Source organism: Seriola dumerili, unplaced genomic scaffold (assembly GCF_002260705.1).
Source record: "Seriola dumerili isolate Sdu_G_001 unplaced genomic scaffold, Sdu_1.0 BDQW01000138.1, whole genome shotgun sequence".
Lineage (NCBI taxonomy): Eukaryota > Metazoa > Chordata > Actinopteri > Carangiformes > Carangidae > Seriola > Seriola dumerili.
In genome coordinates, this window is record NW_019174393.1 from 17285182 (window position 1) to 17357270 (window position 72089).

At 41.1% G+C, this 72089-nt stretch overlaps 2 protein-coding genes across 4 annotated transcripts; both read left to right on the forward strand.

Annotated features, from left to right (window-relative positions):
• The first annotated feature begins 5367 nt into the window (after positions 1 to 5367).
• On the forward strand, positions 5368 to 31653 carry nap1l1 (nucleosome assembly protein 1 like 1). 3 transcript variants are annotated; one of them, XM_022749029.1, is made up of 16 exons: positions 5368 to 5473; positions 11358 to 11396; positions 12305 to 12393; positions 15314 to 15416; positions 19067 to 19208; positions 20144 to 20236; positions 20643 to 20771; positions 21015 to 21086; positions 21179 to 21318; positions 23001 to 23146; positions 23283 to 23302; positions 24496 to 24618; positions 24850 to 24882; positions 25437 to 25487; positions 27323 to 27359; positions 29756 to 31653. In XM_022749029.1, the coding sequence occupies exons 2-15, from the start codon at positions 11380 to 11382 to the stop codon at positions 27326 to 27328; spliced, it is 1164 nt and encodes a 387-aa protein (XP_022604750.1). In that variant the 5' UTR covers positions 5368 to 5473; positions 11358 to 11379; the 3' UTR covers positions 27329 to 27359; positions 29756 to 31653. The 3 variants fall into 3 exon arrangements, with proteins under 3 accessions (XP_022604750.1, XP_022604748.1, XP_022604749.1); XM_022749027.1 differs by lacking the exon at positions 27323 to 27359; XM_022749028.1 differs by lacking the exon at positions 27323 to 27359 and having other exon boundaries at positions 20144 to 20224.
• A 1318-nt stretch (positions 31654 to 32971) lies between these two features.
• phlda1 (pleckstrin homology like domain family A member 1) lies at positions 32972 to 37609 on the forward strand. The gene is made up of 2 exons (XM_022749030.1): positions 32972 to 33621; positions 35287 to 37609. The coding sequence occupies exon 1, from the start codon at positions 33121 to 33123 to the stop codon at positions 33580 to 33582; it is 462 nt and encodes a 153-aa protein (XP_022604751.1). The 5' UTR covers positions 32972 to 33120; the 3' UTR covers positions 33583 to 33621; positions 35287 to 37609.
• The last annotated feature ends 34480 nt before the right edge of the window (positions 37610 to 72089 follow it).

Here is a 72089-nt window from a genome sequence, read left to right on the forward strand (position 1 = left end):
AACACTGACACCACTGCTAATGTTGTTGCTTTTTACACTGATGCTGTGAAAACTGGATTCAAAACTGAAAATTGAATAAACTACAACTCACAAATGAATAGTTTCGATTTGGACACTAAAACTCCCACTGCACATGGTCATTGGTCATATAGGTGTCTTTGTTTTGTTTTTTTACAAACCTAGATCCTGTAATTTTAGAATTTGGGATCCTCTCTCTTTATGTGTCAGTTTTGTGTTATGTTAGTTTGTGAGTGACTAAAATTAAAGGTCCCATATTTTACACTTTTCCAGTGTTTTTTTTTAAGTGTTGATATATTATATATTTATGGTTTTAAGAATCAAAAACCATCTCAATGTAGTTTTACATCTCCTCTCTCAGGCTTATCTCTCAACAGGTCAGTCAGCCAATCAGAAGAGAGGAGTCTCTGAGCCTCTCTTCTGATTGGCTGCCTGTTTTTGGGTGATCCAATAAGAAATTTAACAGATTTCAGGTAAACGCTCAGAGAAATCAAATCCTGCAAAGTTGGATGGTGGGTTCAGGGGGGCGGTGCTTGGGGCATGGCTGAGGGCGGTGACTGCTTTGCTACTTTCACAGTATTAATATCGAACCTAGACCTGCTTAATGGGAAATAATTTGTAGGTTTTTATAAAATCCTGTTTCCAAAACTGTAACAAAACCATTAACAACAGAAAAACTATAAATATAATGCATATAGTGGAAACAAAAGAAAAGAAAAGAAAATTAGTTAACAAATTTTCTTTTGGGTGTGGTCAGAGAGAAAGGAATAATCATCTCTCCAATCAAGCTTTCCCACTAAAACTGTAGTTTAACACTGATGGTCACAGACACCTATATAACTCTGGTTTAATACCCTGCTCACTGACAATATCTTTTCAGCCGCTCATTTTCCTTTATCCTAGCTTGGGTATTCAAACCAGAGAATAATTCTCCACAGCAGCGGTGGAGAACTTGTTGCCAGTGTTATGGCTCCAAACACAAACCCACCTTGACATTTTGAGGCTGGCATGTACTGCATTTTAGCATGCACCCAGTTCTCATTACCATGCAGCAGGGCTCTTAGAAGTGACTCTTTATCCTTTAAAACTGCCGTGTCTTCTGCTTGGTGCACTTCAATGTAATTTAAATCAAGTTACGTCACCCACACCGTTGCTCCCAGAATCCAGTTCAGTCTGAAGCTTATCAGATATCCTGCTGACGGCCCGGGCTGCCTCCATAAATGCAAACTCAGCGGTGAGAGTTTTGTTTAGAGAAGGTGCTTTCCTGTTATTTGAATAATGCAGTCCACAACTTGAAACTGACAGCTGCTTTCACAAAATGATTGCTTGAGTGAAAATAAAGCAGATAAAGAGTTCCTGAAAAAAAATTACACTTTTTCTTACAAAATGTTTTTTTTATTTTACATCATCTTCTGCCTTTTTCTGGCCCACTTTTTTCCACAATAGATATGCTGTGCAGTGTTGAAATAAACGTATATGAAGCACAAGGTCTCATATGAGATTCATTGATGGCATTGATGGAGTGTGTTAAGCGTTATTTGACAGTATGCTTTAGTTATAACTTGGTGTCAGTGGCGATTAGTCACTAAAGTAAAAGAAAATGATTGTCTGGGGTTACTGTGCTTGCTAAAAATGTGAATTAAAAAGACAACCTACAAAAGGCTTGAGCTGGAGTAATAATAATATTAATAATAATAATAATAATAATAATAATAATAATAATAATAAAAGTACCTTTTAAATGTTTGGAGCAGTTTCCTATGCAAATTACTAACAGGGCTTTTTACCAAGTAGAAATGAATACCAAAGATTAGGAATCCAAAATATGAACGCAATAAGAATGTCAGTTTGACTCAAGTACATAGCGACCTGTAGGTATTCGTAGATAGCAAATAAGTAACACTTTCTACTGTGAGATCATGTAATTTTTTTTTTATTTGCAGGATGTTTTCTTGTTGTTACAGAGGCATAGATTGATTGATTGAATGCGTGGCTGTTGAAACCTTTTGCATTAGATTTTATGATGACACAGTGTGCATATTTCCTTTAGTTACTACTAATTCTGTACTTTTATTTTTATTTGCTTCCAGAAGAATATTTACCCTGTAGCTTACCATTGTAACTAGAAATTGACTGTTTCCAACAGTAAAATACAATGTTGAAATACCTGCAGCTTGAATCACTACTGTCAAGTTTATTTGTGCCTTATGCCACCTAAGGTGTCTAAAAAGGCTGCACCCCTCACAGCATTAAGAGTACTCTGCTAATTTAGCATTTCACTCCTATAACATTAATAAATGGATGCAGCAGAACCACAGGTATCATCTTTTTTATTCCAGTCATTCTTCATTGTCAAAACCTGTGTGACTAGATTATCCACAATGCAACTCATCTGTTTGAAAATGGGTGCCTTTATGCTAGTAGCGGCCAATGTGCCTCAAGCCACTAGCCTCAAGCAGAGGTCAAGAGCAGGCTTCTGGGTCACATCTTCAAACTCCACACCCCAGATTTTGTTTCATTTTCTGTCTGTCTTCAGACACAAATGACAATGACTCAAGTCATATCACTTCAAACCCCATTTCATACATGCATGAAATCACGTCCAAACTAGGAAATTTAGGAAACCTAGGAAACACGAAGATACAGTAAGAGTCTACACTCATGCTAGCAGCTCTGGGAGCAGTGCTTTGAGCTAAATGCTAACACCAGCATGCTAACATTTTAACAGTGACAATGGTAACATGCTGACAGTAAACAGATATAATGTTTACAATGTCAACTATCTTACTTTAATGTGTAAGCTAACATTTGCTAATTAGCCCTTAGCACAAAGTGCAGTGGAGGCTGATGGGTGTCTACATTCTAGATTAAGTCAATACACACAGGAGTGTTGTTGCTAAAGCCTACTTGGTCTGATATGACCAATATCTAATGGTAGCTAATGTTAACTACATTAGCTAGCTATGTTTGTGAAAATTAGATGGATAATTCAGATAATAAGATACTTTCCTATGGTGAAAAGTCAATATGTCTGCCATTAAGAGGGTTTGACGGGGACATTGTTGGGAAAATGACATTTATGAAAATGAACACAAAGTTTTAAGAATTAGTACAAAAAATTTTAATTTACTGCAAATTTCCAAATTAACAGTTTGAATCAGCCTGACATTATTATGTTTAGTAAGAATTTATGAACACTAATTGCATTTTATACTACAAAACTCGTTTTTCGGATTCATACTGAAATTCTTTGTGTTTTAATTGGGGCCTGTTGTAAATATGCAAAAGGAAGAACATAAAAAATGTCAAACTTAAAAAAAAAGGCCTTTCAGAGCTGTTTTTTCATCAGCAACTCTAATCAAGGCTCCTCTGACCAGCCTCCCAGCTGGCCCTGTGAAGCTGCTCACCAGCTACCAGTATCACACTGTGGTTATACCTGGAAGCTCTCAGGTGTAACTGTAATGAACTATAATGAAACATTGCAGGATTAGAAAATCATCCCTCCAGTCACCCGGTTCACTGTCTATTCCTATGCTACTGGCCTGCATGACTCAGGGAAATATTCACTTACGAGTTTCTGGCATGGATGGCACATGTGGGAAGACTTCCTCTTGTTGGAGAGCGTTGGATGACAGATCTGACCTTTGGGCTTGTGCCAGATATTGCTCAGAGAGAGTTGACGCTGAGCAGTGCGCCTGGTGTTAGTAACACTTGGGCTGGTGCTGCCTGATGGATGAATCACACTGAAATCCTCACAGTCCTCGTCTCTGGCTTCGTTCAGGGTCAAGAGCAAAAGACTTTGTGTGAGAGACATGTCTCATCACTGAGGATTTCATCTGTAATGTAGATGAGGAGTTTTCCAAATTTATGAACAAATCAGCAATGACCTGAACACAAATCATCATTCTGGATCAGTAAAACTCCCTGTGATTCTACCACACATCTTTAAAGAAGTTTATTCACACTCTGGAACATCGTCTCCATGTCTTTTGGTAGTTTTGACAAGTGAGAAAAATATGCAATTTAAACTCTGGTGCCACCAAATGAAGGCTGTGACATGCCTGAAAGTATGAGCCATTTTCATAGAGCATTTCATCTTCAACAACCACAAGAAATTTCTCCAAAATAGAGAGGTTTATGGATGTGGGGAGAAGGATGGTGTCAATTTGCAGCTAGCAGGTGCATTCTGGGAATGCTTAGCTGTACAAAGAGTGAGTGAGTCTGACTGATGCTCTTATGTTTTTTGTGTTTTTAACTGGCATGAACACCCGAGAAGGCTGCTTGTGATCCTGTGAGCTAAAAAAAAGAATAAAAAAATCTTAGTTTTGATTTAACTGGCTAGCAAACAAAATAAAACATAACAAATTAAACAAGAGAGTGAGATGTAAGTGTGATAACACCCAAGTTGATCACTAGGAGGGCTGTCAACAGGTGGCATATCATTGAGACAGGTGCCAGTATGATAACTCTAATATCTATTGGCAGGAGAGAGTTTACAGCTTCTCACAAACTGACAAGACAATGTAACATATATCCCAGCCATAACTGCAATGGTACAGAATGTGAAAATTGGATGATATTTTGCATTTTCAGTCCCATGGACCCTTTGGCAGGTCTGCCACTGTTCATTATCATATATGTCAGGATGAATTACAGGGAAATAAAATGCCACGGAAGACATCTAGGATTTGCAATTTGATGCAATTATGCAACTGTAAAAATGGCATCTAGGATTTGAATATTTGATTTAAAAATGACTGATATCTATTTACTGATTAAGGGCATAATATGGAGCTGAAAGCTCTGAAAAAAATCCAGTAAGTAAACTGGGCAGAAAGAAAATGTTTTATATGATTTTAAAATTACTTATGAGGAAATACAAAGGGAACACTGTTAAAATAAGAGTTCAGGTAGCGAATGGAAGTTTGGAGTCTCTTGCAAGGATCAATAAAGTGTCATGATGGTGCTCATGGTTAAGGATGATGAAGATAGTGATGATGTAATGTTACCTTTAGCAATTATGCTGTTGTCGCTGCATATTATAAATGTAAATCATTATAAATACATAGATGATTATTATAAATGAAAATGATGAGGAAACTGATGGTGAATACAGGAGATGGTAGAGGAGTAAGAGGATGATAATGAAAGAAAGGAATTAGGTGATGAAGAAGATTTTCAAAATGATTAGAGGAGGAAGAAGAAGATGGTGGTGGTGGAGATGAAGATCCCTCATCCCCTGCGCCCCCCTAGGGGCACCCTCGCCGCTGCCCCTCCCATGAACAGCGTTGCCTCGGTGACTGCCAGTTTACGTGATGACGTCGGATGTATATGAGCGCAGGCGGCGGGATCTCTCTCCCTTTTACCGCCATCGGAGCGGAGTCTCTTTCTTCCACGGGACCGCTTCACTGCGCAGCGCCGCCTAACCTGTCCAGCCTCCGGCCAGAGAGCGAAGGTAAGGGACAGAGCTGGGAAATGGCTTCCCTGCCAACGCCCCAAACTTGTGCGTCGTTTCATAAGTTAAATTTAATTTCTGCTGCTTTAACAAACAGACGACAGAGGGAGACGGCTGTGCTTTGCTAATGCTACTAGTCAAGTCAGACAGCGGCAGCAGCCATTGAGACTGGCTCCACCATGATGTGTGTTAACGTTACACGCGATTAAAAAAATAATAAAACAACGATTATCATCCATGCCCGTTTCCCCTGGATTGTTCCGACAATCATGGCACTGGTAGAAACAACAAAACGTCGGATAATCCTCGTAACTGTCGGCGTTTTTCGACATTTGTTGACACGTGTCTTGTATCTTGTATTTTTGGACTTGACCTTATTTTTTGGAGGATGATACCCAGGGTGGGGAACTGGGGATGGGAGTCTGGACTTTAGGAGACAGCACACTGCGGCTGCTTTAACTGTAATATTATAAAACGAAAGCCGGTTTAAACATGGCACCGGTGCGTTGGCAACACTTCTTGACTGGCCCATATTTTGTAGCTACAGCACCGTGTTTGTCGAAGCTGTTCCTCCCACTTGCTCAGCCCAAGTAGTGCGCATCAAGCTAGCAGCACACAAGCTAGCTCAACTAGCCGGACACACCGAGGCAGTGCTTTGACAAGACCGGGGCAGGCCGGCTAAAGTTAGCCTGTTTACTAGCCAGGGGCCGGCTTGTTTGTGGAGGAAGCGAGTGGACATTTGTTGTCAGGCGTCGGTCGGTAAACGTTTCAACAGGTTCGCTGTCTTGCTTTGGGGCAAATGAAGTTAATAATGTGCCTCTCAGAGAGAGCATGCAGGCGCCCACCCAGGGCTTTTTGTTAGTCATTGATGGTTTGCTAGACTTGAGCATGCAACACGTGGTCGCTGGGCAGGATTAGGGGAAAAAGGCTTGTCCCAGGAAGGAAAAAGTGTGTATGGTCAGTCTGCTGGACCAGTGTTACATATGTAGTTATAGGGTTCGCACACATATATAAGAAAAAAACTATTGTCTAGTAGCTATTTGGTATTTGTTAGCTTTTTGACATGGGATGAGGTGATTCAGACGTCCCCTATGTGTGTATGGATGGCAGTAACACCACAAATTACACATGTCCTAAGCTGTAATGCTGCCAAATATTATCAGATGTCTCATATTATGAGTCATCACTTGGACAGATCAGATGTTGTTTTCTTGATGAGATGGTGGTTCTGATTTATTTTCAAAACAAAAATATCATATTGCACAGAGACTTAAACATGTTAAGATATTTTAATAAGAAACAATACATAACAAATGTTCCCATAACTCCTCACAAGCATTAGCCACATGCTATGAAATGGTGGAGCCTGGTCTCCCAGCAGAGTAGTTCCTCCACATTGCATTGTTTAGCGGCAACTATTTAGTCCATTTTAAAAAGAAGGTACTGACCTCAACTTGAAAAACTCTGTCATCATATTTTGCGCAACATCAGTATACTTGAAAAATATGTGCTGCTGCTAAGAGCTTTCTGCAGTACTTTCCCATCAATAATTTGGCATTATAGAGAATACAAGATGACTGGGGTGGTGGGTGTCATCTTACCTTAGATATTAGTGTGTGATATGGGGCACATGTGCAGTTGTTTCTGTCACGCTTGTGCATTTATTCACTTGGGCCCTTGTTGACTAAGAAGTGGAAGCCTTAAAATTTATCACCATATTAAAAAAGTGACAGAATGAAGCTCTCAGTTGAGAAATGGGATGTAATGAAAGCCAGAAATCAGAGTAAACAGAGTCTGCTCTCTTTATCAGTTATCCCCTTATGAAGGAGGAAACAATTTGATCCATCATGTGAATTTATTCTGAGCTCAGAGAACTGTCACATCAGCTCTGTAGTTGAATAATCTGGTTTTATTAGCTGAATGTAGGCCAGCTAATATATGTAGAGATGGTGATGATATGATTTGCAGAAAGGATATTTGTCCTGCTCATTTTTACAACTTGTTACGACCTAGAGGTCTCCCAATTTTGGTTATAATTGTTAGTCCTCTGTATAAAAAGTATGTTCTTAGTGGGAATGTGACTAGACACGTTGGGGAGTTTGAGAGACCAGTTCTGGTTTTTGGAATCAGAACCGTGCTGCTGTCAAAGTGTTGCCATCTAATCAGGTACTGATTTATCCCTGGGATGGCAGGTGAATGCAATTAAAGATCTGACGGGATGAAAAGTCACCAGGAAGGTAGCAGACCAGGATTAGGGACCTTTGCCATAGTCTCAACCATGTTGAAATGTCATTCAGATGTTCTTTAGGTTATTTCAGACAGATCATGATTTCAGGTGGTGCAGGGTTTATGGTAATGACTTTCCCACCAGGAGAAGCAATATGAATTTATCTATCTTATCTGACAACAAAGTGAGAGAGGGATTCTGGATTAGGCCCGGTAGATGTGGTTGAAATCATTATTGCAATATTTGTGTCTAGTAAGTTTATTTCCCAATATTTCATATTTCATTTCAGTATTACCATTATATTATTTGCCAAACTTGTGCAAAATCGCAAGATATTCAAAATAGGGCGTCAGGGATGTATGATCTATGATATACTATCTTAAAGACAAAGAAAAGTAGCAAATCTCACATTAGAAGCTTGAACCAGATGTTTGGCATTTTTACTTGAGAAGTGACTCATGATTAATTGTAGCTGTTGACTTATCATTGTAGTGCTGGTTGAAAGCAATGAACTATGTCACGTATGTGTAATACAGAAAGAACTGAGTAACAAATCTATCACACATTGCTCTGAATCATTAATTTTGGACATCAGAAACGTATATAACATAAGATCATCCTCAGAATATGTGTCTGCTAAACATTGATACATATTAATATTGAATAGAAGCCAGGTTGTGATGTCAGCACTCTTGCTAGCAGGACTGAACTGAATTTCATACAATGAAGCTAGAAATGAACCATAGCAATAAATCTGAAACTGACCTTCTTTAATAACTATAGCACTGCAGCATATAATTCCTTGTGGCGTTTGCATACTTACACCCTTGAAATAGACCAAGAGGGCTTTCTACAGGCAGTATTTACTAGCAATTGACCCAGCATCTTCTGTCAATTCCCCATCTTTAAAAAAAAAACAAGTGTTAACAAGAAGGTAGTTCTTGTTAACACTTGTTAAACTACAAATTGTTTTTCTGAAATAGCTCAGATGTACAGCTGTCAGTCTTCAGCAGGAATTGGATGGTTCTCCTTTTTAGTTATTACAGAGGATGTATAAGCTAAATGGCTGGGTTTAGATAATGTGTGTTTGAAAGCATCATATATGAAATGCATAGTGTAGTGGAAATGTTTTTGCATTTTGACTATAGGCAAAATGTGTATACATGTAGTGGATTGATCAGCTGCTGCCTTTAACCATACCTCCAATTCTGCCTCTCTCAGTATATTTAAAAAGGCAACAGAAACAACTGTAGGAGACATGGCTACGCAGTATGTGACAGGGGAGCCGGGGGGACACGGGGAGACCAACTGACCACTGCTCAGTTTAGCACGGGCAGTGACACAAAGCAGGTAGTCGGAGCTAACCAGCCATGAGACGCTCCACTCAGACTCCTGTGCTGTAGCTCAGCTTGTGGCCCTACTACAAGAAGTTCTCCTGTGTCTGTGGGAGAGTGTCAGTACATAGCTGAAGACTGGCTGTTTATGATGCTTAAGGTTACTGTTTAATAGCCCTAAATGTCTTAAGATTTGAATACAACATAGCTATTGGCAGACCCAGCCACTGCGGAGAAATAAATGTGGTTCATGTACAGTGTTGTTTTGCTCTTATCAGCCTTGTTAACACTACCAGCAGCTATGTTTAAAAGGTGCAAACAGGGAAAACAGTTAGCCAGTATTTGGTCCCAGTTAGGGAGGGGCCAGAGAATTTGTCTGAATCGAAGTAAAAATAATAATAGTAATACAAACATCACATACAGATACAAGCTCATTTTGAGCAGAAAAGCTGTTTTTACACACAATAGAGCTTCAATTTGTTAACATTATATATGAACAAAATTCTATGTGATTATGTATAGTGCAAATAGTGTAATTCCTCTTTTAGACATCAAGTGGGCACTAGTGGGACAGGTGCTCATTTGCCTCAAGTGTTGCTAGATCTTTCTTATGCTCACTCCAGGGTTTTAATTTTTAGCTTGGGTCACTGCAGTGTTGATAGGCCAGTGTGGAGGGAGTGACAGTCAGGTGGGGCAGGAGGAACCCAAACGCTGAACATAACACAAAACATTTAAGGCCTGTTTATAACTTATTACACCTCTGGGCATTTGTCTTTTTAACATTGATCACATGAGTTAAAGTTACTTTTATCCTAGTAACACCATGTCTGTTCTGTCCGCATCTGTCAACCACAGATGAACAGCAAATGTGTCTTACCTACATTTGAGAGGCGGGTTTTTGCCCAGTCTTTAATTCATTACAAAACCATAGTCTTGTGTTACAGCCACCTTAGCTATTGTGAGTTTTGACCCTGTCACTTCCAGGTCGTGATCTGTTGCCTTACTGTCTTCTGGGGACCGACTGTCAATGCAAGTCTCCCGTCTGCCCCTCTGAAAAGAACGCCGTGGTAATCCAGCTTTCTCGGGGGAAGGAAGCTCTTGGAGGGGGCGCTGGGTGGTTGAGTCACAGCTAGGTCTGATCCTGTCTGGACCAAGATCGGGACTTCTTTTATAAGCATGTGGCCTGCCTTGTCCAAAGCCAGGGTGTTCGGTTAATAAAAATGCTCCTTGTCCTCTGAAAGCAGGAAATAGGTTGTTTCAAAGCATGTGATAGGCTGAGAAATCAACTCAAATCTCTGTCTGCTTATTGCTGGGGTCCTGTTGCGGTCAGTAATGCTGCCCAAAAACATTAGTTTTAAGTGGAGACCTGTAAAGTACTGGAAAATTTAAACAAAACCATCAGTCAGAAGTTTTTATGCTCAAAAACATCAGCATACTTAGATTTTTCTAAGTATCTTGAACAGCTGATGGAAGAAGGTTTTTATAAAGAAAAGGTTCTGCTCTGCTTTGATCTTTCATCGGATGCAGGCTGTGAAATGTTGTATTGCTTGCTGCATAGCTTCCTTTTTCATATGCATTTCCTCTTGTATGGGGGTAGTAAACACATACACACACAGCAGTAATTTGCAGGAGTAGGATTATTTGTGATCATTTTCTTTTTTTTTTTTTTTTTTTAATTAGAATGGTTGGGATGGAAAGATCTTAAAGAAATTATGTAAGATCTCGGTTATGTAATAAATATGTAAGTATCTATTGTTTTGTGGTGGTTTTACTGGTGTATGGCCACATATCTGAAGTAAAGAATGATCTATAACTGAAATCCTCATGGGAATCAGTTGGTTACTTCAGCCTGCTAGAGTCAGATGACATATTAGCTTTGTCTGTCTGGAGGTCTGTGTGACCAAAGTGAACACTATCTGAGTTCTTAACTGTTTGTTTCTATACCTGAACCCAGCCTGTGCTGGATGTGTCCCAGCATCTTGTCTTGCAGGCAGTTCAGGATCTTCTCAGATTATGGAGAAGTAATAGGGGAAAATCTATTAGTGTTTATCCATAAAATCAAATTAACTAAACTCTGGTGGTACATGGTGGCACTGCCTCGATATAAAGAACACTAAAAACTTTTTAAAAGTTGTAGCTGTTTCAACTGTCATTCACTGTTTAACACCACCGTGTCGTGCTCTAAGCAGCTTAAAATTAGCATCAGGAGTTATTTGTAAATGCTGTTTGACCCAGATCTGGTGACAGTCAAATGTTACTCAACATTAATTAGCTTGTGTCCTCCAGTACTGTGGAGCTAATTATTTTCTCTTCTGTTTTTTAGCATCACTTAAGACTCAGCTAAAATGGCAGACATCGACAAGTAAGTACATCTTCCATCAATCACTACCATAAACACTTGGCCTCTCTGCCGCCTGTCTCTTCTTCCTCTTTTGGTCTGTGGTCTCTGAGGTAGACTTGAGGGGTCTTTGACAGTTAAAAAGGGATACACCTGCTGTGACATCACTGATGTGGGTGTGGTCAAATACACAACATGATGAAACTAACAAAGGGCAGTGCAGCAGGCTGTCCCTTAGTAAGCTCTAGTGAAACATTTGTTTAGGTCTGTTTAGGATGCTGTGCCCACACACAAAACAAGACGCCTCATGACACAGAACGATGGACCTGAACATCAGTCTAACCGGAGTATAGCTCCAGTGGTTGTCACACTCACACACACTCACACACACACACACACACACACACACACACACACACACACACACACACACACTCCCTCTACTGTTGACCATTGATTTTCACCTCCTGCTGAAGACAGACAGGAGGATGAGAGCAGGGTTCAGTATTGTGCTTCTTCTGCACTGCATCTTAAAGGTGGTGTCATGTTTCACTGCTTAGAAAGGCATTATGGGTAAATAAAAAAAAGACTCCTGTTTTGATTACTGCTGGAGTTTCTCTTTTAGAGCGTCGCTGCATCCAGTGGTCAAAACAGCAGCCGTTAAATATGCCCTTCAGCAGAGTATTATTACTTATTTTCATACTTAAATGCTCTTATGCACATTCTGGAAAACTTGAGGTATGAATATGCAAGATTCCCTGGATACATTTCAGACTTTGAGAGTTTAATTTCTGTTTTCCTCAGCCTAATCATGGTACACAAGTAGTTTGGTGGCCAGTGTTAATCCTGTGTACTCATAAACACTCTGAAGTGTCTGTGTTTTGGCTGACCTTCCCATCTGCCTCCCTCCCCCTGTGTGTCTCCCTGAGCAGCAAAGACCAGGCTGAGATGGACCCGGCAGATATGGAGGATGTGGAGGAAGTGGAAGAGGAGGAGACCGGAGAAGATGAAAACAGCAAAGGTAAGCCTCTCTGCAAAAAAAAAAAGCAATAGTGCTGCAATAGTATAGTTATGAATTATACATTCACATGTATAAAAATGTCATTCCAGTAGTAGAGTAGCAGTTTGAACTCTGTGTGGCTCTGCCTCATTTTAAAACTGAGCAGAGATATTTGCATGACATGATTTTGAATTGTAGTTAAGAGCTGGGAGGCACTAATCCGTTTTATTTTAGGATCTGGATGCTGTTTATGCATCCTTTGATGCTCAATAAATGATTCAGACGGCCTCTCATATATTAGCCTACTCCCACCTCATTGTGAATAGATATAGATGGTTGTTTGGACTTTTTCTATTTATAGCAGTTGTGAAAAGTCTTTTAAAAAGGCAGACTTGAAAGAAGACAGCTCATTCTGGCTGCCTACGACTGATCTGTCATAGCCACCACACTCTCAGGAAAAGCTGTACATGAGGTCTGGAAGCTGAGGGGAGATTAGAAATGCATGAGTAATACACAGTTACAGCTTGGCAACATTAACATGCAGTGCAAACTCTTGTTAAGAAACCTCACTTCACGCATCGAGCTGCTGTGAGACACAAGTAACAAACTCAAGGACCCACAAATCTCAGCTCTGAAGATTTGTGAAAGTGAACTAAACAAAAGGTGAAAGTATGTCTGGAGCCACCACAGTGTAAATCATACAGCCACTCACATCCCCAAGTTCATTTACTGTCTACAGTTTGACTTTTTCCTCTTTGAAAATAAGGATATGTAAGTGCTGTCCTGACAAATACATGGGTCAGGTTCCAGGAATCAAACCTTTAACCTAGCAGGTGTTTGTACCATGCTGAACTAGGTTATGGTACTGGAGGCTGAGACCTGAAACACTGGTCAGAGCACAGTAAAGGCAACTGATGATTGTGATGTCCATCCCATTCTTGTGAACGTGATATATCAGCAACACATTGACGGAAACTTCTTCCAATTTGGCACAGACATTCACTTGGACTCAAGACTGATTAGAGGTCAAGGTCAGTGTGACCTGACCAAACACTTTTTAGCCATAACTCAAAACTTCTCACAGCAATTATGACAAAATTTCACACTAATGGTGAATATTTTATGACTCTGGATAAACAGGGATGTCTGTTCATGGAGGAAAAATGTACATAGCACTAAAACTCTTCACTCAAGTTCTCTTGCGTTAAACGTGGTCACCTTCTCACAGGATTATCCCCAAATTTTCAAGGCTGTTTTATCTCTCAAGGCACAAAAAGATGAGATGGCTTGTGTTGTGCATAGGGCTGGGGATATGGCCTATGAATAATATTTTGATTATATCTCTCTCGATATTTTGAAATCTCCCCTAAAGCACTTAATAAATGCGCGATATAACCATTTGATGCATAAAATCTCCTCGGTATGATGATTCCAGTCACTGCAACATTTGTCTTCATTAAAACATCTTTGTTTACTGTTTATTCATTAGTGGTTTCTATTGGAAACTGTGTGTACCCCTAGTGGAACAGTACATCAGGAGCATAATTAGTGAAATTCCACTAATCAAACACTCAGCTTCTGTGAATTCAAATCTACTGTAAATAACTGAATTTCAGTTGTTTTTAAAGGCTGTATTTTCTGTGGAGAAGCAAATGGTCAAAGTCACAGAGTGTATGGTCGTCAACAGGACACCGTTTGGTGAAAAACAATGTCCTCCAGAAGGTGGACCTGTCTCTGCGGTAGCTGCTGACCCTCATTGATTTATCCACCAAAAACAGCATTTTGTATTGAAGCATCCAGCCAGTATCTTGTGTTGCACAGGTGTATTTATTTGACTGAATGCAGCGTCTCAGACAGCTGATCTATTGTAGCTGGTAACACATTATAAGCAAAATGCCCAGGATGTGCCAACAGAGAAAAGTGACTTCCAATCTCTTTAATCTTCTCACCTGCCAGCAGCAATCTGACTGAGCTTTGATAGGTGCAAGCAACGCGCTGGCCACTTGGATTGTACCATCTGTCACCTGTCTGGTTTTACAAAAGGAGAACACCCTTTATTGCAGACTGCCACCTCTTGTGCCTGTGCAGCTCTGGCAATGTGCACATTAATAACCAGACTTCATTCAGTCTGTTCCTTTTTTTTTTTTTTTTTTAACTTCAAAGTATGCAGGAAGCAAACATATTGAAATAGAGGTAAAAACACACCAGGTAATGGAAAGATGACAGAATGCTTTGAATAGGAAACTGCTCACATACTGAAAACATACACAATGCTGAGATGTGCAGTTTAACTCAGAAAGGCTCTGATATCGCAGCGAGGATCAAGTCACTTTACTGAGTAGAAGTAAACATGGTGTTCTTGTGCAGCTGGTGATTCCGGTCCCCAGCATGTTCTCATCAGAATATGAGCAAAATAACATTTTCATACACTCCGCTGGGGTGGGAGGTTTATAAAGTTTTGAAAAAAGTTCTCCAGGTGGACGTCCCATGTGAACTAGACACCCTGTATTTGGGCGCCCTGCCACCAAAAATGCTACTTCTTTGGATTGATATTTATAAGGAAGTCCAAAACTAGAAAGTGGTTAAATTGGATGACATTATTTATGAAATCTTTAGAATGGAAAGAGTTACTTTTTGTATTGCAGCAGGACAAATTTATGAAAATATGGGAAAGATGGATAATTTCTCTTTTATTTAAATAATATATTATTATAGTATTTTTTTTATGCCTATGGTTTGATTTACTTCAATTGCTTCTGTATCTATTTTAACTCAAATTAAAATTAAATGTCACCAAATTACTTTTGGTGACATTTGAGTCTTACAGAAGGCTTGGATGGAAAAGTCACATTGTTTGAATGGATGATGAAGAAACACAATAAAAAAGAATTGATTAATTTGCCTTCATATTGCACTTTTGACGATATGTGTTTGTCCTCAGCTCGTCAGCTGACTGTGCAGATGATGCAGAATCCACAGATCCTGGCTGCGCTGCAGGAGAGGCTGGACGGTCTGAACGGCTCGCCGTCAGGGTACATGGAGAGGTGAGGGATCAGATCTCAGAGCACGTTTCTTCTGCTCGGCCCGTCTACACTTGTCACAGAGCAGAATCAGCTTCACCATAGTTAGCAGACGTTCAACACCTATGAGGATACTTAAGCAGAGGAGATGCTTTTTAATCTGATAAAGGCTATTAAACTTTTTATTGGTCAAAACTACAGTATGTCAGTTTTCCATTATTATAATATTGGATACAGCATAAAACATAAAAGCGTAATAGATTTGTTTTTAATCTAAAACTTTTAATCGTGTTTAATTCTGTCGCTGTGGCTCATCGGTCATAGGTTGTAATCACTTCCTCTCAGATAGTGGGTGGATGTTTCTGCTCATACTTACATGCTAATTAGTTTTCTAAGTGGTGACCGAGCCGCATTGAGTAGAGAAGCTTTCATACAAACCAAGTTCAAGTGAAGTTCAGTTATACTCATCTGTAGCAGTGATATTCCACTAAAACATTAAGCTGCGATGATGCACTAAAGAGCCAACCATTCAGCCTGATGCTGAATGGCTGAGCCCATACACAGGCTACAGGCAAGTTTCATTGTGGTGCTGCTGAGTTGCTCAATAGCAGAGAAGCAAAAAGGGAAAATTGGCGCATCTTCACAGACATCACTTTGTACAGAGCTGCTTCACCAGCAGCCTGTTTGATACACAGCCATTGTTTAGCTTGAATTTGACTGGCTGTGTTGAAGGATAGAAGATAGTGGACAACCTGAGAGTACAGGAGAAGTTACTGAAGTCGATTTTAGCTGCCAAATTTTACCTGCATTTGGCAGCAGGTGGGAAATTCAGACTCAACAATTGCGTCCTCAAATAAACATAATCCTCAAACACAGACTTAGGACGTCAAAAGACAGTTGTCCATTCACTGCAAAATGCTAAAACAAAAGGAAAATGGCAGACACTACTTTTCACATGGCTGTGAGCACCAAGTGTCTCACTGCGTCATGTCTACCAAACTGTCCAGAGAAGGTGAATACTTTGTCTAGCCTTTTGTACGTTTTATGTACTAGATGAGCTGAAAGCAGCGGCTCGATGGCGAACATGTTAAATCCCTAAGAGCAGAGGAGCAGTCGGAGCTGAGATGCTGTATGAATGTAGTCGTGTGTCTTGGCTGCAGGGCTCTGCCACCCACTGTTCCTCTTCTCAGCAAAAACAGCTCTTTGATCAACTTGTCAAATGTTTGGCAGTCACCGACAAACTCACCAGTTTGACCGTCTAAGCACTTGGGACCAAACATGCATTCCCTTGCCAGGATAGTGCAGGCGTTTTAATTTACCATACTGCAGAGAAACGTACCTCTGCAGCTTCACTGAGGCTCTTTGACCACTGTGAGACATGAATCAAGACTCTGTGCTACGTGTTCAGACTCAATTGTCAAGTTATAAAACCTAATTTCATATAGTAATATTAATTAGTTACAAATTTCCAGTTTATTGAAACTGGTATCCAGCCTGAGGGAAACATTGATGGCATAAATATTAGGTACAATATCTTATTCATTCAACCTTTTTATATAAATAGAGTGGACAAGACTCAGTTCTTAAATTCATTTTGTGTGTGTTTGTGCATTTATAAACACCAACTGACATTACAACATTGAGCTACAATCGCAGAATACAGCATAAACATTTAAAACCTGAAATTAAGGGTGGGTGATCCAGCCAAAAGATCATATGACAATTCTTTTGAGTAGAATCGCAGTTTCTGCTCTGGTTTTATTCTGAAAGTTCGTATATTTCCGACGCTTCTCTTGAATATTTACCTGATCACTGCCATTCTTCACACACAATGCTGTTTACAAAAATCTCACTTCTTGCTTAGTTCAGATTAGGGCTGGGACGATTATCCGACGTAATCGACGTTGTCGATTATAAAAAATTATTCGACGTGGTGTTTTAGTGTCGACGCGTCATGTAAAACCACACAGGATAAATGTTCATAGAACAAAACCGGAACTTTCTAATGGGACCGTTTATATCCATCGTCTTTGGTTTACCCGGATACAAGCGCAGCACAAGGGCTGGGACAACGCGGTGACGTAATTGAAGTCATTGACTACGTGAATGATTTGCGTCTGTGTAATCTATTTGAACAACATGGCGGGGTCTACCAGCAGTACGACGGAGCGTGTGGAGCAACATGCGGCAAAAAAAGGCTCACACACGGTCCTCCAAAGTTTGGGAATACTTTAATCTTGACACCAACAGTGCGGTAGTCTGCAGACTCTGCAAAGTGCATCTTCATTTGTGTGTGTTGGACGGGGCAAATTGTTATATTAAATGACTAACTGGAAAATAATTGCAATAAGATTACTGTTAGGTTAATAAAAAAAATAATCGTTAGATTAGTTGAATAATCGAAAAAATAATCGCTAGATTAATCGTTTAAAGAATAATCGTTTGGGACAGCCCTAGTTCAGATTCAATATTCGTTTGGACAGCGCTGTTTATTTATAAGGTGCTATATGTAAGCACTTTAATTTGAAACTTCAGTCACTGCTGACCCCTTCCAGTATTAAATGTAAAGGTACGGGATGTAAGAAGAGAAATTCTGATCCGATTCATCTAATGATGAGTGAACAATATTGATAGATTCAATGGGTTCAACATATTTTTCAAGCAGAAATACCAGTCTCTGGTTTCAGCTCCTGAATGTGAGGACTTGTTTTCCTTGTCAGATATAATTACGAATTAAATATCTTTGGACAAAACAAGCTATCTGACATTCTTAGACTAAAATGATTAGATGAAGAAAATCAGATTGAATGAATAAATGATGAGTATTAGCCCTACTTGTCAGCAGTTTGTGAAGCATATGCTGTAAGATGTGTACAAGTATTATCTAATCGACAGAAGACTGACTTTAACTTTGGTACAGTTCAGAGCTGAGATGTAAAACACCTAGTTTCTCAAGTGGAAATGGTGACAAATGCAGGTAAATAATCACTAATCCAAGGTTATGTAGTTGAGTTTGAGTTCATCAACATGTCATTTAAAAGAGGTTTGATGTCCTCCTTAAAGATTTTAAATGTTGTAATATTGAGGAACCCACAACATCATCCAGAGCAGGAATCAGGCCACGAATCCCCGAAGCATAAACCAATAAATCTGTGTACAAATACAACATCATTTCTTCACTGTGCTGCTAAATGAAGCAAAGCTCAATAAAACCTGTTCTTGGCTTAGTTTCAGTTTGTTTAAAGGAGCGTACTTGGAAGGCCACCCTGACTTACTGGAGATCCTCTGGGGAGAGAGAGCTCCTCTGCAGTGAGCTGCTGTGCTCTAAAGCTCTCAGCAGATTAACTTCAGAGGCAGGGTCCTCTCTGCTACCATTTGCTCCCCATTAAGCACATTTTGTCCTGTGTTTTTAAATTTAGAAGCCTGCAAGCAAAATGATTAATACATCTATCTTTAGATTTCAGATTCCATAAAGGGCTGCCCAAACCCAACCAAAATAGCGGTGTTTCACTTGATATTCTGTGCACTGCTTTACAGTTTATAGATTATTTATTCATGATTGGCCAGAAGTGCAGCGATTGTAGCTGTTTGTGTTGAGTGAAAACCTCATCTGTATCCAGGATTTCTCCAGGATTGTACTCACATCTTCTCTGCTCATGTCTGTCCTCCCACAGTTTACCAAAGGTTGTAAAGAGACGTGTAAACGCCTTGAAGAACCTACAGGTCAAATGTGCCCACATTGAGGCCAAGTTCTATGAAGAAGTACATGAACTGGAGAGAAAGTATGCAGCCCTCTACCAGCCCCTCTTTGACAAAGTACGTCATTTACACACCTTTTTCATCCTCACTTTCTACTGACACGGTATTGTTTAAATGGAAATACATGTCTGTTTGATATGAAGTAATTTTCCGTATACATGGACGGCTGTGGCTCAGGAGGTAAAGTCGGTCGTCCACTAAACAAGTTCAGCAGTTCAATCCCCGGCTCCTCCTCATGTCGAACCCTCTGTATGGATGTGATGTATGACTGTGTGAGCGAATGTGTCATGTATTGTAAAGCACCGAGTGGTCAGTAAGAGAAAAGTGCTTTATAAGTGCAGTCCATTTATACCTCTTTCATTTTCTTTTTGAGCCCACATGTATTTGGACAATTCAACACTCTGTGCTAGGTCAGTTGCATTAGCATCTTAACCTTGAGGCTCATTAAATAACCAAATAAAATAAACCAAATTTCTTGTCATTGGTCTGAAAGTGTAAAATACACTTGAGTGATTCTGGTTAAAGAAGCAGTTTTTATACTTTAGGGCACATGACTCAGCAAAATTGTGTTGTTCAGTATGACAGACATGATGTTCAAAACATGGCAACACACGACTCAGGTGAGGTTGACCCTGCTCTCAATCTTGATCCTGATCAGTTTTGTTGTGAGGAGCCATTTTATAAACAGTTGACCCTCATGTTTCCCAGGTGCTTAGTGCAGCTTCTCAGCCCTATTTGTTTTCATGTAAACAAACCCAGGATGGAAGCAGCTGCTTCACCACGAACGGCCCGTGTCGTCATGTCTTTCCCCTCTAGTGAAAATGACTCGCACTTGATTTAACGAATGACCCTTTTTTCTTTGTATTTGAGGTTGTATCATTTTGCTTTTCCCAAAGACTCACCTCAGACGATAGGAAACACAAATAAAGAATAATGTACATCACCCCAGAGCCACAAGTACAAAGTTTAACTGTATCCCATCTCCTTCACAGAGAAGCGACATAGTGAAAGCAGCCTATGAGCCCACAGATGAGGAATGTGAATGGAAGGCAGATGAGGAGGAAGAGCTGACAGTAAGTAAGCAGGTACAGGTGACGTATACACCTGCATGCTTCCTGTCTGACTGAACATTTTCTGCTTTTTATATCTTCTTTCATTTCATGCATCTATCTCAAATGCTCACCCAGAACTGGATAAGCTTCACTTCCCAAAACAGGAACACTGCATGCAGCTAATATTAAATGGCCATGGATTCAAATTCAAAATCACTACCATTGGTTTCAGCTGCAGAGCATCAGTAGAGTTGATGAAATCAGTGTAGTGATCTATTGCTACTATATAACTGCAAGCTAGTTCTTATATTTTCTCTGTTCATCTGGTCCCTGGTGCTGTGTGGTGTCTGTGTTGGTGGTGAAAAGCTTTTTATACAGAAATAGAGAAAATGGTTGAGCAAGCCTTGTTTTTTGAAGAGAAAATGTCTCCCTCACTCAGGACGAAATGAAGGAGAAGGCCAAGTTAGAGGAGGAGAAGAAGGACGAGGAGAAGGAAGACCCCAAAGGCATCCCTGAGTTCTGGTTAACGGTTTTCAAAAACGTGGACCTGCTCAGCGACATGCTGCAGGTAGGCCCGTCCAGACAGCTCCTGGAGAGGCAGAGAAAATGGGTCACAGACGGTTTTTGCTTACAGCAATGAAGAAAAAAAAAAATCAGGGTTTGCTTCCACCTGCTGGTGAAGTTGTGTAGAGCATGAGTTTTAGAGGTGGATTATAACACAATATATGGTATATCCTCAGCTGTAAGTTCAAACAATACAATCTACCTCTGTGGTTTGATCTAATGCTGTGGTATTGTTTCTCTTCCTCAGGAACATGATGAACCCATCCTTAAACATTTACAAGATATTAAAGTAAAATTCTCAGATCCAGGACAGCCCATGGTGAGTCAGCTGGCACTGTAACATGGCTTACACCAGTCTGTTAATTTAATAAATGACTTGTGTGTAAACATGATGTGGTTTGGTTTCCCCAGAGCTTCACGTTAGAGTTCCACTTCGAGCCCAATGACTTCTTCACAAACACAGTGTTGATGAAAACCTACAAGATGAGGTCAGAGCCCGACGAGAGCGACCCCTTCTCTTTCGACGGACCAGAGATCATGTGCTGCACAGGGTGAGTCCAGCACCCAGTTTTATTCAGTTCGGTGTTTGTCTTAAAGTTCCCATATAGTCTAAAGGTAGATGTCCATGTGTTGTTTGATTATAAAGCAGGTCTAGGTTCTATATTAATACTGTGAAAGTATCAAAGCCTCAGTCCACAGAGAAATGCACACAGCCTGTATTCAGAAACTGAGCCTTAAAATGAGTTGTCAGGTATTCTGTAACTTTGTGATGTCGGGGTTTTTCCTGCATAGAAAATTGCGAGGCGGCTGCCTCCGTCAAATTTTGTTCCGCCTCCCGACAAAATTCTACTAGGCCTACTTGTTTTCTCGGTACTTGGTGGATTTGACGTTTGTAACTGCAATTGCGGCTGTACGCCACTACGGTAATGTAGTGGCACTGTATCGTAATCCGTGCATCAGGCAGAGCCATCCGAAATTGCCAAAGAAGAAGAATAAGAACGCACTGGATTTTCTGCCTGTGGAAGGAGACGGCAACCTGATTTTGCTGCTATTCTCACAAGTGAATATTATCTCTTTTACATCCAAGCACACCCAGCTTCTTGAAAAGTTTCCCTGAATTAATGTTGCATCCCATCGTGTTTTTTTTTTTTTTTTTTTTTTTGCAGAAATGTCACCAAATCACAGATTATTTTAAAAAGACTTTATGAGGAGGAGAATTGCGAGGACAGGTGAAACAGTGCAGAGTTCAGACATCATTAATTCTTCTAATATGGGAAAAAAGTTAATTTGTGTTACATTAACTGTATCTCATCAGTGTCAGGACTGACAGTAGGCCTAGTTCTCAGTCACAAGTGGAAGGTGCCAGTGGAGGAGAGGATCAGAGCGAGAGAGGAGTCAAGGCGAGAGTACCAAGTCTTTAGGAGTGTATTAACGAGTGTATTAAAGCCGACGTTTACATGATTTTAACATCCCTGGATGTCAAAGCTGTCACCATTGCACACAACCTTGCAGGATTTGGTTTCTCTTGGGTTTTTACCAGAAATCTGCTACATTTTTATTCGACCTCTGTTAAACCAGCTATTGTGGCTGTGTGTGGACTGAAAACTTGCTTACTCACAGTTACAAGGTGATATCCTCCGCGTGGTGTCAGAGCTCTGAAAAAAGGATAAGCTGCTTGATTGTCTGATCGACCTGTTGTTACTAGAAGCCTGAGAGAGGAGATGTAAAACTACATTGAGGTGGTTTTTTGTTTTTAAAATCACAAATATATCTTCTTATGGATCAACACTTCAAATAAAACACAGGAAAAGTGTAAAATATAGGACCTTTTTAAATTTAGTGAAACTCATTCGTGTTGTGTGTGGTTGTGTATTGTGTAAAGTTTTCAAGCAGTTTGCAGTGGTCGTTTACTTTTAATCTCAGTAAAACTATGACGGGCATTGTTTATTTAATGTCATGCTGTCAAAGTTTATTGTTCTGTTTTATAATATCAGCCTCATTTTTTCTCATGGCCCGTTATTTAATAAAACCCACCTCCACAGCAGCCACCATGACCTGCACCATTCTCTCTCACTGTTATCTCTCCACCTCTTCCATCTCGACACCGACGACCTCACCACTTTCGCTCCTAAAATAAATCCCAAGATGTCATTTAGATTTGGCATTTTAAAATGTTGGACACTGACCTTGCTGTCTGTCACCGCCTCTTCCTCCTCCTCATGTTTCACCACAGTTGCCCGATTGACTGGACAAAGGGCAAGAATGTCACGTTGAAAACGATTAAGAAGAAACAGAAGCACAAGGGCCGCGGCACGGTCAGGACGGTCACCAAAACGGTTCCCAACGACTCCTTCTTCAACTTCTTCACCCCACCAGAGGGTAAGAATGACGGGGCAGAAATGTCAGGGTTTAGTCTAACATAGCACGTTTGATATTGCATTTGATAGAATGATTAGTTAGAGCTTTGTTCCACCTATAGTGTTATTAACTTTATCTATTCTCCTGTTGTTTACAGTCCCAGAGAATGGAGAGTTGGTAAGTCATTGCACTTCCTCCAACTGTTTATGCATCTCATTTTACTAACTGGCAGTGGGGGATGTTTGTTTTGTATACGTCCCCAATCCCAATGTCCACCCTCATGGACTCACAGGCTTTGAGGCACGTTCCTGGTGAGTCCATGAGGTCACAGGGCTGTCCCACTGTCAAACCATCGAGGGCATGAGGGCTCTCTAGCAGACCATTTGGGCCCTTTATGCACACGTTCTGTAAGCCTGCATTTATGCAGACTTTGCCTGAGGGAATTACAGCGTTGTGACACCAGGAGATGCCCAGAAACATTAAAAAACAAAAAGTTAACAATCGCCATAAAAAAGAACGGTTAATAAAGAAGCATGAAAGGAATTCAGCCTAATGTTACAAGAGAAATTGTTACATGTGAGCAGTGTTGTGCATGTTAATATTTTTAGTTAACGCTGAAATGAACGAATCAGTTTGAGACAGACATTTTACTGGTCAACACTGACAACTGCATTAGATGATATTACAGAAGTCTCCATATTAACAAAGAAATGATCTATTAAAAAAGAGATTTTCTGGTGTGATGTTACTAAACTGCACAAAGCTTACTCATATTAACCAACATGGCTGATCTGATTCTTCATACCAACAGTCCTAATATGTGACTTCATTAACAGAACTTGTTTCCCTCTTACATTTGATTTCAGTGATTTTAATCAATGACATTTACAAGAATATTTACAATCTTTCAGAGCACCCTGACAAATCATAAGGTTATTATTTATTTTATTTATTTATTTACTTTATTCTCTTGCATCATTGTTCACAGAGCTATGCAGAAAAAATAAATATGTTGGCCGTATGTTTTACTGTCTAAACTGGTCTCAGAAGCTTGGCCAGTGAAGGTTTCCAACTCCCGTGAGCTTGGTTTTAAAACCTTTTAAGACTCCATTTTCCAAACTAAAAGTTCTGAGATCAACCACAAGCAGCGGTTTAAGTTAATGTCAGTGCAACATGAAAATCAATAAGTGGAGATTCATCCATCAAAGTACTACAGTCTAATGTAGCATGATACCAACACTGACTACCAGTAGTTGTATTGAACTGCTGAATCAGATTGGACCTTTAAGTTCAGGCCTGGTTGCCTCATATTAAAACCTTAGGCAGTGCAGAACACAGGAAATGCATGAATGGAATGTCTCTCTCTTCAGGACGAGGACTCGGAGGCAGTTCTGGCTGCTGACTTTGAAATCGGCCACTTCATCCGTGAGCGTATCGTACCTCGGGCCGTGCTCTACTTCACAGGAGAGGCCATAGAGGATGATGATGACGACGTGAGTATCAGTGACTAATTTAGAGTTTGGCTGAGTTGTCTTTAAACTGGACCATACTGGATTGTAAACTGATTTTAGTAATTAAGATAATTATCAGCTGGTCTAATGCAAGATTCCTTAGCTGTTCAGTATTCTTCACTTAAAATGTGACTTTTGTTTTTTGGGGAACAAACATTAATTCAAGTTGAGTTTTAATGTTTCCTAGCTAATCCTCATGTTTGTGCTTTACAGTACGATGAAGAGGGAGAGGAGGCGGACGATGAGGTGAGATTATTTAGGCCACTCAGCATAATTAATGTGTGAAAATGATTGACCCTGAACCTACCAAGACATTACCTGGAGGAGCTGTATGTAAAGTCTGGATCGACTTTACTCTGCAGCTCCAGAATACAAAATCTGTGTAATGTCAGTTTGAGCACATGTGAATAGAAAGGGTCATTGTCTGGAGAATTTCCAGCGAGCAGGTGGACATGTTGATGATGATTCTATTATGCGACTGCTGCATAACCAGAGGAATACAAACACCCGAGGGTGAAGAAGGGTCATTTACATGAAGAATGTCTGACAGACGTCTGTTCGGACAGCCAGCTGATACAGGTTTCGTGAGCTATCATTGCTTTGCGTGTATTCACGTGCACGCACATCGAAAGACCAGGCGCACTTAAGACTTACTTTTTTCCACCCAGCTGATGCTCTCTGCTCCTGATTCTCCGGGCAATGTCCCGAGTTCATATGAGAAAACTGCAGTGGATAACAGTTAATTGTGGATGTGTTGAGGGAACCCAATAGACTGAAGTTGCTGTGTGCTGTGTGTTCAGGAAGGTGAGGAGGAGGCTGACGAGGAGAACGACCCCGACTATGATCCCAAGGTGAGCTCACCCCTCCTAACACACACACACACACACACACACACACACACACACACACACACACACACACACCCTCCCTCTAAAGAACTGTGGTGTTCTGAGAAAAGACCTTACTCAGCTGTTCTCAACTCTGTTGGCTCAGGGCACTCTTTCCAGCTCAGACTGGAGGCCGTGATAACTGCAGTGAGCTCTCGATTCACAAGCACTTTTTTTTGTCATTACAGTGAGAAACGTTGTGCAGTAAACCATCCAGTGCCCTCTGGGTGTCCTGAGCTGCAGGTCGAGAACAGCTGTGCTAAATTGACTTGTCAGATTTTCAACATACAGAATACATACTGTCAAATGCATCTCATTTTACACCAGCTTTTGGTTTGCTTCAGCTTTTATTTTGTTGTCGTGATCTTAATTTGGCTCCCAGACTAAGACAGAAAAAAAACACTCCTCCTCTGTTCACCATTGTCTTAACCAGATCTTGATCTTGTAATTATCACCAGTCAGTTAAGTCTGACTGTTGCATGCTGTTACTAAAACCTTAAACTTAACCTTAAACAGAAGGATAAGGACACCAGTGTACATATGCATCCATTAGAGACGTGTAGGTGGTTTGAATGATAGCACACACAATGAAGTGCAAACCTGCAGAGGCTTACTGTAACTCAACTGAGACAAATACCAGATCCTCTCCTGTAGACTCTGTTTATTCACTCTTTTTTTGCATCACTGCACTCCTGATGGAGGTAATTTAGATGTAGATCAGTGAATAAGCAGAGAGTACAGAACAGTGAAAACTCAAACGTATCGCTACCTCCACTAAGACAAATGAAAATCTCTTGATGCGTAATGTGTTAAAAGTATGGCGCCATGGCGTGTGTTGCTGAGCTTTTACTCTGCAGTTTTTCAAATTTGCAGTTTGTGTAGGTTATACTTGAAATTATTTTTTCAGTCCACATACATTGGTTTAGGACTTTTGCTAAAGTGACAGTTTGGGTTACTTGATGTGGGGGTGTGTGAGGTAGTTATCTATAGTCAGTGTGTTACCTGCAGTAGATTCAGATCAACTCGCTCTCAGTTAGAGAAGCAGCAGGAACACCGGTCCAGAAGCTGAGTGATGTTTTAGCCACTTAAAAAAAAGCCAGTTCAGTATCAGTTTAAATATACGCTTTATTTTGAATATTTTTACCACTTAATCTTGCTGTCAAACAGTCTTTTCCTTTGGAGAGGAAACAAGCAACCCTATGTTTAGCTCTTTCTAACTCAAACAGCTGATCTGCGGCCTAATACAGTGCTGTAGTTGTGCTATTGCATTGGAATACAGGAGTTCGACGGTTGAGAAAATATAGTTCACAAGGAAAGGACTGTTTGACATCAAGATAAAGTGGTGAAAACACTCAAAATAAAGTGTACACTGAAATCCATATTAGCTGTTTTTTTGTTTTTGCGGATGTCCTTGTTCACAGCCGCACATCACTCAGCTTCTGTGGCAGGCTACTTTTCTAAACTGAGAGCTCGCCAATCTGCAGGTAATACAGTGACTATAGATAAATACCTCACACAACCCCACGCCCTGAACTATTACTTTAAGTGCAACTTCATTGATTCGGTCTGAGTTTAGGGGCTTTTTTTTTTTTTGCAGACTGGAGCCGCTTGTAAGTCTGACACATGATATGAACCAGCATGACCTCTGCTTCTTCTTTGCTAAACAAAAAAAAACGTCTTTGACATTCTGTATTCTGCTAGTTTTTGCTTTTTTGTTTTTCTCCTATTCATTAATGTTTCTTCATCTCCGGTCACTTTGGCATCTTTTGTCAGCTACTCTTTAAATTTTTCCTCACTAGGTTTAAGTGGTGACAGTAGAAAAATAACCCTATCCTGGTAGGTAAAGCTTGTGAATTGTCAGCTTACTACCATCACACCCCACCCCCACCCCTCCTCCTTCAGTCTTGATTTTAACTTTCCTTTTCCTCCTGTTTTTTCCATTGTCCATCCATCTCTCTGCACCCCCCGTCCCACACATGAGCACCCTCTCCTCCTTTGCCGCCGTGCTGCACCCTCCCGATTTACTAACCCACTGGTTTGTTGTTGGTTTTTTGAAGTTTAACCCATAGTGAGCTCTGCATTTGCACCTGTATCATTTCTGTATGTTGAAGATAGTCCAGCCCTCCCTTTTTGTTTTTTGTTTTTTTTCTCCATGTTGAACTCGTCCCGTCCACAAACGCAAGCTAGTTTTTGAGTTATTGTCAGGATGAGGGTTTGTCTGCCATGAATTCTGTGCTTTATTTGTGGATGTTTGTTATAATACCCATTGAAACATCATTAGTCCATTTGTTCATGATTTTATCCTCCTTTTCTTGTCTACATGAGTTCTTTTTATCTACCATTTCTCTATAGATTGGTTTTTAAAAGCCTGTTACTGTTTTGAAATAAGGTCTAACCAACAGTTGGCAGATTTTAAACAAAGTTTTTTTTTTTTTTTAATACCTCTAAGGGTGGAATCAATTCTCAGTAATAACAGCCTGTTTTCATTTGAAACATGATTGCATGAAGCAGATAAAATAAGAAAAAAATCTGAAGTCTAGATAAGTCTTTCAACAGATGCTGCATAGAAGCAGTGAAAATTCAGTCTAGTAGGTAAAATTGTAAAGTACTTCTGGGCTTAAAACTTTCAAGAGTTCAGTAAAGGTCAAGTGTATTGCACGATGGTTAAAATGACCTTGCATCGTGCAGTCAGTGTGGCATCAGGCCATAGAGAGCAGCCTGAACAGCTGCAGTGTGCCATCACCTCCAGAAGTGTCTAATATCAGCTGGAAGGTCGCCATGCCTCAGTGTGATGGGTCTTAGTTATCTTTCTGTGCTCTTTTTACCTCTCTACATAGTGAAGGGTTTCCTTTGTTTTTGGCAGCTAATTAATTTCAGGCCTGAGGTTGTTTGAAGTGTTTACATTTATTATCTTGTAGCAGCAACATCAGAAATAAGCACCTTTTGGCAGGTACCTGTGTTTCAAAGCTTGTGTCCTCCTCAAATATATTCTCTTCAAAGGGCTCCATAAAGTCAGCTGTTACAGTCCTGTTTACTTTTCTCTGTCCCAATATAAGTTTATTATGAGCAAACTTCTTCAAGCTGTCAAATATTGGTATCTGCCTCAAAAATCCAGTGTTGGTTGGGGTCTATGGTGTAGATTTGAAAAAAAACAATTTCTTTCTGCTTCTTGTAAAACTTAAAACCACTCATTGTTATGATAGTGCAAGAAAACAGAGATGGCCACAAGAACGTAGGGAGAAAAAACTAAACAACTTTTGGTCAGCAGGAACAATTTCTGTACTATAACAAAATATCAGGTTAAGCAGAGCGCCATTTAACAACAAAGTCCCCATTAGTCTGTATGAAGTGTTTCGACTGCTTACTCCCACATCCTAACTTGTCTTGGGAGCTCCCTGGTGGCTCATTGGCCTCAGTGTGTACACTAACACATTGTCCTGGGTTTGAATCCAGCCTAAGACGTTGTTCTACATCCCAGTCCTTCTGTTTAATGTCTTTTGTGTTTTTAAAAACATCTGCAGTTTGTGGCCCCGAGAGCCTAATACCTAAGGTTCATACCACATAGCTGCCCGCTCTCTAGCGAGGGGACACTTGTTTTTTGCCGTACTCTTCCCTCCCCACATTTCCTGTCTGTATCTCTGCTACTGCTGTCATAAGATGGGGAAAAAAAATCCACCACAGTCCAATTATTTTTTGGGGGGGGCATTGCCTTAGCAATAGTGGAAAGATGACAGTAAAGGACAGAGATGAAACAAAGGTCCCAGGAGGGTTTAAACCCCGGGGACTTTGCTTTCATGGTCGGCCTCCTAATCCTTCAGCCATGGGGGCGCCTTGCACACCTGCTCAGTCTTTGTACCCCGAAGGTGCCGATGTAGCATTTCTACCAGGTCATGGGTCACTTAAGAGGATGTTGATCCAAAACACTTGTGTAGTCATAGCACTGATAAGTGTGCTACTAGGACACACCATAGTGATCCCAGTCTGTCCAGTGTGAGTGTGTCAGTCATCACGTTCATATCTGTGGTCTGTCTTTTTTTAGCTGTGTGTTCAACGCAGTCGGGACGTGAAACTTTGCCAACTGTACTTAGATTTTTAGAAGCTTGTTGAATGTTTGAGGTCTTGAAGTGGCTTGGCTGTGTGTACATCAGATTTTGGTATGTGTCTCTCTCTTTGGAGCAACTATGGTCTTAACAACCCCCCCCCCCCCTCCCCATCCCTGTGATTTCTTACAGAAGGATGCAGCCCCCCCAGCTGAGTGCAAGCAGCAGTGAAGCCTGGCCTGGCTGCCTTGAGGATCAACTGCACTGTAACAGCTTCTCAAATTTAAAAAACAGAAAAAAAAAAAAGATTAAAAAAAAAAAAATAGTTACTTACCGCCTTATAATGTTTTGTATTTTTCTTGGTAGAGAATTTGAAGAAAAAAAGGTTTCAAGATTTTTGTTACAAAAACTCATGGTAATATACTGGGAGCTGTGAGGCTCAATATACATAGTATTTTACTAGACCTGTTTTTTCCTTCTCTTCCTCCTTCTCTGTAAAATAGATAGAATACAGGAAAAAATCTCCCTCAAAAAGCATGAACTTGTTTCTTCACTGCTAAACTAGTTTGGGTTCTTGTGAAGTCTTTTGTTGTATTTGCTCTTAGACAACAGCTGTGGTTTAGACTGCATCACGGCAACGTCAGTTTATAAATAACACCCCCCACCCTCCCCTTCCTCCTCTTTCTCCTACCAAAGTTCCAGGTTGGTAAGTTCTGGTTGTCCCAGGTGAATCTTTTTTTATTCTTAGCGGGGCCTTTAGCACTTGTTAAAAGCACTGTAGCATTTCCAGCTCATAGAGATGGGAGGACAGATGGGTGACCGGCAGCTGGGTGTCCATTCCAGTTTATCTAATCTTGCTGAGCATGAGTTCTGGAGTTGGTGTTTCTGGCCACTTCCTGTGCCATTTGTGCTCGACTACTTTCCACTCTTGATACATTCCAGTAAGCAGACTGGCTGGCACCATCGGTGTACCTCTCTCGAAAGGAGTCCACCTCTCTCTAACTGGACGGACTCTTTCTAAATTGAACAAAAAATGAAGTTTGTTGAAGTTTGACTTCTTCGTCACGTAATCGGTCGCTCCCAGCGCTTGGTGCAGCCTGGTCGAGTCTCTTGAACATTCCAGAGAATCCTTTTTAGATGAGGAAGAGCAGGAGACAGGTGGACAGGATGGCCAGTTCTGGGGCCTCCTTAGGGCCCAGTAATCCAGTGCTTCAGGCTCCTTGTAGGCTCGCAGTGGCATGGCTGTCGTTTCTATAGCACTTTGTACTAGTGTGTGGTGTACCAGTGGTGTCCGTTCATCGGTTATCTGTCTGAGTATTCCTTGTGAGCAGCATTTTGACGCACCCCCGGGATGGTGCTGTCATCCTGCTCTGTGGACGGTTCAACTTGTGCTATCTGGTGTTAAAGTGCGTTACCTTTCTTACCGGGGGGAGGGAGGCACACTTCAGAGAGGAACAGGGTTGGGCAGATGTAGCACAGGGGATGACGATGAAAGGCCAAACCAGGTTTTGACATGTAGAAGTATCGACGTGTCGGGTTCACCAAAACCCCCTTTTTCTCTTCAGTTCATGATATTTACCTCTTGTGTCGCCAATTTGTGACTGGTCAGGTGACTCTCGTGGATCTCGGCCCCTGAGGTCTCCGTTCATTTTTATCACTGTGAAAGAAAGAGGGGAAGCGTGATAAGGCCATTGTGTGGCCAATGACCCACTGCCCTCCCCAACCCCAAACCCTCCTTCCTTTGTTACCCAGAAGGCCACAGAGAAGCATGTCAGAGCAATATTTAAAGCCAGGAGGGGGACCAAGACGAAACGTAGCCTGCCTCCTTCCCAGTCCATTCTTAATGCCTTTTTAGTTGTGAAAACAGCCAAGTGTTGGTTGTGTTGGGCAGCATCAGTGTCCGCTGTGGAGAGCCAGGGTACTTCTCATTCTGCAGGGAGTATTCAAATCATGTTCATTGGGAAAGGACGTGACAGGGTTCTGTAGGGTCCTTCTGAGCAGCTGTTGTCAAGGCAAAATGCTATGCTACAAAAATACTAATGTACTCAATAACTGTACGTGTATGTTCATGAATAAATTGGTTAAACATGTCTGATATGCTTGACTCGTTTTTCTTAATGTATTTTTGTTATTTTTAATGAAGCCTGAATGTTTATATTTGTTTGATATTACAATTGTAAATGTAAATCCATCCAAAGTATTTACACAAGCTGGACACTACCAGCCGGTGATCACTGCTAGAGTAGGTTGGACTAATAGCTTTTATGGAAAGTCTTGTGCCAGCAGAGGGCGTAATTGTTGTGATGTTGTGCTTCTGATACACTTGGCAAACACTCCATGTGGTTTACACTGAAATTAAACTTGACCGCATCAAATAACACTGAAACACGAGAGCCATTAGATACGCTAATGTAGAGGTGACAGTGATAGTGATGAAAAATTTGAAATAATATGAATTCAAAACACTTTGATTACAAATAGTGTTAATTAAGATCATAACACCTGAATCCTTAGAGTGAAAGAAACTGATCATGTTCAGACTTTACCTTAAATTCAAATTAGGACGACAATACTTTAAGGACATGGTCAGATTAAAAACACTGAATCACCGTCAGTGCTGGAAGAAGCCTTTGGATATTTAACTACAGGGAAAATGACAATGCTGCCACAAAGCAGAAATACTCCCAAAGTCTTCATTCAGATGTTTCGTTCAGAAATCTGAAAAATATACTTAAAGATAATCGACTTTATATATATAGCCTATATTAAACTATTATTAGGAACAATGAGATGCAAGCATTGAATTTCATCCATAACAATGCAAAATGTTCTTTATATTCAGATCTCTCTCTCTCTCTCTCTCTCTCTCTCTCTCTCTCTATATATATATATATATATATCTATATATATATATATATATATCTATATATATATATATATACATACATACATATACATACACACACACACACACACACACACTTAAGATACAGCTGTCAGATCAATGTGAAGGAAGTGAACATCATCCCTACCCTGTAAATCATAAGCCACATTTTCAACAAGTTTCCATACAGAAACTATCAATATTATATGATTTATTTGGATTATATCAGTGTATAATTAAAAGACTTCAGGGCTGTATGGCCTCAAGAGATGTCTTTGTAATTATAGTCGCCTAATAATGTAATATTATAAGCCTGCCTTTAAAAATACTGAATCAAAGATTCAAAGTGATGAAGTGACTAAGTAAAGAATTGGTGGTTGTTAGTTGGCTCTTAGCGTTTTCATGGTCTCGGGGAGCTGCTGCCACTCAGGGGGGCGGTGCACCTCTCCAGACCCCTCCCGCCCCTAAACCCCCCTCACACACTGTGACCAGCAGCCAGACAGGCAGACAGGCAGCCTCCTCACTACAACCGACACCACTCACCACCGCAGTCACAGCAGCATCTCATGCCTCCACCTGCTCCGGGATAGACAGCCGTCCCTCCGTCAGTCCCTGTGTCCGTCCGTGTAGTGCAGCAGTCAGGAGGGTGGGAGCCTGAAGCGTCCAGGTGAAGATGCTGGAAAACGGGAGGAAGGTGTTCAAGGAGGGTCTGCTGGAGAAGCGGAGCGACGGGCTGCTGCAGCTCTGGAAGAAGAAGCACTGCGTCCTGACCGAGGACGGCGTGCTGCTGCTGCCGCCCAAGCAGCACGACCACCCGCAGCACCACCAGCCGCACCACGGCGGCGGGGACACGGGCAAAGTCAAGGAGCTGCACTTCGCCAACATGAAGACGGTGGACTGCGTGGAGCGTAAAGGCAAGTACGTCTACTTCACGGTGGTCATGATGGAGGGGAAGGAGATCGACTTCAGGTGCCCGCAGGACGAGGGCTGGAACGCGGAGATCACCTTGCAGATGGTCCAGTACAAGAACCGGCAGGCGATCCTGGCCGTCAAGTCCACCCGGCAGAAGCAGCAGCTGCTCGTCGTGCAGATGCCCGGCCAGAAGACGGTCCGCAGCTCGCCAAACGTTGCGTGACCTGCGGCGAGTCCCGCGGACACTGGTGCGCCATTAGCGGTAAGACTGCTTAAGAGAAAGCGAGAGAGAGGGGGGCTCCCCAGGTCCGGGGACCACCTGGGGATCCCCTTGCAAATTAAGGACGCGTTTTTCGATTTTGTCTTATTCCCTGGATATTTACACCATGAGTGAGGACATCTCTTTGCACTATAGGTCTCAGTCCTCCCTCACAGATCAAACCCTGAGAATATTCTTCCAGGAGGAGACAGAATCACAAAATGTGGATTTATTTGGGCATAAAGAAAAGTTTGCGAGCCCCTGCTGTAGGCCTGTCTATACACCCCGTGCATGGAGGTGAGAACCACCACGAAAATGTGGTGGATATACATTCCCAGGCAGGTCTGATATTTCATACAAGGAGAGCTCCTCCATATCCAATATAGCATGTGGCTTTACGCGCGGCGATGATTAGATATACATCTACATTACGCACGTCGCCTGATTATTCAGCCTGCAGCGGTGCCGGAAAGGTGCAGAGCTGTGTGTGTTTAGAATCTATTTAAAATTAGGTTCACATTAATGAACATGATGGAATATGATTAAGTTCTCAGTGTTAAAGATCAATATTTGAGAAGCTGTTAAATATGTGTCAATGGCTCCCAAATTTAGCGTAAAGTCGCAGAAATTGCGCGTAAATATCAAAGGCGGTTTAGGAGAATCCCCTGTTGTTGCTGAGTGTGTGCGCACTCACCGACTTCCAAATGTACTCAGACACTCTAATCTGCACTGGAGCGCAGACTCCGCTCTAAGTGTCACAGCAGAGCCAAGTGTGTGCGGCTTCACAGTCCAACCACACACAGCTCCAGGAGCTCGGCTCACTTCCTCTTTCCCGGCTCAGGTTGTGTGAAGTGAAATGAGCTGCGACAGCGTTTGGTTTGACAACAGGATATCCATACACGTGGCTCTCTGAGGCACATGGTGACTGTTGTCACAAAGTGGTTTCAGCCCAGCAAAGCATTTTTATATGTATTATGAGTGTACATTTATTATTATTATTATTTAGTCCTTATAATAAATGATAGGCATAAGTCAACAAACACAAAAAAGTGCAGGAGCTGGCCACATCCATCCTGCTGAGGCATTTTTTTCAAAGAATTCAGGGCTTTTAGCTGAATTTGGGCAGTTAACATTAAAAAACACGTCTTTTTAGGCTGATTCTAGTATTTTAGGCTGAGTTTTATTTAAATTTTAAGCAGGAAAAATGATCAAATGAAATAAAGATTCAGTATATCTCACCTGAATGTTAGAGTAGAGAAGATTTTTTAACAGGCTCTGGGGAATATAGTTTTCTGAAATTGTAGCTGAATACATAATGTTTTTTAAACTCTCATGAGGAACTATTTGACTCATGAAGAATTTCAAAAATTCTGCTTGAGCTCCACTGAGCAATAAACCACTAATCTGTCTTTTATGTAAAAAACAAAACAAAACAAAACAAAACAAAACAAAACAAAACAAAACAAAACATACTCTCAGTTAAAAGGGAAAATATATTTTCCATTATGACAGTGTGCATTTATATCCAATCATAAGATCCACACTGTTGAAATAAGCAGCCTTAGGTTACGTTATATGAGGTCCATGTTCCAGGGGACTTGAGATTTCCTTTACCCCCACTGTCAGGCAATACCAGTCTGCAGTCTGTCTAACTGATTGCATCCGCAGGTTAATTGGACACTCAGCTGGAGGATGAATATCGACCCGGGCTGCATCTCCCCCTGCCGCTTCACCATCGAGCTCCATTCTCCAGGAGAACCCCTCTTCCATGTAGTGGTTTCCACAGACCAGAACCCCGTTCTTTTTCAATACAGAGACTTATTTCACAAAAGACTGATGGACAAAAAGCATGTGAGAAAACAGCTGTATTCTACCGTGCGATTGGTTATCCCTTATTTATTAGATGTGTATATATCTTTTATATAAAAAAATGTTATGTTGTTGATGAATGTTCAGTGTGGTTGTTGCTAGAGTGGAACAGGAAATACTCGCTCGCAGGTTCATGAGTCCATTGGGAATAAGCTTTCATTATTATCCTAGGATGTTTGCTGTAGGTTAGTCGAATCAGTTCTTTATTGGTAATATGTCTCATTGTCCATGTTTTCATTTTTCAACTGAACCAAAGAATCATTTCATTACATTTCTCTCTCTTGTGCAGTGTTACACAGAATATACTACACTAAAATACCACAGATACTGTATATGACGAGATGCCTGCTTGACCGATACATGATTTGTTTTAAGTGCTTGATTTATTACAGTACAACTTAGTATTTTCATTATGTTCATCAATCATTTTCCATCATTTTGTTTGGCTGCATTCATAGATACAAAAGCGATCCGTTGCTTTCTTGTGAGTCTTAAATCTGAGTAAGATACTGGTTTATTACCCACAGTTTGTTTCTTGTGGTAACAGAGAAGGGCTTAGTCGTGGTGAATAGGTAACATGCACAGTGGAGTTTTTGTTATATTGGACAATTTTCAGAAGCTGAGTTGCTCCAAAGTCAATTTCACTGGTTGTATTAAGTCCTAGTGAGTGGAGCCAAATAACCACAGCAAGCTAACACCAGACTGAAACTGAAAAATAAACCCTTAAACTAAACCTGACAAAACAGAAACAAAAAGGGAAATACATTTTCAGTCTCTTCTTGGTCAAAACAGGAGATGCTATCACGGCTTATTAGCTGTGTTGCTAAGTATAAACTGGCTAACCGTCACAGTGTGCGCTAAGTAGCTTCCTAACCTACAGTTAGCAAACTACCAAGTCAGACACAGCATGTTAGCCTATAGCTAGCTAGCTACAGTGGTTGACAACTTTCTGTGCAAGCACCATGTATTTCCTAAAAATGTGTGGATATCTCTGCACTTTGGTGCTTTCTGGTGTGACAGCGCCTTTAGAAGAGCTGGATATGTCATAAGATGGCGCCCGTTATATTAGGGAGTTCAGCTGAAAATGTGTTTTGGACCTAAAGCACAGCTGTTCTGTGCTGAGCTGACTGACTTCCTGCACAGCTCCTCCTGAGTTCTTAATTTTATTAGACCCAAACGGCTTGAATTTGGATAATACAGTATTTCTGGGCCAGTAGATGTCACATTACATGCAGTTCCTATAATGGCCACTGTGCAAAACTTGTCTCAAATCCCAGTGCTGGTCCTGGGGACTCTGGTGAAACCACAACACCAATTGTAGCACTATGCTGCAAGGTTTTGTAGCTTCCTTATCTCTTGGAAAACAATGGCTCAAGCCTTTGCGTAGAATTACTCTCTCCAATATTTCTAATGTCTCTTGGCTACAAAATGGTATAGGCCAGAAAGGTTGTTTTTTTTTTTCAAAAGCTTGGCTTTATCATCCATACAGTGGATTTTGTATTTAGCTTGCTAATTAGCTTAACTAAGCTAAAACAGACTCTTCCACTGACCTTTGCTGCAACCAGTCAGAGTATTTCTGTCTCTGCTGCAACTCGGCCTCTGACAAATGTTCATGAAACTCTCTCTAATCTGCAAGTTCAATATTTTAGGGCACAAAATGATTTTCATGAGGAAATAGCAGGCTAAATAACGTGATTGTTGTGAAGCTTCTGAAGGGGGTGATACACGCGGCAGCATTTAGTGGGACATGACAGGCAACAGTCTCAGAAATTGCCTCTGTATTGTACATTTCATGATAGAGGGTTGTCTTGCTGTCAGGAAACATTTCATTTCACTGTGGCTCATGTTGTTTCCTGTTTGCTGGAAGAGTTTCCCACTGCTTCTCCCCACTCGCCAGTGTATCACCGCCAACACATGCCTCTGTGTTGCTGTCATCTCGCGCGCGGGGTTATAGCTGTGCCCTTTATCTAATGCAAATGGTGTGATGCTTTTCTGACATACCTTCCTGTTGCCATCATTACACATACAGTTTTAGCTGCACCCTTTGTAGCCACTGTCCAATTTCTTATTTCAACGTGAGATCTATTTTCATACCTTGAGAAGATACATTCCATTAAAAAAAACAAACCAAACAAACAGCACGGTGTCTCGTGTGGTTTCTCTCCGTCTTCTCCCTCAGCAGCAGCTGAACGTCAGAGCCCTGCTCCTGAGTTCCCTGGGGTCATTTGAGCGACGTGTTTAACTAGCTGCTGCTTTGTCGGCCTCCAGCCTTTCATGCTTTAAAACCGCTGAACCTTTCACCCCCTGGTTTCCTGGTCTAAAAGTAGAGGCTGTGTGGAGAATTGGGTTTCACTGCCAGTTGGTGCCGCTCAGATAAACTGCCCGTCTGTAATGTCAAAAGCACACGTGGCCCGTCTACTCTCCTGTCTAAAGCCAAGCTAATTCAATTAAACCTGGGGCACATGACGGCATCCTTTTTGACACATGAAACGTTCGCTGCTGCTGGAGAGGAACGTTGCTGTGTAAAGAAACATCCTCTCTCTCCAGTAAAGCCTGGATCATACAGTCCATGTGAATAGAGCTTTTCCTCTTTTCTCTACTTCAGGGGGATTGAAAAAACTCACACAAGAGCAATTAGCATCCATAATGAAAATGCATTTAGGTTCTGAGTCATTTAGAAAATGTCCTCATCCAGAGTGAAAACTAAAAATGTTTGAAGTCCTTGAACACCACCATTACAAGCAGGACTATTGAGAGACTTAAACTCCAACTGTGTCAACTACATGACAATGGTAAAATGTGGGGCGCCTCTGTGGTTCACCTGGGAGAATGTGTACCATTAAGACTTAGTCCTAACTGCAGCGGCCTGGGTTTGAGTCCGACCTGTGGTCCTTTGCTGCATGTCATCCCCCCTCTCTCTCTCTCTCTCTCTCTCTCTCTCTCTCACTGCAGCTATAACAAAAGCATAAAAAGAACCTGAAAAATAACCTAAAAAAGCTACATTTACCTCCTTGTGGTCGTGTGCCTCCACCAACCAACCAATTTGCAGGAAGTATGATCACATTGTCCTCCCCCTGAGAGTTTTTGCAGAACATTATGATGTCACAGTGAAGTTGACTTTTGACCTTTTCAATATAAAATGTCATCACTTCATTATATCCTTAGAGACATTTGAGTTAAATTGTGTCATAATTAGTGTATGAATTAGTGAGTTATGCCAATATGGCCAAAAATGTGTTTTGTGAGTCACAGTGACCTTTGACCTTTGACCATCAAAAGAATGCGATGGACGAAAGGAAAGATGGATGCCACTAGAAAAAGTTAAAACTTGTAAAAAGTGTAATAGCAAACAAACAGCAATGTCAGCATGAATATTGTTATTTCTTATTTCAAAAGTTACATAGCGTCACTTTAAGGGCTGTTCATGTGCAATGTTTTTTAAAATATTTTTCTGGTTCCTGTGGCACTGATGTGATTTGACTTTATACTGCCTACTTGGTGAAGGGGAAACAAACAGAAATCCTTAGCAATGCTTATGGGTCCATTTTTAGCAAAATCCCTGCAATAAATCATGACATTTTGCACTAGTGAGTGTCAATACTTGTGGGTAAAACAGAGACTATGTTAAATTGGTGCACCTCCAGTTAATCAATTCCAGTTAACTGCTTAGCTCCCATAACCCACAAAATGTGCGGTTTTTGTTCATGCCAGCACACAATTCAACATACATGAAGAAGACAGTTCCCAATGATAAATGAATGATGTACAGTGTTTTATTTGGTTTAAATGGAGCAGTTCTTCCCACAGGGACTCTACAACTTCCTCCTTTTTCTTCCTCACTTTAGTAGGTGATTACAAAACAAGTGAAGACAAGTGTAACAATAGACAAACACATAACAGAGGGTAGAATAAACACGCTTTTAATTATAATACAATAAAAAGAAAAGAAAAAGGAAAAAAAAGAGGAGCTCATGCATGTGTGGTGTGGTGTGTGCATGTTTGTTGACAGAGGCTAGGCGGCTGAGCGGTGGAGAGGGAGGCTGGGCTGTAACTGAGGTGTCGAATCAGCTGTTTTTTTTTTTTCAGGCCTGATTTTAAGCTGAACTAACACAACATAACTAGTTAATCTAAGTCTCGCAGCTAGGGTTTCTTTTTTTCTGTAAAACTAGCACCAAACAATAAAGCGCTTTCCAGGAAAACTTAAAGAAATGATTAGGGTGTAATGGATGAGTAAAATAAAGGGTTACAGAATCTCCTCCTACTCTTCAACCTCATAAAAAAAAATGTTTATGTGGTAGTTGGTGTTCAAATTGTCCTCCAGAGCAGAGAGAAGATGAGTGAGGTGAGGACATGCTGAAGTTACAGCTGTTGTTGACGTCCCTCCACCGTGTTACTCTGAAGCAGCCGCAGCAGCTGCCCTTCAGGCGTTACATAAGAAGCCTCTGTAGCTCTGTGTTAGCGTGTAGGTCGACCGCCAACTTATTCCTCACCATCCCCACCTCTCTTTGATCTGCAGGAGGACGTAAAAGAAACGTGTGATAACGTGGCTGTAAGTGACTCAGGAGGAGCATCGTGGGGTCTCTCCTGAAACCGCACCACCTTTGTTTCAATAAAGTTTTTGGTGTTACTGAATTTGTCTGCACATAAAATATTTCTTTTAAAAATGATTTATCTTGTAGTAAAGAAGGAGCTTGCACTCTGCTCTTACGTTTACTATTGACTAAGTCCAGCAGTGAGTGTTTACAATGTGTTAGTCTGTCTCTGAACACCGTTTGACCTCTCTGCCCCGTCTGTGCCACTGGTTCGTGTTGAAGACGTAAAGATGCCTCTTAAATATAGAGTTTCATTTTTTAGCCCAGTCATTTCCTTAAATAGCTGAGCACTGTAGCTTTTAATAAAAGCTCTTTAAAGGTCCCACATTTTAAACTTTTCCTGTGTCTCATTTGAAGTGTTGATCCATAAGAAGATATATTTGTGGTTTTAAGAACCAAAAACCATCTCAATGTAGTTTTACATCTCGTCTCTCAGGCTTCTCTCTGGAGCTCTAGTAACAACAGGTCGGTGAGCCAATCAGAAGAGAGGAGGCTCTGAGCCTCTCTTCTGCCTTGGAAAGTGCTTGAATAATACACATATTATAGCATATCTTGTCCAATATAATTCTGCAATATTACGACTTGCCCCTAGAAACTGCATCCTGTTCTTTGCACTCATAACATTGTGCAGGGCCAGTGAGCACACCTGTATCTGTGCCCCCCCCCCCATCCTATCTCTCAGGCCGAAAGAAGAACAGGAACATACACATGTTAAGATGGTTTATATTTTAATTATTTGCATTAGCTAGCTGTTAATAACATACAAAGTGAAACAACCAGCTAATACAAGCATAGTGCTGCCCAAATACTAGAAGCTAGCTATACTAGACAAATGTATTATCACCTGAGCTAGAGCTACAATACCCCTACTCAGAATTTCACCTGCCAGGTCTTTACTGAATGTTGGATTATATCTGTTATTTTGGAACATTTTGCTGCTTCCTACTCTAGTGTTTTTTCTTTTTAATTCTCGCCCTCTCTGCTCAGCCTTTCCCCTTTCTGTTTCTGCTGCTTCCTAATGTGAACAGTGAACACACATGTTCCCGACACGTCTCTGACAACTCTGTACAAGCCTGAAGAAGAGTTCGTAGCTATTATTGGCTCATTAGCTGACCAATTGTTATTCAAGGCACACCGGGGTCGTACCACTTGAGGAGGGGCCGCTCACTTACCCCCCCTACTTCAGATGTAGACTTGTTTGTTGCTCGCGCGCTGGGAGAGGAAAGGGGCTGCGAGCGCATTGTTTAAGAAGGCCAGATGGTGCAGAAAGGTAGCCTACTGTTATATAATGCAATATTGTTAGCCTACACAATAATCAGTCCGGCCCTGAAACGCTAACAGCTAACCCACCGGGAATTCTCCGGACCCTCTCGATTACCACTGATTAAGGCTGTGTGCATTTCTCTGTGGACTGAGCGCTTTGATACTTTCACAGTATTAATATAGAACCTAGATCTGCTTTATAATCCAACAACACATGGACATTCACCTTTATAGGCTACTATATGAGACCTTTTAACAGGATGAAATGGTGCATTTGTTGGGGACTATTTTCAGTGGCAGATTAATCCACATTTGGTATTGTAGTGAGCATTTCTGGCAGCAGGACATATGTGTGTGTGGGACTGTGAGAAAATAAACTACAGAGAGTGTGTGCATGGTAATGAGGGAATATTTCACCCAGTGCAAAAGTGTGGCTCACTGAACAATGGAGCTTTAATGATACAGAAATGCCAGTGATTAGCTTTGGTCTTTTTATGGGATTCGTTAAGAAAAACATGGAATATCACTAAAATGACTTGCTGGTCACATGGTCAAACAGCTGCAGAGGTTGCAGGGTGGGCAAGATGCCGAATAGTTTATTTTCTGAGTGAAAAAATATGATTTTAATTGTTTCCTGATGAGTTTTATGTGACAAAATGTTTTCAGAAAGGATACATACTCTAGTTAAATGAAACTAAATTCCCTCAAATGTTGAATAAGTGTGAAACTGTTGCAGCCTCAAGCTGAACTCTGAGACCGAGACCATTGGAAGTTAATTCCACACTGACTGGCTGATTGCAGCCTCTCTGGAAGGATGGCAGACACTGGCTTCTGTCATCGGGTAGCTGTGGCCAGTCTGGGCAGTAGATGATGATGATGCAGTTATGTTGACAGACAAGTCTCCCTCCTCCAAGCCCATGTGTCCTCGTCTTCTCTCGACACAAACACACAGTGGGTTGTATAAACTCCTCTCTGACTGATTTTTCCCTTCCCTGTGGCAGTTTGTCAGTGACATAACACAAAGCCTCTGTCAAACGCTATCTTTGCTTTTCTTGTTATCCAACGCTTCATGTGTTGAAAATGACTTCTTCAGACAGTCCCCCTCAGAACTGAGGCAGACTAACGCTGCGTGCAGGGCTGATATGTGCTGGATCTTTAGCTCTGCGGCGGGAAAAAAAACAAAACAATCTGGCTCTTAAACAGACCATTTGTATGTACGCCACGATGCTGCCTGTCAAACAGCGCATGAAAGTTGTCATGCCTTGTTGATTTTATGGGACTGCATTCATGTGCTTATAAATCCCAGGATATTCCTAGTAATCAATCGCCTTCCCAGGATCCATTGTATCTGATTAGGCTGAATGACATTATGAGCACTGCAGAACCAGAGCGCCTCAGAGGATTATTGATCCATAAACTGCAGATCACTTAAGCTGTGAGGTGGATTTTTTTAGTTCATACACTCGTCGGTGTGTGATACTGTGATACAGATTAACAGTGGTTTTCTTTTCTCCGTCCAGCAGCCTGTTTAGAGTTTATGCAAATGCTCCATCAGTTAGATGGTGCCAAGCCATCCAGTACTGTTAAATGTTAGCATCAGAAAATGTAGGCTACATGCAAAGCTGGTGTCAATTAGAATGAAATCCAGGTAAGGGGTGTGTGTGTGTGTGTATGAGGGGGTGGGGGTGGTGGTGGTGGTGGTGGTGTGTGTGTGTGTGTGTGTGTGGGGGGGGTTGTCTGACTCATTAACCATCTGATGAGACACACCTGGGAGAAGCCAGGAGAACAGTGGGGAAGAGTTTTTGTTGGTTCAGAAAGAGTGAATTTGGAACTTTGGATCTTCTTTAACCTAGAAAATAAAAGTCTGATCTGTCAACAATGAATGAGGAACCAGCCAAAGCCAGAGGAGGCCTAGCAGTCACTACCATCCTCACAAGAGGGAGTCATGTTGTTCGGGTGATAGAGAGTCCACTTCTTCATCTTCAGGTTAGTTTTTCACACCACACACAGTCATTTGAGTTATTGTTGATAGAAAAAAAATGTATTTTAAGGTTCTATAAATGAGATTTTAGACAATAATATAGCAGCAAAAATGATTTTCCATGTGATCACACCTCCTCTGTGTGTGTTTTTAATCTGAGCTTCTCTGTTCTTCATTTTGGTATCCGGTCTGGCAGCAAATGCTAGTGTGGGCTAACGTGTGGCTGGATTGTTTTTTTTGTTGGCTCTCGTGAACACAGGGTAACTTTTGAGTTGAATGCTTCTTGTTGTGTGTTTAGTGGAAGCTTTCACCGGGCTTCATGACACCTTGTTGACTGTTGTTGTGGCTGACAAAGCTTTTGTTTTGGTCTGAGATGCTGGTGGTCTACTGCAGCAGTCGTAGTGGCAGTGGTGATCGTTTACAGAACCTTTTTAAACTAAGCGTTAAATGTGTTTTTTGGACATTTAACTTGCCATTGCTTCACTTCATTATGGATTTGAAAGTGCTTTGCTGGAATGGTTATTTGTATTTGGCATATTTTACTGCTCCTGTGTTCTGACCAAATCTTTCATTTGTCAATGGGCTCATCTGATTAAGGCAAAACACCTGATCAGCCATTTTGTTCAGCAGTACTCTACAGTGTACTAAAGCCATGGCTCCATTCACCTTGTCAAGGGGCTCTTGGGTAAAGATTTGCTGTTGGGGCCCCTATTGAACACCCCATCACCACCACCACCACTGCCAACTGTACATGTTATGTTTATGTGCAACATTTCCTTCAAGTTCACATTAAATAGGCTACATTGCACAGAGCAGACTACACACACACACACATATATATATATATATATATGCACACACACACACGTCATCATGTGGCATATGATCAACTGAATATACTCAATGTGTTGAAACAGTCTGCAGTGCACTGTGACAAAGTGTTAGCATGCTCTATGAATTTAATTATCCTCATTTCAGCCAGACAATCTGATGGTCAAAGATGGCCTCCTGCTCTTCTGATGTATTGGTTTCCATGTTGCTTGATTGGCAGCCATGGCAACCTTTGCAGGAAGCAGCGAGTTACTTAATGGTGTAGTTTGCGTTTGGTTTTATTTGTTCTCTCCATCTTAGAAAATTTTTCATACGGCACACAAGTGTTTTAAACTGCTGTATAAAAGCCATAATCATCTTCAGGATGTTCATTGCTCAGATTACAGGGACTCAGCTGCCACTGTTATCGCACCACATCGCCGTCATATCCGTAATCACAGATCACTCAGATGTGGATGTAGCAGCCCCTCACGTCGCTTCGTTATTCAAAGTGCCTGGCGAAGAGATAACAGGTACACAAAGAAAGGCCCATTATTCTGGGACATCTGGCGTCAGCCCGGCTCCACAGGCTTCATCAGACGGTGAAACAGCTCATCAGCACAGAGAGCGGAGAGCAGATTGTTCATACACTCTGTGTTTTGTTTTCTTCCAACTGTGTAGGCGGAAGACAGATAGGTGTAAGATTGCTTTATGGGACTTTATTCAAGCTGTGCGTCAGAATTAAAGCCAACTCGTTTGTGCCTTTGTGTGGATTTCTGATAAAGTTTGGATACAAGTGAGAGCTCCAATATGTGGTTTTTGTTTAACTGTAAGTTTCATTATTCTGCAGTAGAGAGTTATGAGCATCATAAAATGAATAATCCCATACTTCAGATCTTTAGTCTAACTATTCAGCGTCATTAAACCATTATGCTTTATGTTCTTAGCCATTAGCAGGCTGTGCTGTGTGGTGTTGGGATATAAAAATCCAGGAATACTTAGTTTATGTACTACTGAGCAGATGGCTATGTGTTTTATACTTTCTGTGTAAATTACCCAAATGGTAAGAAAGAACTGAAAATGATGAGCAAGGCAGGCCGGCTTTTTGAGAAACTATGTCAGCTTGTCATCTTGCCCATTTCGCTCCGTGCGTGTGTGTGTGTGTGTGTGTGTGTGTTTGTGTGTGTATGTGGGTGCAGAGTGGAGTTTCAGTTATGCAAACATATCTTGGAGGCAAAGCTGCTTACAAGGTCATCATTTTCCATCTCTGATGCATAGATGCAGAGGCTTGTTTTGGGTTCAGTTTCCTCGCCAAATTCAAATGGATGTAGGGTTAAAGTGCTATATAGTATAAAGGTAGATGTCCATGTGTTGTGTGATTATAAAGCAGATCTAGGTTCTATATTAATACTGTGAAAGTATCAAAGTGCTCAGTCCACAGAGAAATGCACACAGCCTGTATTCAGAAACTGAGCCTTAAAACCAGCCATCAGGACTTCCTGTAACTTGGTGATGTCACAATGAAACACTCACCATGCAGTCTTTCCCCAAGCCCCGCCCACCTGGACCCACCATCCAAACTTGCAGGATTTGGTTTCTCTGAGTGTTCACCTGAAATCTGCTATATTTTTATTTTATAACTGAGAAAACAGTCAGCCAATCAGAAGACCTTTCTTCTGATTGGCTCACTGACCTGTTGTTACTAGAGCCCAAGATAGAAGCCTGAGAGAGGAGATGTAAAACTACACTGAGATGGTTTTGGTTCTTGAAGTATATCATCTTCTCATGATCAACACTAAAAATAACACACGAGAGAAGAGGAAAATATGGCTTTAATGGATGGTTTAATAGCTTTTTATTAAAAGCTACAGTGTGCAGCTATTTCAGGAAATGACTGGGCTAAAAATTAAACTATATATGTACTGCAGAATAGGGTGCAAACTTTAAACACATTCTTTAACTGGTCATTGGTAACATTAACAATCAATCAAGCAATCAATCGATCATTATTTTAAAAAATAACACCAAATGCATTTTTTTCCCCTCAGTCGAAGCTTTAGTTTCCTTAATAACACTGCATATTCTGACAGCATTGCATAGCTTATTAAAACATAAGTTGTAGATAAAGATATCAGATTACACGCAGAGCACGATCATAAAAATAATGTCCGCTAACATACAGCCTTACAAAAAAGATGCTCGAACTACTAGATGTAATGCTGCAACAAAAAAAAATAGAACATTAAGAAATATTTCAGACTCAGTGTCCCGATTTCTGCCAACTTGTTTTTGTTTAGGAAAATTAGCATGTCGGCGTGGTCGGGTGTGAGTCTGGTCAGAATCAGTCCAGCGGCTGAAAACACCCGCTCTGATGGTACTGATGCTGTAGGTATGCAGAGGTACTGGTGTGCCAGCTTTGCCAGTCTGTCGGATTTGTATCCAAGGAGCTCTCAACCTCTACCGATTCTATTCCACTGATAACTGAATGTAATAGGAGCCTACACGTTTATATTTCAGATCTTTATCTGATGATCGACTGTTTCAGTTCCACGTGTTTGAGTAAATTCTTAACGACCGATTAATTGATCTTCGATTACTCATTATCATCCTGTCATGTCATTAGACAACGCTTTGAAATCTGAACAGACTTCTGAACCAGCATTTGGAAGTAATTACAGTGACTGCAGCCAGAGCAGCAGGTGTTTGTTGACAGTATTGTTTTACATTAACTGAACGGTAGGCTTTCTAGTTAGATTAGGATCATGCTAATTTAGCGGTGGACTAACGTAGCCACACTTCCACTTTTTTTTTTTTTTTAAAACGCCCATACCAGCCTCTACTCAATTCAGGATCTGTGTCGCAGTTAGTGAGCCTGATGACCTATTGCAGTGGATAAACAAAGTCACTGACATGTATTGCTTTCATATTTATTTTCAGCCCTTCGACCTTGCCAGTTTGTCAACATACAACACTCACGAAAACAGTGATTTCCTTGTCCTTTAATTATACTGTACGGTTATTTTTGCTTCAACAGCCACCCTGTGCAGTGTTTATAATTCAAATTAGAGTTTAGTGCATGCGTGTGTGCGCGCTAGTCTGAAGTGTTTGTAAATTTGGCTCTCGTACCTCTCTCTGCCCTTTGACCCTCTCTGTGCTTGCTGGCTTTGGTCCTAGACCACATCCCCCCCTCTCTATATACACACACACACACAGTGCAGCACCTGTTGCCAAACCACCCGGCAGAGGCAGTGCTGGTCAGCTGGCTCAGCTCAGCCTCTGTGCGATTAGAGCAGGAAGTTTGTGATAACAGCAGAAATGTCACCTTGGTCTCTGCAGCTTCTGAAAACTCCATAAAACCCTGACAGAGAGAGACACACACACACACACACACACACACACACACACACACACACACACACACACACACTGGTGCTGACTGTAAAACTGTGCTTTATGAGAAAACATTTTATCACTACCCTCTGTGAGCTATATGAACATCACTCGTAGTGTGAGCTGAAAATCCTTTTTTACGCTGAATGTAGGTTGGAGTCTTTTGGTGCATTTAAGGGAAGCGTTTGCTCACATGTACTGAAATCACCTCAGTACCTGTTCCTCCTGTAGTCAATCTGTACCCGTCAAGCTTTCCATTCAAGCAGTTTACGCCGGCAGATTTACCACGCATCAACAATGGGTGTTTGATTTCAGACAGAAGTAGACAAAAGAGGGTTTCTCATGTCTGGCTGGCAACCGTATATTGTGATGGCTGCAATGACAACTGTTGCTGGCAGATTTGATCATGTTTAGCTGGCAGACTTAATAATGAGAATAAAAGGCTGTTAAAGCTCCATATTTTCTTCTTCTCCAGTGTTTTTTCTTTTGAAGTGTTGATCCATAAGAAGATATATTTGTTTGTGTTTATGTTTTGTTTATTTAAAAACCAAAAACCATCTCAGTTTAGTTTTACATCTCCTCTCTCAGGCTTCTCTCTGGAGCTCTAGTAACAACAGGTCGGTGAGCCAATCAGAAGAGAGGAGATGGCTGGTTTCGCTCTGAGGAACCACAACAAGTCCTCCAACCTGAACAACCATATAGGTTTTTTGGGGTTTTTTTGGGTTTTTTTGGGTTTTTTTTTTTTTTTTTTTTTTAACCCTCTGAGTGTCTCCTGAAATACCTCCCTTACGGCTGCATGCATAGATAACCTTGGTTGTCATAGTTACAATAATAAGGTCATGGCATGGTTAGGTCTGGGCACAAAAACTAATTGGTTAGCTTGAGGAAGAGATGCTGATTGAATAACTACTCCTTCAACATTAAACGATCTTTGTTGTCATGGTTACAATAATAACTTTGTCAGTCATGGATAATAGAAACAACATGAACTGCTACTTTTACATGGGAATTGACCACTGCTCTCCTGTGTCATATTGATCTATTAACCACAACCTCCTCCTGACATGGCCTTTCTCACTCTATACTACTTTATACTACTAAATGTCACCTAGCAACAAAACGTAACTATGGATCATAATAACCTGCTGCACAGATGACCTATGGGCTCGTGTTTTACAGGAGGACAGTCTCAGAAACCAAATCCTGCAAGGTTGGATGTTGGGTCCAGGGCGGTAACTGTTGTGTTGTGACATCACAAAGTTACAGAAGTCCTGATGGCTGGTTTTTAGGCTCAGTTTCTGAATACAGGCTGTGTGCATTTCTCTGTGGACTGAGCGCTTTGATACTTTCACAGTATTAATATAGAACCTAGACCTGCTTTATAATCAAACAACACATGGACATCTACCTTTATACTATATGGGACCTTTAAATTCCTGACATTGATATTGTGTTTCTGGTTTTGGAGAAGAGATTGAAAAACTGACACTACCCTCTAAAGTCTTCAGATACTGCCATTTGCAATCATTCGAGTGAGGAGTTTACACATCTGTGCCAATTTGCGTCATGCATTCAGCACATCACACATCTGGAAAAAGAAATCAAAACTGAAATTATTGAATCCATTATAATACTGCTGTTGCCAGAAATCAGATTTTAAAACGTTTGCAAAAATGAAAATTATGGCTCAGTTCCCTGAACAGGTTAAAGAGACAAGCCTGAACCAATCCAGGGTAAAAAGCTGGAGAATAACTTGTATTAAAGAGTCTATTATCTACCCTATAACTGCATAGAAAACATCTCATTTAATTTCCAAAGTGGGTGTGGATTTGCATGCAGTCCCCAGGCTGTTTGTGAGACGTTAAGTAAGCACAGCAGGAACAAGAAACACCTTAGACACAGTTTTTTTTTTTTTTTTTTTTTTCTCGTAAAATTTCCTCTTTTGTCAGCAGTTAGAAAACATGAGATCAGCAAACCAGGGAACAAATATGTGTGACCCACACGTCCTCTCCCTCAACAGAGACCAGCTTTTCCTGTCTTTCTGTTGCACACACAGACAATGTAAATATCCTCTCCCCTATCAGTAGGAATATGCAGGTGGTGTGAGCTGCTGACTCCTGAATATATACACAGAACCCCACACACACAGCGGCCCCCTCATCCACACACACACACACACACACACACACACACACACACACACACACACACACACACACACACACACACACACACACACACACACACAGGTGATATGTTGTCTGCTAGTGATAACAGCAGTACGGCAGCTGAGTGGACTCGGCCTCCTCCTCGCTCCCCTCAGGTCACTGATAGGCCGACAGCAGCAGCGACAGCTGTCTCTCAGCCAATTGCCGTCCTCCCTCTGTTTGTGTGAAAAGCTCAGTTCCTCTTTTGCATGAGATAATGCTGTTGTTACACTGGGATTATCTTCTCCCACAGGAGCCAAACAGCAGTTAAAAACAATGCAAATGGACCACTTCGCAGGCAAACTGCTCTGGAAAATGGAGAGTTAGCCAGGACTGGTTTGGCAACTAACAATGCCACTTTTTTTTTTTTCTTTCGACAGCTGTAGATTTCATTTTCCTGGAAAGTGCCAGCTGTTGCAAAGGAAATAAATGAATTTTAAAAGCTATTCATTATTCCCCTGATTATGTTAAATGCTCACAATTAAAGCTCCATATTTTTCTCTTCTCCAGTGTTTTATTTGAAGTGTTGATCCATAAGAAGATATATTTGTGGTTTTAAGAACCAAGAACCATCTCAATGTAGTTTTACATCTCCTCTCTCAGGCTTCTAACATCAGTTCAGTGAGCCAATCAGAAGAATGGAGGCTCTGAGCCTCTCTTCTGATTGGCTGACTGTTTTCTGAGTGATCCAATAAAAATATAGCAGATTTCAGGGAAACACTCAGAGAAACCAAATCCTGCAAGGTTGGATGGTGGGTCCAGGTGGGTCCAGGTGGGTTGGGGCATGACTGAGCGGTGACTGCTCTGTTGTGACATCACAAAGTTCAAGAGGACGGCTGGTTTTAAGGCTCAGTTTCTGAATACAGGCTGTGTGCATTTCTCTGTGGACTGAGGCTTTGATACTTTCACAGTATTGATATAGAACCTAGACCTGATCTATAATCAAACAACACATGGACACCTACCTGTATACAATATGGGACCTTTTTACTCAACCAATGAGATTACATCTGACACGCATCCATTTGAATCTGTCGAGAAAACTGACCCCAAAACAAGCCTCTGCATCAACTTTCTGAGTTTGGTCTATTTCACATTTTTTAAACGTGCACAGTAAATCAGGAGATTTTCCTTCAGCCAGTTGACTTGGGTTCAGTTTCCAGAAAAAAAACTTCGCTGAAAATAAATCCATGCTGATGTCTACAAGTGAATGGAGAAATTTCTATAGCAGTCAATATAGTATCGCATAGAATAAAATGAAGTCTGGAAAAGTTCCCTTGTTCATAAAAATCCCTCTCAGTGCCTCAGATACACTGAGATGCAATAAACAGCCAGAGTCTTACTCTAGCACACAGCCACTGTCATGGTTTTGAATCTGTCACCATGAGGACTGAGAGTAGAGACAGTTTGAGGAGAGGACACAGTAAACGCTGAGGTGCTGTTTACTTCAGTGTGAACGATTGCCCTGAGGCAGGAACTATGCATGAGATGTGATCATTCAGCCACAGCTGGATTCAAAGACTGTCTGTCTGTCTCTATGGCTGCAGCCTTTCATAGTGTGGTGAATCTGAATATGGTTATTAGGACATCAAGTGAAATGTTATCAAGGCACTTTGTCACCTGTCACAGCGTATTTAGTTTTATTTATTTATTTGATCATGACAATGCATGGTAATGAAGATCAGTATAAAATACACAATGTAAATATATAATATTATATAAACAAATATTGTAGCATTGTAAACATTGTAGCAAAAATTCTAATGTACATGTAGGTCATCCCTAGGCAGGTGACATGAACTACATACTGCCCTGATAATTAAAATCTCGCTTTATTACAAACTGGGGGACCATGATATTTTTTTTCCCTGCAAAACTAAAGCATTAATGAGACACAGTTTGGGGGTTTTCATGTTTAAGACAGTTGAGAAGGAACAGCTCCATTTGCATGGCTGATTATTATGTATGTATTATAATATTATGTTATGTATATTGAGAACAAACAGGTTGTCTCACACAGATGTCGACTGTCAGTAGCAGAGTCTAGTACGAGTCTCCCTCACAGATGTGACTGTTGGTCAGGGCAGCTCCCCATCTGGAGTCAGGAGACACCTGGAGTCACAATAGAACTGTAAACTGCTGTGTGTGTGTGTGTGTGTGTGGTTTTGCTAGTTTTCAGATTAACTTTGATTTTGACTCATTTCATATTTTGCCCATATATTGGGAAATATACATTGTTAAATTTTTAATAATAGGATTATGATACATATTTTGACCTAAATTGACTCTGTAATGTAACCTCAGTGTTTCCCACCATGCTGTGCAGCTCTGCTAACAAGCTCTATACACTTTGTTGCAGTGAAAAATAGCCTGCGGGCGAATGATCCCTGAGAAGACTTAGAGAGGCAAAGTCCTTTGTGCTGGAGCTGGAAGATGGCTTGTGAAGTCTGCAGCTTTATTTTGGATCAAACTAATGGTTCTGAACTGGATGATTTTTATGAGGAAAACTGAGGTGACGAGTAAAGAGAAAAAAAGATTTTATTGAAAAATTGTGTGGATTCAAAAATTTGTAACATGTTGCAGTTAAGGAATTGGCTGAATTTGTGTTAAGCAGAGGTGGAAAATTGTACTCAAGTACAAGTACTGTTTTACTAAAATGCAAGTAAAATTAGTTGTGTAAAGATGTACTCAGAGACAAGTACAAAATACGTCGGTTAAAATGTGCTCTGAGTAAATATTACATTTTAAAAGGGGGGAGAGGAGGGTGATAACAATAACATATGATAAAACTATTTAATTAGAGAACCTCTTTAGGCTACAGGCTCATATGCATTGTCATTTCATTGCATATATACACTGTTCCCAGGTGAGAACAGTACCGAAAGCATCCAATCAATTCCAGCCAGGCTCTTTGCAGCCTGTGAATTCAGCTGAATTACACATATACACTCAGTTAGCAGTTTATTAGGAAAACCAACAGCTCTGCAATTTTAATATTATTCATTTTTATACTGGTGATGATTCAACTGAATGATCATGTTGGAGGATGTAGTGTGTGTATGGTGCTGTTGAGCTGTATGACATTATACAGAGGTGTGTCTGTTATTTAGCCTACCACCTTTAAATGGTACAAAATAATAGGAATACAAAGACGCCTCAGCGGGAGTACGTGACGTTATGTAGCGATATTAAGATGCATAAATTAAACAGCTGTTCCTTCTTAGCATAAACAGCAGAAATAAAGCAGCACAAAAAGCAGAGACGTAGAAACATGCAGCTGACAAACACAGACAAAATGTTACATTGCTACGTAGTAGTTGTTGATGCTGTAAAATGTTGCACACACCTGTCTGATTGTCACTTTGCATCTCATGAACCATGAAGTCCTCCAATACAACTTATAATAAATACAACTTCTCTGATAGTTCTCAATGCAAAATATAACCAATCCACACCAGCATGCACCTGTTCGTCATGCAACACGGCAGGTGTGTTTGATTTGGGACAGGACAGGAGACATGAGAGTTTTCTGTTGTGTTAGAGTTTCACTTCAGAGAGCATCGTGGGCCAACGACTGTTACAGTTACTGTAGGCTGCGTCTCATACTGGGACCAGACTAATATTCACAAGGCACAGGAGTCAGGCAGGAACGTCAGCCAAGGTGCCCGAGTGTGGATCTGAAGATCTGAGGCTGGTTTCATAAAGATACTTCAGACTGGTCTCTTTGTTGGTCCAGTCTTAATTTTGCTCATACATTACTCTGATGTTAGTCAGACCGTTTCACAAAAATAAAGACTGACCCTAACCCTGCCAAAAGCATTAGACACCTTACCCCCAGGCTAACCCAGGCCTAAGACCAATGTTACAATCAATGACACCCGCGCTGACGATTGGCACCCAACAAGAAAAAACAGGAAAACATGGCTCATAATTTGAGATATGCTAACATTGTTCTGGAGAGAATGATGAGAAGGGAAAGGGTTTTTAGAGACTGCAGCCATTTATTTCCAAATTATTAAATCCAAAAATGTTATTGTTACACTCTTCATATAATCTTGTAAATGCTGAGTTCCTTCACTAGACAAACATCTTCTGCTGGGGTCAACTGAGCTGAGTGGATGGATGTGGTTCGTCTGTCGGCCATTTTTTCATATTGGGGGGGGGGACTCTTAATTTACCCAGAATTCACTGCACCACAATTCCGCTAAAGGTAATCGGGAACTAAACTGCTTAATGCAACGGATGAACTTAGACTTTGACTGTGGCTTAGACAGACATCTGTCTTTGTGAAACCAGACCCAGGTCTAAGAGCCAGTGACAGACTGAAAAAAACAGGTGTATTCATGACCTTTTAATACCATGAATGTACGGTTCATTGAAAATAGCTCTATTTACTGTTGCTCTTTCTGTCTGCTCGGCTGCGACTGATGTTTCTGAGGGAATGATGTCATTAATGTGACTGCTAGAGCAGGGGTTCCCAACCTGTGGCCTTTAAACAGATAAAACATTGTGTTTTTTTTTTATTTTCTCGTATTAAGGTCGGTCACTGTGATAAATCAGTGATAGAGACTTTTATGTTGTTGCTGGCTGGACCACATTATATACTTATTTGCTATCGCAGTCTGATTGTGCACTGCACGATTAAGATTACATCGAGTATCAACACGGATAGCTGGCTAGCAACAGGAAGAATGAAAAGGAAAGAGAGTCAAGAGACAGATGGTCAATCGACAAGTCATATTAATATTATTCGGCTGTGTCATTTGGGGTCGGATGTGGGCCGCCAACATTTTTGAGAATTTCAATTGGGCCGTGAGGTTGGGACCCGCTGCGCTACAGAAACCAAAATGGCCACGCTCTGGCCATGTGCATGTGTGTCAGATAAGACAGAGTCAGACATCAGGAGCTCATGTGGTGATGTGTCCTTTAGGCGAGGCTGGCTCGGTGACAACAGCGGCTGACCTGACATTTACAAAATCTGTATGCATACACAACCTTTTGTCCTTGAAAGGCAACAACAGACCTGACATTTTCCCCCTCCGTCCTCTCCAGTTTCAGCTAATCTTTTATTGCCTTCCCAGCAGGAGGCTCCTCTCTGGTTTGCGTATCCTCGGGACAGACGCACACATTGTTTAGTCTCCTGGAATGTGAATGAGGCACGGCGCGGTGAGTCAGCACCTGAGCCGGTGTAACAGTTATAAGTCGTTTCACTGCACACAGGGACAGACTATAACATGGGTGTATTTGGTTTTGGTGTGTGTGTGTGTGTGTGTGTGTGTGTGTGTGTGTGTGTGTGTGTGTGTGTGTGTGTGTGTGTGTGTGTGTGTGTGTGTGTGTGTGTGTATTCAAAGTGAGACAGCTCCTTTTGACACTGCCATGTGTCTGTTTCAAGGCTAAACAATGTGAAGAGAGAGAACAGCCCCAGGTCTGATTTCCTTTTGTTCTCCACATTTATCCCCTTTTTCTTTCTCCCTGACGTACTTATCACTCATATTTTCATATGAATAAGTGCCTGTTAATGCAGCACAATAATAACTCACACAGCTTCATATAATTTTGATATAGATTTTTCTGATTTGAATATCCATACATTTTTAACATGTAAATATGTTTTTAAGGGCTTAATTATTGAGGCAACACCAGCATATAAAACAGTAAAATTAATTCACTTCTATGCAACTGCACAAGTAGTGGATTTGTTTGTGGGGGCAAAGAAAATTAATGTAAGTATTTTTGCAAGTTTGATGAGCTTTGTTACATGAATTTGCCCTATTGACCCATGCAAATGATGTTAGCACTAACCTGAGAGGGAATGAGTTCAAAATGGAGTTTTAGTTAACTTAACTGTACAGCAGCGTACCTGCCAAAACGCAGTTTCTCTCGTATTTCAAGGTAATCTCCCGGCACCCTCCTTCCCTGTAATTAGCACCATCCTCAACTTTTATTATAAATAATCGTCATACCCGGATCCATACACTTTGTATGTTTGTCCAAGTTGCCAGATTGTGTATGAAACACAGTCTGGACACACAATCAACACACATACATACAATTTAGACCCATCTGCTACCACAACCTGGCAACCCACCACCTGATTCAAGTGGTGTGCACAGCTGCTCTCTGTACAGACAGGATGTTTGACTGCAGAATTAATAACTTGTTGTTAAATTAACAAAACTTTAGCAAAATTTTATCTTCATGTGATAAGTGTTAATATTAACTAATTAATTGACATGACGTGAATTTAAATCAAAATTTTAAATGAATCTTATGTGTTATTATGTGTAATGGCAATAGAGTGCTGGAAACTAGCATTTTAGCTAATAGCTCCAGTTCCCTTGTCCTGAAGTCTATGGGTTTTCTGTTTAGATGACTGAAATAAGGTCTGCTCAAGACATTTTCATTGTTTTATTCTGCAACATAAAATACAACAGTAAATACTCCAGTCATGATTTCTTTAAGTTTTTACGTCTCTTACAAAAAGCTGGTTGCTATCAAGTGTCTAAATGAGACTACAGAGCCACCAGTTTCTCTTTTTGATGAATTGCGTTGGTCTCTGCTTTACTCTAGGGATGACATCCTGAGCACACAGCACATAGACATCCTACACATATAAACAACTAGTTGGCAACAAAGCATTCAAGGCTGGACCAGGAAAGAGAGGTGCACTAGTCTGCGGCAATGTATCATCCAGGGATATTACATCATAATGTTTTTATGAGTAAACAATAACCTCACTCCTAAGGTAATGATATTCATATATCAGTCTACCTCCATATTGAAAATATCCTTTTACCCAAACTTACAATAAAACCACTCAGGAGAAATTGCAAACTGTACAGGTACATTATGTAAAATTCACTGCTGCTGCAAACAGTACATTCACCACTGAACCTGAAGACCGGAGCAGGAGTAGTCAGGTGACGTCTCCTCACACCCACGCTGTTTGCTTGACAGGTGAAACTGTAGAGAGTGGTGGTGGGGGAATCCAGTGGGGACCAGTCACGTCTTATCAGACGATAAATTTAATTGAGAGTCATGAGGTTCTGATGTGAAACTGCTCAAGGAATGAGTTGGTGTTTGGAGGGTGGAGTTTTGGCACCACCTCCTTTCCGCCAGTTATCTGATCATTTGGGAACAATGAAGGTCTTTCACCGGCAAAGACGCACAGAAGGTCAGGGTGGTAGATTCAGCTGTTTATTGTTTGACGTTGTATTTGATATCAAGGGGTGTAATGCTGATATCGGTGGCTGTGTTGTTTTAGTCTGGTAGTGTGTGTTTTAACAGCTTGTTACTGAATACTGCCCTCAAGCTGATTCCACTTTTATTTCTTACTGGCCCATACGTTTCTGTGTAAATCCCAATCTCACAGATAACAGTACAGAGTCATATATGTATAATAAGGTTGTAAGGTGTATCTTACCTGAGTGCTTCCCTTCTGATCATGACATTGCCATTGTTAAATGGGAATTCGACTTTATTCCATGAGTCAAATTTTCACCCTCCATTCCTTTTTAGTAATTCTAAAACTGTATTCACCAAGTTATTTGCCGAGATCCTGAAACCCTGGCAACACTGGCGAAAAAGATAAACGCACCACATGCAGTCATATGAACAGACAGGTTGCTAAAAACATTTTTAAAAAAGGAACCCAGATAACTGTAAAACTCTTACAAAGCGGCTGACTGGAGAGGAACCCAACCGGTCTGTCCATTCTCCCATGACCAACTGATGTTGTTTTGTTGTTGGATCCATTCTGAGTAAAAACTCCAGAGAAGATCAGCAATTTCAGAAAAACCAGACACCAACATCAAGCCACGGTCAAAGCACAGGCTGCAAATAAAGATGGACGTAGTCTCCGTGACGTCACCTATAGGTTTCCGAAGAGCAGTTTTGAAGTTTCGAATGAGCTGCTCCGCCGTCGCCATCTTGGCAGTGTCTCACTCCGCCCCTAACTCCCGGCTAATCCAAAAATGGTCAAAGAGGTGGGGCATGTGTGGAGCAGAGACTTCAGTTCATGCTGGCTTGTGGCGAGCATATGCTCGCGCACCTGTCACTCAAAGAGGCCACGCCCTCAGAACTTTAAGTCTTAATAAAATGTAAACAGGTTTCCTTATTCTGATGTTTGATGTGAACATTAACTGAAGCTCTTTTCCTGCATTACACAGCTGCCACATGATTGGCTGGTTGGATAATTGCATGAATAAGCAAGTGTTCCTAATAATGTGCTCAGTGATTCTGGGTGTATGTGGCTATATGATAGTGTCTTGGTTGGATGTTGTAAAAGCAACAAAAAATTTGATCACAAGGCTGATCAAAATTAAACATAAAATTGTAGTGAATGTGATTTTCCTTCATCATCATCATGATAAAACATTGTTTCATTAGGCTACTGAAGATAATTCGGGGAGAAAAGATACATGTAATGCCACAAACAATCATGTAAATATCACTTGCATAAAATAATAAAAATCTATATAAGCACTTATGAAGTCATTATCTCCAGGTAACAGATATATAAAGATAGATAAAAATGGTGACTAAAAATAATGTTGTTTCATTTGCTTTCTCTTTAGCAGCTTTTACATCAACACTTTCAGTCTGTTTCCTTTTCTTTTGATTTCCCTCTGTTCTATTTCTCATCTCTCCCATTTTAATTTGATCCTGTTTTTCTTTCCACACATCCTCTGGTTTTCTTAATATATTTTCATTTCCTGCTCTGCTTTCATCATCTTTATCCTCTCTTCCTCTTTTACCTTTGTTTTCTTAATTTTTACATCTACCCTCCCTTTCCTTCCTCCCTCCCTCCCTTCCTCCCTTTTCCCATGTCCTTTTTTCCTTTAACCTAACTCCTACCTTTGTTTCCCATCCTCTCCTCTCTCCTTTTCCTCTCCTCCTCAGAATAGTCTGTATTCATTTTTCATTCCTCCCTCTCCATTTCCTAACTCTCCTTTTATCTCTATAACCTTTCATCACCATGCGATTGTACCCTTTACTTGTCTCACCTGTAATTTTCCTTAGATTTCCTTTTAATTCCTCCTCGCTCCCCCCTTATCTCCCATTTCCTCCTTTCCTTGATCTTTTCCCCTTTCCTCCCTGTGCCTCTCCTCCTGTTTCATTTCTCACCCTCTTCTCCCACCCTTCATTTTCCTCTCTATGCTATCTCTCTTTACTCTCCTCCTGATTCCTCTCTTCATCTCCTTCCCTACCCTCTTATCCTTTGCGTCAACCATGTAATTTTTATCCTCTTACCCTCTTGTCTTTCCTCTATTTTCTCATTTCCTCCTCTCTCATCTCTCCTCTCCTTTCATTTCCTCTTTGTCTCCTCCTTTCCTCCACTCCCCTTGTCTCCTGTCAGCTCCCCTCTCATTTTCATTTCACCTCCTTTTTTTTTTCTCCTCCCCCACCCCCCACCCCCTTGCTTTCTGCCGTGCAGCGTTGCGGTGAAGGACAATGATCTCATTCAAGCCCGCCTTGGGAAAATGTTTGTGACACTCCAGAGCGTTGACGGGCAGTCGTGCGATGCCACCAGGCGGCCGGGGGAGCACTCACGGGGTTGGGTGGGTGTTAGGGTGGGTGGGTGGGTGGGTGTGAAAGTTGATGTGTGGAAGTTGAAGGGCGAGTGTGAGGTGAATTTGGAAGAAAGAGGGAATGGCCCGTAAAAAAAAAAAAAAAAAAAAAGGGACAGAGAGGCTTCTTCTCAATGTCACCCTGTAATCCAACACACTTCATCACTTCCTCTCTCTGTCATCCTGTCCCTCCGCCCCTCCGGTATTTCCTTCCCTCTCTTCATCTCTCCCTCTCGCTCTCTTACCCCCTACCGCTTAATATTCTGTCTCACAGGCAGGTACATGCATTTTTCTCCCAGGAACGATAGTGTCACATTTATAAACGTTCCAGAGGCTGCAGAGGGGATATGAGAGAGAGACTGTGTGAATGTAAATGTTGCTGCTGCCACTGTGGATTGAGTCGTAGCTCGGGAGGAGTCGCCTCTGAGCACTCTTCTCTTCTTTTGCCTGTTTTCCTCGCAACTCTCCCACAAAGCTAATTGGTTAGTTAGAGCAATAAATTGTGCAGGAGGCACAGACAGGCTGAACTGGAGTGTGTCATTAAGTTTTTAATTGCGCTGAACAGTTGGTGAGCTGAAGCTGTCTGTCCAGTGTGACGAAGAGGAGGGATGACGGGACAAATTAAAGCCACCTGTGCAGAACGATGGAAATGAATTTGAAATGGGGAAACATGCAGTGGGCGAGTGAGTTCTTCTATTAAAGGTCCTATATTGTAAAAAGTGAGATTTCCAAGTCTTTTTTTTTTTTTTATTATAAAGCAGGTCTAGGTTCTATATTAGTCTTTCACAATTGCTAAAACACATTTCTTGAAACCTTTTCACGCTTTTCTCAGAACTGTAAACACAAAAGCCAGCTCTCGAACTACATTCACAGAACAAAATCAATCTTTGTTTTCAGATCACACACAAAGACAATCAAAACAAAAAATGGAAAACGCAGTGTTCAGGGCATGTAACGCATCCAATGTGTTCCTGGCCTTATGTTATCTAAAACTGAAGCCGTGGAGTCGAATAATACATGTATTTCATTTTAAACCCCCCTCCACAAATGATTGACAATAATGAATCCCAAAAACCACAATTTGCAAATAGCCAAATAAATCTATCAGATGTAGAGATCAAGTCTCATGGATTAACTAAAACTAAAACCAGGCTGTTCTCATCAGAGTCAAGTCACTGAGTGTGAGCACAGTGGGCTGGTAACCAGAGAGAAATGATAGAAGTAACTGCTGTCCCTGCTGCATCCAGTTTTTATATGGCCAGACCAACCAATCAGATAAACTTTGATTATTTGAATGTGGTTGTGGTGTTATTTTTTTTTTTTTAATTTTGGGTTGAAGCGGGATGATTTGGTGTTACAGTCAAAAGAACATGGCCTGTTACAGTTGCTTGAATTTCATCTGAAATGACTGTTCTTGGTCTTGCACTTCCTCGTCCTCTTCCTCCTCTACCTCTCAGATTATTTTCCTCCATAGTTTCTTTCAACATTCAACAACCTGTGCACTCTGAACTGGTTTATATTGGCTCCTGTAAGATATGACATCACACATAATCAGGTTTTTCTGAATGAAATTAAACCTGGAAGGAAAAGAGGTTCCAGTGGGTAGACACAGTGTGTGTGTGTGTGTGTGTGTGTGTGTGTGTGTGTGTGTTCAAGATATATGAACAGTAAGAAACAATGTTTTGATTTTTCTATTGGGAACAGAGAAACACCTGTGAAACCCCAAGTCAGCTCTGTCTCTAATCTAAGATGAAACGGCTTCTAATTTGAGTCACCAATCATACAGGGGCTAAAAATAGTAGTAGTTAAAAAGAATTATGCCGTTTCTCATGGTTTTTAATGGAAAATGTCATGCAATCTGTGAAAAATGTGAACAAGAAATCAGAGTTATGAAACTGAACCAAACTTGTGTGAGATGCTGGATTTGTGCATCATCGTTTAAATGCGGTGGGGGAGACTGGGGACGGTGGCAACACTTTCTCTGTTACTCAGAGAAATGTTACTCTGTTGCTTGGACTAGAACAAGCAAATCGTTTATATCTGAAACAGATCTGTCGGCTAATTACCCAGACCATTTTAAAGATGATTACATAGAACATATAGATGTTGCAACTGACCCCAACCCTGAGGACAGTCGTTCCTCAGCAAAATACAGAAGAACCCCAGTTCACATTTACATCCTTGAATAAATCAAAAACTCCACATGCTGTAACTTTTTTGAAACTGTAATCACTCCAAATGGTAATGACGCTTTCTCACAAAATATGAGACATTTGGGAGCCTGAGAGATGTATTCTGCAGTCAGTCAGCACTCACATACCGAATGTATAATTTATTATCTCCTCTGAAGTCCTTTCTGCATGTGTATTAACACAAAAATATCTGACTACACATAAGATCTTTAAACTCATCTTTAATTTTAAAAGATGTAGCAGTTATAACAAGTTACTCAAAAAACCTGGTTAAGAAGAGTTTTGCTTTGAACATAACCGCGCTGGAAGTAGCCATTAGAAGATGGTCAACTGTGGCCATAAAGCGATCAACATGGTCAGCAACAACCATGATTGAACGGTTCCCCACACCATTAACCCACCACCACCAGTCTGAACTGTTGACACGAGGCAGGTTGAGTTCATGAATTCAAACTGATCCTACCATCTGCTGCCTCAGCACAAATCCAGATGCATCAGACCAGGTCTTTATACGTCCAGTGTTGCTGAGTCTGTGTCCACCGCAGCCTCGGGCCTCTGTTCTTGGTGACAGGAGGTGGAAGCTGACGTGGTCTTCTGCTGTTGTGGCTCACTCAACTCATGGTTGGACGTGTTGTTCATTCTGAGATGCTGCTCCGTTCACCACGGTTGTAAAGTGTTTCCTCCACAGAGCTGCTGCTCACAGGATGTTTTTTTTTGTTCCATGCTGAGTAAAAACTCTAGAGACTGTTGTGTGTGAAAATTGAGATCAGCAGTTTGAGCATGTGTGACTGGTAATAATCTGGTAAAAATGCAGATTATTACGCCTTGAATATTTAAGTTTATATTTTCCTTTAGTGGTGCATATCACCCAACAAATTAGTAGACTATACGCCAGGGGGCCTTGGTAGCTACCGATGTCCTGGACGTCTGATGATGCAGAACAAATGTCAACTTGGGGCTCTCAGCTGTTGCTTTTCCTGTGTTTAAGTGGGGAGTGACGTGAGAGCGCGATAAGAGCATAAAAAGGTTTCAGACATTTTTCTGTCTTATTTTTCTGCTCTCCCTCACTGTATTTAATTTACATCCTCTTGTGTAACTATGTTGCAATATGTAAGGATTTACTTCTTGCCTTCTCACTGGTATAACATGAAAGGTTTTCTGAAGAGCTGATACCCCGTCAGGGTAGAGAGGCTTTGGTTTTCCTTTGGTTTGATACCATGAAAGTTGCAGATGAAGCATGATTCATAGAAGCAGACGAGGGAATTGGACCTTAGTCTGTGTCTGTCAAAGACCGTCTGTACTCCATACATAAAAAGATAATACACTACAGGCTTCTACCTAAACGCAATAAACCTGCTATGCCCATTCTGTAATGACTCATGGTCTCTTCGCGCATTGCAAGTAACTGGTAATTTAAAGCTCCATATTTCCCTCTTCTCCTGTGTTTTATTTGAAGTATTGATCCATAAGAAGATATATTTGTGGTTTTAAGAACCAAAAACCAGGCTTCTCTCTGGAGCTCTAATAACAACAGGTCAGTGAGCCAATCAGAAGAGTGGAGGCTCTGAGCCTGTCTTCTGATTGGCTGAGTCTTCTGAGTAATCCAAAATAAATAAATCCTAAAAATATAGCAGATTTCATGTAACATTCAGAGAAACCAAATCCTGCAAGGTTGGATGGTGGGTCTAGGAGGCCGAGCTGAGAGCAGTGTCTGCTTTGTTGTGACATCACAAAGTTCCAGAAGTCCTGACGGCTGGTTTTAAGGCTCAGTTTCTGAATACAGGCTGTGTGCATTTCTCTGTGGACTGAGGCTTTGATACTTTCACAGTATTAATATACAACCTGAACTTCTTTATAATCAAACACATGGACATCTACCTTTTACACTATATGGGACCTTTAATTAATAACCACAGATGTTGTTTCATTATTAAATAACACATCTCAAGTTCCACTTTTCTGGTGGAAATATCCAATTACATCATCTTATTGTAAATTGGTTACTTGAGCTGTATTGTATCAGTTTACTTTATCCGTTTATTTCTGTGATCTTGTACCATATGAGAGCAGTGTAAAATGAAGACACTAATTATAAAAAGTAGGACAACTGACGGCTGTGTCGCAACTTCACACATTTGTAAATACAGCTCCACAGAGGAAAGCTGCCTGTGTGCACTCTGGGCACAAGTACAGTTTATATGGTACAGTTAGTGTTTGGTAAATTAGCTTTCAGGCTACAGCCCCACTCCTCGCTGTGAACGTGTGATCAAGATTAAACCAGCCCACTCTGAAATAGGGGCAAGCCATTCATTATTGATGATCAAATCTCTCTGAAGATGCCCTAAATAGACGTGTGGTTGCATAACATATGTGTAGCTTGTGAGCCTCTCCTGGCATTACCGGCTTTTATGAATGAGAACAACTTGTAACCCCTAGCTCCAGTCAGGTACTGCTCTGTTAACCTGATAACTCGCAATACGGGAATAATTAGTTTCAGCTGTTGGCTTATTAGCTCCTTATCGGGATGTGCTTTTATGTGATTTGAATTAGCTTCTTTTGCTAATGCTCAAAAACATTATGTATCAAAACTAGGATACCAAAACATCCAATTTGTGCACATCGAAAATCCACTTTTTGCCCCCACGCCTGCTGCACTAGTGAGGAAAGCTCTTTCCATTTTTCTGAAGAAATGTTTGAAAAAAGTAAATCTTTGCTCTCCTTTCAGCTAGAACTCAGCACAACGACAGTGCTGGCAGGTTGCTAAATACTTGCTGCCTGTAGTACGAGGATAACTACGTGATGTGCCGTCGTGGTGTGTGACCACGCCTCTTGTAATGTAGAGTTACAAAGGTGTTCATGGCTAAGCTTGACACCTCAATACCTATACACCTCCGTGCTGTGAAAGGTGGACTTTTCAAGCACCCTGGGTGTGAATGAAATTGCTGCACATGTTAAATCAATAGTTAGAGATTTTGGGAAAGGCTTTCTGGCAGAGCTACATCAGAAGGTGTAGGTTTCAGAATTGTGGGGCGAATAATAAAATCATGATCACAATGGTGTCTTTTTATGAGATAATCTGTAAATTCAAAACAGCTTTTACTCTTTTACTTGATATGCAGAGGAGTCAGGAAACTTGTATGTTGCCTGGCAAAATATAGTCTGCAAGCCACTCATTACTGTTTATAAATCTAAAATAATGTGAGTGCATGGTAATGACCGAAAGCGACTCAGATGAGCTTTTTAACATTTTGATAAAGTCAGAGCTTCTCCCATGTGGATTTTGGCTAATGGACAGTATGACGACAGGCTTCAGTGGTCTTTAATTGAATGTGTCAAACTGAAACTGTAACAATGAGGAGGACAAAAGTAGGAAAATGAAAAGTGAGACTCCATCCCCTGAGAAGATTGTTTGTCCATATTTATCTGTTAAATGCTACAGCTTAGCACAAAAGCAGGAAAAGGGGACACATCTAGCCTGTTGGAAAAATAACTAAATCCGTACATTAACACATCTAAAGCTCACTAATTAAATTTAGTCTCTTAATTTCTACACTTGCATGGTTTTTGCAGATTAAACAAACAAATTATAACATTATAATCTTTACATGTCCATGGTGTCTTTTTTAAAAAAAATATATATAATACAAGATATATGAGCAATCAACAGTCAAAACATAATCAGTCACCCCCATGACTTAGTATTTCCACCTTGACCTGCAGTGAACCAATGACAGTCTCATGACAACAGATTCAGACAGCCAGGGTTTCATATGTCACAAACCTAAGGAACCAATCCTCTCAACTTGTGGGAACGAGAGGCGGGGCTAAAAAAACCTGAAACCTTGTCAGTACATAGAGAGAGAGTTAGCATTAGCACAACCGCTAACACTGTTTCATCCACTGCCAGTTGTGCTTCCAGTCCCAGTTTTCCATTTTTGAGTATAGTTCAGAGTATTTTTACAGAGGAGGAACTCTAATTGGTGAGCTTTGCTGGTTTTATTGCTGTCGAGCAGTGTTGGGCTAACTGTTTTCAGCAGTGTGTTATGCTTCACTCATGCGGCTAATGTGGCCTTGACCCATTGGCCTCACGCAGAGATGAGTACTGAGCTACAGAGGTCTGGCAAGTTCACTTCTTTCTAACTTTACACCTCAGATTTTTATCATTTCGTTTTCAGCCTTTAGCCCCAACCAACACTGAGTCGAGCGACATCACTTGAGGGCATTTGTCAGACTACACACAGCTCCCTTTGGAGACCCAAAAGACTTTGTACAACTTTTTTCACGTACTCAGCACTACTTCCCAACACCTGTGAACAGACTGTGGTGTGTAAGTTCAGTGGAGTTGCCTTTAAGCTAACTGACTGCAGGCTGTAACCATATATCTAACAGATACATATGAGACTGGTGTCAATCCTTTCATCTCACTCTCTGCTAGAGAACAAATATGTGTATTTTCCAAAATGTCAACTATAGCTTTTCCCCCACGAGGTTGTCTGAAGTTTTAAAAAAAAAAAATGAATAAACCGACACAAACTGCTGAACATATGTTGTAAATCTGCTTCTCCAGAGGTGTCATAGCATGAGCACACAGCTGCAGCTAATATAATTAATTATGGGTGGGACTGGTTGACACAAGTTAATGAACACTGGCAAATGCAATTGTCAGGATTTGGCAAGTAATATGCCTGACTCAATCTTACCTGTTTTTATTAGTGACGAAAGAAACAGCTGGATGGAGACTGATTAACTTTTCAAGCAGCACTTTTTACTTTCCTTCAACAGTTCCTGTCTCTAAGTCACATGTTGCTAAACTAACCAATCAGAGGCAAGGAGGATTTAGGCTTAGGGGTAAATAAGAGGAAAACTAGAGAGATGGATCTGGGAGGTCACTGTAACTGTTTTTAAAGATGCAGATGTAAATATTTAACCTTGTAAATATGTAAATAATAATTCTAAAAACATAAATATGTAGATAGTTTACTATAAACATGAATGTGTAAATAATTAACTGCATAAACACTGTACATATATTTGCAGTAAAATAACTCAAATATACAGTATGAATTGACACGTAAACCTTACATTAATATAACCAACATCAGAATCCCATGGTATTTTGCTCACATAAAGAAACAGCAAAAAAGAAAAAATAAGAGAACTAAAAAGTAACCCCAATCTAAATATGACAAAGTGGAAACGTGACTGTATTGTTTGGCTTTTGCTGCGCATGCATCAGTTTTGGTTCGATGTTCAGAGTTTGGTAGCTTATCTGACCAACAGAGGGATTAGTAGAACCACACAACACCACGATCAGAGTCAGGAAAACTGGGGAGTGAGCAGAGATCACCGTGCTCTGACTCCGTTCCCTTTCTTCTTCCATGAAAGTTTCCCTCTCACCATCAATGGGCCAGAAACTTTAAAGTTTGAGAAAAACTGAAGATGCAAACCTTCAATAATTGTACACAACCACTTTGTTATTTGCTGACAGATTTCTCCTAATTTGCCTTGTTTTTATTTTAGCTACAGTGACAAAACAAGCATGAATGTACTTGGATCTTTTAGATTGCACATGTGGTTTCTGCACTTCACACGGTTCCTGGATGTTTTGCTGAAAAAGGCCTTTAGTCATGGCTAGTTTTTTTTTTTTTTTTTTCTTCTTTTCTGTTGTTTGTGACTTTGGGGAAGTTGCGTGACTAATGAATCTACTTTTCACTGTTATTACTTCATGCCAAAATGTGCTAAAACCACCAGAAATATTTGTCTCTGACACCATCCCATAAAACCTGACCTCAGCAGCGTAAAACAGCATTTTCTTTGGTCTCTCAGATAACACAGACCATCCTCAAAACCATTTCTTTTTTTCTTTTGTTTTGGCAGCTGTCTCTCAGTGTGGCGTGGCAGTCTGCCGCTACCTCTCACTGTCCTTTTCCCAGACAATCCACTCACTTGTACTTTTCCACGGCCGCCCGTTTCTATGGCAACAAAAGAGGAAGAAGAGGAGGCTGGGGCTTGACAGAACACTGTCAAGTAGACAGCACAGGGGCGTCTGGGGTCCTCATGAGGTGGGAGAATACCCATGGGGAAGAGAGGGGGGGAAAACAGGGGAGAGTTCGAAAGATTAAAGCTTTGTCTTGGTCTGTAAGTTTGTCAGTCTGGTTGGTTTTTTGAGTTTATACTTCACAGACAAAATGATACAGTATGGAAAATTGGTTTGACAGCTTGTACTTTATTCTATTACTGGGAAATATAAAAAAAAATCCTCCACACATTTTAGGTGCAGACACACCAGCAAATCTGTCAGTCAGCAAATCAGTTAATCAAAACACTGTGGCTCACACTGACATTTTATCACTTTCATCCCATTTTCATCCCATTTTCATTTAATTAATTATCACTACACAGGCCGCCAAGGGGACAATGTTTAATAATTAGTGTGTGCAAACCTGTAATTTGTTATTTCAAATTAATAATTTGTAATTTTGAATTAATAGGTGAATCTAAGACGTTCATTCCTTCAAACAAATGGCGTTAAGTTATTGTTGCGGTCGTAACTGAAGTTAACGGTTGTTGTAGTCAGTGTGGTGGGGAGGAGCAGCAGCAGCTGTGTTTTAATGTAGACATGGCTTTAAATCACTGCATTCACTCCTTCATATTGATGATGTATTTGCTCCGTTCATCCTTTTTGCCTCATGGCATCAGTTCTGATGCTAAATTGGATGTTGGTTAAACTTGTCCTGGTTAGCTTGTGCTTGACTTATTAACTTCATGGGTTTTCCATTTGTTATCAGAGGTGGAGCTGGGGTTTAACAGCAGCAGGTGCAGGTCATTGGCTAACAGGGAGAAGGATGTATTTGCAGTAGTGTAGCAGTTAAATGTGGGTCCTGTGCATATGCAGCCTCAGTGGCCCCCTCTCCGGGTACTCCGGCTTCCTCCCACAGTCCAAAGACATGCAAAAAGGGGACTAGGCTAATTGGATACTCTAAATTGACCATAGGTGTGACTGTGAGAGTGAATGGTTGTTTCACTCTGTGTGTTTGCCCTGCGATGGACTGGCGACCTGTCCAGGGTGTACCCCGCCTCTTGCCCGAAAAGATGCTGGGATAGGCTCCAGCCCCCCCGCGACCCTACTAGAGGATAAGCGGAAGAAAATGGATGGATGGAATTCCAGGCTGGTCAGGGTCCTCGCTGTGTTGGGCCCCAGGGTACTTAGTTCGAATATTTCCCTCACCACCACCCCTGCATATATGGATATACCAATCTCTGCTCAGGAGGATTTACCAGTGTCTCCCTAAGGAAACAGCAGGTATGTGGAGGTGGAAGCACTGTCCCCATCCCCGTCCCTCATCATCACAGGGCTTCATAATACAAGTCCAGCTACTCAATATAAACTTTTCAACTCGATTCAGAGTGGGTAGAATGAATGTTCCTTCTTTGTTTTCCCAGACAGTCTGTCTTTGCTGAGCGAGGTACAATAACACAAGGAAAGAATTTTGTACTAGAAAGAATAAACTCTGGAAGATAAAACCTGACTTGTCTAACTGACTCATACTGCTGATGCCTCATCTGGTAAATGGAGTCTCATCTAATCTTTTGTCGACCACATTCACCCAGTATCTTGCCCAAGGAGCGGGAAGAGACGGGAATCGAAACGCCAACCTTCCGATTAGTGGATGACCTGCTCTACCCCCTGAGCCCCTTTATTGGCTTTGGAGGTATTTTTACTGTGGATTCTGATCTCTTACACTGGAATTGATATGGGATCAATATGAAGAATGAGGAATGACGCAAAACCTGTTTCATTGTCCAGATGGGAATCTGGCTGTTGTTTTAAGGCGGAATGTGAACATATCCTTTTTAAGTATTCTGCATAATCTGTGGCATGACTGCACATAGGAGACTGTTGTTCCCACGCTTTAGCTTGTACAGCAGTGTCTCTTCTCACGCTCTATGGAAGTACTGCCATAAAATGGATAAACTCAGGGAACAAATTCTCCTCCCTCCCTTTCATTCTGTGACCAACGAGCTCCATGCAGGTTAATGAAATGGATGAGGCTACTTAAAACAGTGGTACCCAGCTCATCCTGCAAACACACAACCACAAATCTGAAGTGAACACACCAAAGTGCATAATTTAAAAAGATTTGTGTCTGACGGTGATGACACTTTCCAACAGTCTGGTTAGAGAGGTCTCTCCAGAGGGACACGATGAGACTGATGTACCAAAGGCTCCAGCACCATGGGGGTATCACTAATCAGTGCCACTCAGACCACTGTTACTTCAAAGGGCTGGGATTTCAAGCTCTCTCACCAAGCAAGCTTGTCCATCTTTTGTGTTTTGATGCATGAAAACAAACTGTTTGGTCTCAAAGGATGGAAGCTTCTGTACACCAAGACACCAGTTCGCCTTTACCTTTTGTAGTGGCATAGATTTTGAAACAGGTTTAAAGGTCCCATATAGTATAAAGATGACTGTGTGTTGTTTGATTATAAAGCAGGTCTAGGTTCTATATTAATACTGTGAAAGTATCAAAGCCTCAGTCCACAGAGAAATGCACACAGCCTGTATTCAGAAACTGAGCCTTAAAACCGGCTGTCAGGACTTCTGGAACTTTGTGATGTCATAACTAAGCAGTCACCATTCTCAGCCATGTCTCATGCCCCACCCACCTGGACCCACTGTCCAACCTTGCAGGATTTGGTTTCCCTGAGTGTTTACCGGAAATCTGCTATATTTTTATTGGATAACTCGGAAAACAGTCAGCCAATCAGAAGAGAGGCTCAGAGCCTCCATTCTTCTGATTGGCTCACTGACTTGATGTTAGAAGCCTGAGAGAGGAGATGTAAAACTGCACTGAAATGGTTTTTGGTTCTTAAAACCACAAATATATCTTCTTATGGATCAACACTTCAAATAAAACGCAGGAGAAGAGGAAAATGTGGAGCTTTAATTCATGACGTTAATAAGAGCAGCATTCCATGTAGGTGTGCCAGTCTGAGGCTGCTTTTAATGTACACGCTGCTTCACTGAGTTTTTGCTTGATATTATTAATGTTAATAGTTTCACCTGTGCTTTTCCTGCTATAATGGGTCAAAAAATGAAAAGGGCATATTGCTTTGAAACACTAATAGGAGCTAGCTGGTGCGATAACAGAAGCTGTTCCTGCTGGGAACATGCGACTGGCAAATGAGGGCTGAGAAAATCAACACTGACATTATAAAATTGTGTTAGTTAAACTGAAAAATGTTAATATAAAATACAGGTTAAAAGGCATTAAATAAGAAATATAATAATATAACTCCATTCAAATGTGTTACAAACAAGCTTGCTCTACACACAGAACTGTGTGACTGTTTGTCACAGGCTTTACACAGACTTCCAGCCCCCATCCAGGCCCCCAGACCTGCGTTAGTCCTCTGAAGAGCTTTTACATGAACAGGAAGTGAAGGCAACATGTGACAGCTAGTGGCCAGTGGGCAGCTGTCAGACAGCAGTACTGAACACTTTAGAATTAGATCAGAGAGAGTCAGGACACACTCATACTTGTTTGGAGATACACACGCACACACTTACACACACACACACACACACACACACACACACACAGAAAGAGGAAAGGAAGCAGAAGGCCAGTTAGAGCCATTTCCTCTACTCAGTGGACTAATTGGGAAGTAAAGTTGTTAACCTGCTCTGCAGCTCTGGTTGCACCCTCTGTAAACAGTCTGGGAAACTGTCTGTGTGTGTGTGTGTGTGTGTGTGTGTGTGTTTGTGCGCATACTCAAACTTTTTGTATTTCCATCACAGCTGCTTCTATCCATCAGTACTAAGCAGGCATTTGTGTTGGCTGGAAGCGCAGGAGCTTGCAGTGTTTGACAGGTAGAGAGGGGGAGGAAGGAGGAGGGAGGAAGAGGAGGGAGGAAAAAGGCAGATCTGAGGAGCCCGTCTGCAGACGGAACAGTCTGCAAGAATATAACCCCGGGGCGCTGGAACACAGGCTATAGCACTTTGCTAACAGTCACGAATACAGCTTGATACATCATAGATAAGAGTTAACATCCCTGAGGCTGTTAGTTCTGGCTGGAAGACAGCAGAGATCTGTTTTAAAGGCACTCTTCAGGGAACCTATTGAAAGATCCATCATTTAGCTACTGTTATCTGTGCAGCGGTCATCCCAGGCCTCGCTCCGATCGATATTTCACCACAGCTCACCATGAAGCAAAAGGGGGTTGAGAGGAGCCAAGCCGGGTAATTTAATAGAGAAGCAGCTCCTCCGCTGTTTCGTCTTTGCTTTTGTCAAACATGATTGTGATCAGAATCAGGACGGGGGGATGGTGAGAGGAGGAAGCGCAGGGCATAGGAGGAGAGAAGAGCAGTGTAGACAGGGACTTCTGGGACCTACCTGTCTGTTGTATCAGTGCACATCCTGGGCAAATAAAAAGACATCCTCCTTGTATTAGTCTAGTAAATAATGAGCCAAGTTTCTGACATTTGGATCCTTACAGTCCTGCTGGAGAAATTGTTTACGGTTCAGTGTTGAGGCTGGGCTTTGCTCGAAACATAAGGTGTACTTTCATAGATTTTATAGCTGTTCAGAATGGCC

Coding starts and splice junctions, on each gene's coding strand:
- nap1l1 (XM_022749027.1), top strand. Junction 12,394..15,313: donor AGAAGATGAAAACAGCAAAG/GTAAGCCTCTCT, acceptor GTTTGTCCTCAG/CTCGTCAGCTGACTGTGCAG. Junction 21,087..21,178: donor CAGATCCAGGACAGCCCATG/GTGAGTCAGCTG, acceptor TGGTTTCCCCAG/AGCTTCACGTTAGAGTTCCA.
- phlda1 (XM_022749030.1), top strand. CDS start 33,121: ATGCTGGAAAACGGGAGGAAGGTGTTCAAGGAGGGTCTGCTGGAGAAG.